At 41.7% G+C, this 60,948-nt stretch overlaps 1 protein-coding gene across 2 annotated transcripts; it reads left to right on the forward strand.

Annotated features, from left to right (window-relative positions):
• Positions 1–21,855: 21,855 nt before the first annotated feature.
• GATB (glutamyl-tRNA amidotransferase subunit B) lies at positions 21,856–60,687 on the forward strand. 2 transcript variants are annotated; one of them, XM_033159982.1, is made up of 13 exons: positions 21,856–22,040; positions 24,483–24,633; positions 31,577–31,690; positions 34,537–34,735; positions 35,923–36,045; positions 40,287–40,400; positions 43,633–43,717; positions 45,179–45,223; positions 47,485–47,674; positions 51,635–51,768; positions 52,380–52,458; positions 57,746–57,880; positions 60,261–60,687. In XM_033159982.1, the coding sequence occupies exons 1-13, from the start codon at positions 21,889–21,891 to the stop codon at positions 60,384–60,386; spliced, it is 1,647 nt and encodes a 548-aa protein (XP_033015873.1). In that variant the 5' UTR covers positions 21,856–21,888; the 3' UTR covers positions 60,387–60,687. The 2 variants fall into 2 exon arrangements, with proteins under 2 accessions (XP_033015873.1, XP_033015874.1); XM_033159983.1 differs by lacking the exon at positions 35,923–36,045.
• The last annotated feature ends 261 nt before the right edge of the window (positions 60,688–60,948 follow it).

The following is a 60,948-nucleotide window of genomic DNA, read 5'->3' on the forward strand; positions in this document are numbered from 1 at the left end:
GCATGTGCAGTTTGCCAAAAGCAGATCAATCTGAAATCTCTGCTAGTATTCAAGTTAATGTTTGCTTTTTGGTTTCAGGAAACCAAACACTTCCAATGGACTGAGGCTCAGATTTTGATGAAGATCTGGGAAAAGATGCTTCTGAACCTGCAGACAAACAGTGCAATCCTAAACATATCTACTCAGAAAGGGAGTCTCGTTGGTCTTAATGGGACTTACTCCTAGGTAAGTGGGTATAGGACTGCAGCCAAACACTAGCCCTATTCACTTGAGTGCACTGTAGGATATTTCTGGGCTGACAGGATAAAGGTGGGCTTTTAGCCCCACCTGCAACAACTGTGCTGCAAGAGTGTCCCAGTCACATGAAGCACCTACAGATTTCTCTGCAGAGAACCAGGTATAAGACAAATGTTGGGATGAGGCTAAAAGTATGGCCCCGCTCCGTAGTCAACATATAAATGTCCCACTCTTGACTAATGTGTGAATAAGTCATAAGTAAGGAAACTCGGTGCAAAAGGTAGCAGTGGGAGGGAAACGTAATCAATTACATAATGTCTGCAGACTGAAAGCACCGACAATGAATACTGCATTTTCTGGATTGATTTCCATTCCAGACATGGGACAAATAAGTAAACACTGGCAATTTCTGCTCCTGCTCTCCGTTTTCATTGGAATTTCCCAACATCCCTACCTGGAAGTGAGCCCCACCCAACTCACTTTGGTTTACTTCTGAGTAGGTATTTACAGGATTGCATTATGCGAATATTTAATTCAGATACCTTTAAATTAATTTCTGCCACATCTGCCTAGAATACAGGCACCCACAATTGTTATTTAGCAGATGCAGTTCAAGTCCTTCCCCCTGCCTGGTTTGTCTGCATCTCTGCCCTGGCTCCCAGTCCTCTCTGAGAATGACAGTCACGTTCCCACAAGCGCCAAATAGTGAAATAGTGTGGAGGTGAGAATTATACTTTGCCTGACTTAAATACACTCACAAAATGTTTTACTCGCATGGAAATCATTATTCCTTCCATTACATGGACAACGAATCCAGCCTGGGATATTTATATATGCTAATGATTATTTAACTAACAAATTGCTGATTAATTAGTCAAATGCTTGTGCTGTGCTTAGAAGCTGTAAAGTGCTGTGGAAGTGCTAAATATTATTATTGTATATAAGGGAACGTGTGACTAAACTGTGAAAACTGATATTCAAGTGGGGGGGCGGTGGAGGGGAAGGAGAGAACTTTGCATAGGAAAGGGCTGCAAATTCTTGCTTCTGAAACAGCAGTCATTGCCATTGCTTGGCTGCAGCTGTGTTAGTATTGTATTATTGCATTGCAAGTCTGCAATCCAACTGGGTGTGACCCAAAGTTTAAGGGAGCCAGCTGTTGCCAAGCTGGCACCAGATTTTATAGCAGGTGTTAAGTACTGAGATGGAATCCCTTACCCCATAACTGGCTTCCCTGGGCCTGCCTGAGGTTGAGCACACACATGTTTTATATGGGCGTCGTTTTGCTGACTTTGCCGGAGGCTCTCCTAAATTACGTCAATTTCACTCAAGTCGGAATCTGTGGGTTAAATCCTCAGCTGCTTCGGGGCATTAAACTACTTTCCACTCTCTAGGGTGCTAAAGGGCAGGTTGAGGTTCAGTACAACATGCAGTAGCCCAAGGCCTCTTCTAAGTTTCACCTTCCCGCAAGGCCTCTTAAAGAGCTGCTAAAATCATGATGTGCTGGGGGATTATACATATATAACACCTGTGTGTTGCCAAGGCAATCCCAGAACTTGGGCATTGATATCTTTGGCATAGATTTCTTAGTGCTCGTGACTTTGGAATAGATTTCTCAATATAAAATTGCTTGGGGGGCGGGTTTAAAAATTGAGGTGACTTGCAGGAGCAGTCCTGTGATTTGTGGAGGTGTTCTCAGCAGATTTCAACAAATGGAATCTGCTTAGTTTGGCCATGCATGCACTGGTGATTATCAGATTTTTCACAGGTGGCACCAGGGTTGCACAATGTTCTATTTGTCAAAACACAAGAGGAGCCAATCCACTTGGTATTCTGCCAGCTCCTGAAGACACACCTGTTTAGAGCAGCATTTCCTGATCTCCTTACCTAAAACGTTTCAGGCGAAAACGTTTCTCTATAACTAGGCCCTGGGCTGATTAACATTATATGGCCTTTTAAATGTGCTCATGGGAAATGGGGTGTTAATGGTTTGCTTATATTAAATTATGTGTTTTGTGTTGTGGACCCGCTCGCAAGGCCTATCCTGCGAGGGAGAACAAACTGGACAGGTCAATGCTGTGTGACTTATACAATTGGCCACAACTTTGATTCCAGATGTAGGAAGGTTTGGGCTTGGGCATTGGGTGTGTATCCCTCTCAGACCCCCTGGTGGAGGGCTGATGCATGACAGGGTTGAGGCTAGGATTAATGGGTCCTTTGCAAGATGCAGGTTTAAATGGACAGCTTTTCCAAGCCACTGAAGGAAGCTCTATGGCCCATCTGCTGCACGCTTTGGCTTTGGGACAGACTTCCAACGAGACCCCTCTAATGGGGTACCCTGTTATTGCACTGTTCTGAGGTGGGGGTGGTGCATCACTTCACACACACCTGATGTTAGACTAGAAGGATTCCACCCCATGCCTTATTTGCCAAAGTTGTGACCACTGCTAGGTGGAAGGCAAAAACTGCAAACAGGCCAATCTGTTTGCAGGCAAATTCCTTGCCAGCTCTGAATACGGCAACCATTCTAGAACCACAACAAAGTGAATAAGTGCAGTGCCCTAGGAAGGAAAAGGTTAGCAGACAAAAACCCACAGCATTACTAAATAGGGTGGGAAGGGAGGACTGCAGTCCCTGGGGTTGGGCACAGCTTGCCTTTAGGGGTCCCAAACCTCACCCATTCAGTCTGACCGGACAGGCCAGAATTCAAATCAAGCAGCTGGTGGGAAAGCCCACCAATCCCAATGGCCAGCCAGGGAATTTCCCAATCTGCCAGCTGTTTAACCCAAGAGTCACTCCTGGGATATGGGAGCCATCCACCCTGTGACTGGATAAGCAGCCATTCTAATTTTCCAAGCCTTTTCTTTGATGAAGCTACTCCAGTGCTTGGACTGGGATTGTGCAAACTCCCCAATCCCATAGGTTTCTATATCATAGCAACAGCCCACAGACTCACACTGTTAAGCATAGAATATATGCTGTTCAGCTCAAAGACTATATGCTGTTATTGTGGCATGTCCCCTTAGCCCACATCTCCTTCTCAGCTGCTGGACATATCTATATTGGAGTTCAGCTATTACTGATACTTCCACAGAACACTGTAAATTCCAGCCAATTCCAGTTCCCACGGTTGCTTGTGGGAACCATGACATTTAAACCAGAAAGGCTTGTAGGATAGACACATCTGTTGTCTCAAATGCAATCTGCTTTTTCCTGTACTGTGGTATTTTGTCTTTTGTCCTGCATTAGTTGACAACTAAGTACACAGCACCAACAGTAGCAATAATACAGTTTACAGCAGAGCTTGTATGTGGGACATCTGCACATTGCAGAAAAACTCCAGGAGTTAGGTGCAAGTCCTGACAAACTCCATCATCTGCTCTGAGGCTCTTTAATTTGTTAATAGACTTGGTTATAAGTTTAAAGCCTATAGAAGGATATTAACCTTGTTCCAAAACAATCCGTTTCAGACCCTATACTGTGACCCATAGAATTCTGAATTCACTCACACCATGCTGCACACTTATTTCAACTGATGGTGGCTTTGAGAAATGCTTTGGGGCTTAAAAACTGCCATAAGGCAAAAGCCCTAAATGGCTTAGGTCCAGGATACCAAGGGGACTGCTGTCTCCTGTACCAGCCCACCATCTTTCTAAGATCATGGGGAGAGGCCTTTCTCTGTATCCCATTGAATGGGCAAGGACCATTTTGTTGGCATGAGTGAGCACCTTCTTGGTGGCTGCACCCAAATTATAGAACTTGGATAGCCTGATGTCATCTTCCACTTACTTGTGAAGATGTCTTTATTAGGGAATGCTGTTGCTTTGCTGAGCACAATTGATCTTTCCTCTAAAGGTATGATCTGTGCTGCCATTCTCTTCCCTCTTGTATTTTACTGATTTCCAGCACTTGTGACTGTATAGTTTGTATTGATCCTGGGGTTGTATGGCGTTTTTAGGGTGCCATGCCCTCAATGTGCTTTTTCCGGGTCCAATATCTCACACAGGACACAGGACACACACAGGATTTCAGACTGGGAAGATGGTGTCCAGTGGTTGCTGGATCCAGGAGTTAAGAGGGATATTGCATACAGCCTACTTCCTCCCACCCCCAAAATTCATAACAGTATTATAGAAACAAAATGGGAAACTATGTTGGATTGCAGAGTATATATGGGAGAGTTGTTAATTTTTTCTCGTTAACAATAAATATGAGTTACATGATATTTATGTGGCCATCTGATTTTGGTTGATCTATTTTGTCTCCCATAAATTGCTCATGGCTTGGCTGTCTGAAAGAAAAAAGAATGAGTTGTTATTTGTTCTGCTCAATGCTGACTGTAAAGAGAGTATGTGGCACTGTGCAGGGGAGCAGTGTTTCATGGTGTTTTGATTCTATTTGTTCTCTTGTAGTCTTAATGTAAACTGATTTTTTATTTTTCCTGAATTTGGAGAAATCAGCAGCATAAAAATAATCCGAACCAATAGATTTTTTTACAGGCTACATGGAAACAAAGGAGCCAAAAGCATTAATATTTCATTGTGACCCTTTCTTCCCTAGTAATTGTTCTTTTCCAATCTTCCTGAATGATCATTTCATCCAGTTCATTTCTCATCATGATTACTAGAGCCCTGATTTCACAATAAAAAAATTTTTAGCTTCAAATTAAGTAGGTTTGCAGTGTTTAATTGATTAAAACATCTTGATCAACTAAAAGGTGCCACCAATTAATCATACAGCACATTTTAAATTATACCGGTATTTAACAAGTGTGCCCTTCACAAAGTCCCAGGGCTGGTTACATAAAAATTAAAAATACAACAATACAAAATTGAACATCACAACAAAGAGGGCAGTGCATCAGGACAATAGAGTCACTGACTAAATATCAACCCACCCCTCCAAAAGTCTAGTAAAAGAGGTGTGCCTTGATCAACCAATGGAAGCACCACAACCATGAGGGCTGGGGCTGCCACTCAGAATGTCCTTCCACTCAAACAAAACTGTATGTACATGCCATTCTAAGAGGCATTCCCTCCACTGTGGTGGTGAAGGGGACCATCTCTCCTAACAAACTTCTGCAACAACATACAGCTGTCCCCACACAACTTCCAGGCTGGCATTCAGAAACACCCCTCCCCCCACCATTTCACCAGAACAGAAGAGAGTGTACATAGGCGGTGCTTCAGAATAAAAAACTCCCAGTCTGAACTTCATTTCTTCAATTCTAAACTCTAGCGTTTCTGACCTGGGAGAAATGATTCAAAATGGCGGGTGGCACCCAAACTTTGACAAAGACTGCCACTCCCACCTCGGGAAACCTTGTGCCCAGATTAGCACCAATACCTTGAAAGATGACTGAACAAATGGACAGACCAGTTTCCAAAACATATATATCATTTATGTTTTTTTATTCACATTTCTTGTAGAAGATCGTTTTCCTTGGATTTTTGGTCAAGTCCACATAACTCAAGTCTTGATCCAAACTTGTTGTTTCATATCTGTTTGGATAGAATCCATTTTCCCCCTCAACCAATATAGACATTAAATAATCATAAAATACAGATGTAATGACCAATACAGAGTTAAATTCTCCAAGAGGTTCTGATGATTTTTACTATGCCATTAGAAACCAGCTATCGAAGGTTTGCAGTGTGTGTGCTAAAAATCAATGGAACAGTGTGGAAAGCAACTTTCCAAAGCAACTTGTTATGTGAAGCATTTAAGTTGCCGCCTACTCTACTGTTTTCATGTGAAAATGGTGCTTTCCTATATAAAACACAAGAAGCAAAATGCATACCTTTCTTTTATATAACTTAGGATAGTTACAATCAGTCTTATTTCAGTGTAAGTTGAGATTCCTCCTTAAATCTCCTTTTATGGGTCCCTGCATAGAGAAAAAATTATTTACCTACCAACCAAAGATAGTATGGAATTTCTTTCAGCACCACTAACTGGTTAGTAAATTGCCATTTATATCTACACATTTAAAAGCTTCCTGCTGGCTTTGCATATGCCAAGACCCTGGGTCATAAAATTTTAATAAATTGGATAATCTCTTAAATTTAGACTTGCTCTTTTTTTTTAACTGCAGTATGGGGAAGGAATTCAGTATGAGCGGCAAACAGCATAAGCTCTGCAAAAGGATTGTTTTATCTTTCTCCAGTGAGGTATTTTTCATGTCATTGTTATGTACTGGGTCAGTGACAGGAGTGAGCTGCAGGGCCAGGTCCGCCTGCAGATAAAGACCAGGTGGGGCCGAAGTCAAAAGGAGCACCAAGTGCCAGGGGTCAAGCTAACTTCAGAATACCGGTATGTATGCAACAGGGATTATTACAGGAGTTCAGGTAAGGATAAGATAGCTCACTAAAGGGTTCAAGTCCAGAGAAGCTGGTTGCACTAGATACAAGCAGACGCTAGGGATATCCAAATTAGAGTAGAAATAAGGTGGGGAACTGATGGAAGCAGTGCAGGTAGTTGCTAAGAAACAAAGGATGCAGAGATTCTTAATGCAAAAAAGGCAAAGAAGATCAAGGCTGGTAAATATGAGTAGGTCAGATGCCATGGACCCAAAGGAGCTTTGAAAATAATTAGTCTCTGTGGCAAGGAGAACAATAGGAGACATACAAAACAGGGAATTATATGAAGGGCTTGAATGTGGTTTGTACAGTCAGGTGTTTGTGTGGGGGACAAAAGAATCAGCTTAATAATGCTTAATCTTTGGATAGAGAAATTTTCCCTACTGTTTTAATAGCTCTGTGGCCTCAAAAGTAAGGTGTTTGCTTCGCCCCCAGTAGGAAAAAGGCTAAAAAACAAGCATACCGGTATGTGAAAGAAAATGCCACACGCATTGGAGCTGTAAACCTGATATTATTTGCCAGTGACTAGGATCTGCATTTGGCCACTGTAATATGATAGTTCCTGTACTATTTTAACAGGGGCAAAAATCACTCTGTTTTCCTGCTGTTTTCCAGGGGCTTGTGATGGTGGGCCATTTTAACTGCCTCCACGTTGCTGGAGAAATTGGGAGGACAGAGATCTGTCATGGCCCAATTGCTGTCACACGTCTCATGGGACCATGTTGATAAAAGTTTCTTTTTTGCAGCCTGCAGCATGTATTAATTCCAAGAAATGTTCACCAGTGCATTAGTCTAACCTGAAGGAATAGACCCATTGCCTAGAGTCAGAAATAATAGAGGTACCACAAGTATTCTGTCCAGACACTTTATTTCTTCCGCTGCATTGTTTTGCCGAAAAGCTGCAAAAACCCATAACATGTGATAGTTGGAAGTGATAGTTGTATGAACCAGCTGCAATCAACAGAACTTAGGTGTTGCATTTTCCCTGAAAACAATGCAGAGTGCAGACTAGAACATGCCTTTTCATTCTTTCTACAAGGGAGCACAATAGCCACTCATACCCTACTCAAGGGTGAAAAGTGTTCTGTGCAGTATTCTGTATATTTATGAAGGTTTTTTCCAGTTCTCCCATTTCAGCATCAATTCCTGAGATGTGCCCCTCTAAGGTCAAGGGCCCCCCTGAGCATCACTCTATAGCAGTTTGAAGCACACCAGTGCAAGTAGATAAATAGATACCACTGTGCTGGGAAGGTAAATGGTGTTTCCGTGCGCTCTGGCACTTGTTGAGGTCCTTCATGCACCAATAGTGGTTTAGTTATGCTGGCCACATGACCCAGAAAGCTGTGTGTGTGGACAAACGCCGGCTCCCTCAGCCTGAAAAGCGAGATGAGCGCCGCACGCCATAGTCACCTTTGACGGGACTTAACTGTCCAGGGGTCCTTTACCTTATCTTTTTATTAGCAGCAAAGTGTTGCCATGGGGAAGAAGCACATTACGTGGGCATATGGGCATATCTGGATCATGGCATGTAACTAGAGTTATGAACGGGCAAAGAAACTTCAATCTATTACAGTAATCTGGCTTTACAGTCTCCCACATACAAGATTGTATCTAATGCCTAACAATGCGTAATCTGTTGCTTAACCATGCAGGCTGCATCAATTGCAAAAGGCAATTGACAGACCTGAGTTTGTTGTAATTTGGTTTATTATATTTGATGTATTCAAGATACTGGAGCAACAATGCAATTAAACATTCAGCTCCTCTTGATGTGTGCTGTGACATTACCTCAAATTTGTCAATCTCTTTATTCATGAGAAACATTGTTCCCTGGGTTTGACCTTTTTCGTAATTTAATTGAGTGCAGCCTAGGAATTGTTTGGCTTAGGGTCCTATTTATTACAGGTTTCAGAATGACTGGGAGATATAAACTTCCTACCTCTTGTGAGTTCTTTAAGAGAAATGCTTACTGCTAAAGTTTTCCTTTTAACCAAGTTATTTCCCTCTCAACAATGAAACTAAGCAGGGATGGATGCTGGCAGGGGCATCTTCTAGTTCACACAGTAGCCTTTTAAATCAAGAATTATTACTGCTGGGATTATTAGGTACCAAATGTATCATGATACTTGGAGTATTCATAATATTCTGCACTTTCTTTTCTCAATTAACAGATAAAGCACAGCTAGAACAGACTGCTTTGGGAGGTAGTGGGCTCTCCATCACCAGAGGTATTTAAGCAGAGACTGGACCATCATCTGTCACGGATGCTGTGGTTGAATCCTGAAGTGCAATTTCTGCATTGGCCAGGAGACTGGACAAGAGAACCTCACTCAACTCTTATGACTAGTAGTGTAGTGACAAATTCTGAAATGCGGGGCTCCTTTACAGCCATGTCTGCTCACTGCCATACTCTCTTCTAAGATTATGCAACCTTCTAAAGTTATACAATAATATTAGAATTATTCAATAATAGTGATGAAAGATGCATAGCAATGGTCAATGTGCTGCCTTTCAGCTGGACCAACTGTTTTCTGTGTGTGTACATGGGCAAATGATTTTGGAGTGCTCCGGTATTTTCTTCCAGAGTTACTTAAGTTGTATTTTCCTTGAAGCTTTATTGTACGAGACAGAACTTGCACACCATTCTCGTGAAATGGAAGCATCTTGTGTTTTCGGCCTTCCTAAATGCTGAGCTTTAGAACATGCAGAACAGCTCCTTGGTGTTCTTCCCACATACCTTCTCCAGAGTGACCCTACGAGCCAGTCCTCAGTGGCTGATTCACCTCCTTTCACTCTGATTGGCTTGAATCAGCACAAAGGGTGGAAAATATGTCTTCTCTGTGGCTAAAAAGCCCCCCTTTCATGCCCTAAGACCCTGGAGTCAGGGACCCTGCTACAGAAATAGCAATGGTTATGATCCTAACATGGTATTATTATTTATTAAAATTATATCCTGCCCTTCCACCCAAAGCGGCCCAGGGTGGCAAAAACAAAAATAGTTTAAACAAAAATATTAAGGAGAGCACTGAGGACTTGTGACTACTGTATGGCATGAGAAGAGGAGGTGTGATCTTAGAGGGATTCATTTAGCCCACATGCCTGAAAACTCTCCAGGCCTGCTCTTTCAGGATGGCAGGCACCACCCTATCTCACAACAAAGTGTTTCCCAGACCTTGAACTCTACTAGTCACACCACCTTGCCTGGCTTTCACCAGACAAGATCAGCAAGGATCAAGAAGGCATGTGGTCAGCCCAAAGCCACAAGTCTTCTCTCCTCCTATGACAGGGCCAGCCCTGCCCAAGAGCCAGCATTGTATCTCTTTGCCTTCATGCATCTTTGTTCCACCCAAGCTCAGCAAAAACAACTGAACAGCTATCTGATGAGACCTTTTAACTCACAACTCTTGTTGCTTCAGAAGATTAAAAGCAATCTGCTGTGTGGGGAGCTCAGCAATGGCGGCTCCGAACCACACAGCACTAAAGCTCTGGAGTATCATTTTCTTTTATAATGTAACCTCATTAAATTGCTTTTAACCTATAAATAATCCTGCATCTTACAGAAATCCTGCTATGAAAAACAGTGCCCTGCTGGAATTTAACACTTGAGACTATTTTTAAAATGTGTTTGATTAAAATTTTTTATTTTAGACTAACATTATAATGGCCTTAATACAAGCTTTATATTGTTCAACACCATTCTTGTTCAGTTCTTCTCACTGAAGCTTCTCATATGATTTGAGTGTCAATGTTAATTGAAAAATGTGGCTGATCATTAATTTGGCATTCAGACAAATCACTTTGATGTGTGCATCACAGATCAGAGAATTCCGCAACCCTTTAAACAATCTTCTTTTGTATCTATTTTTGCTTTTGGTGGATTTGCCAGCTGGAATTTTAAAACTGTCAATGAATCTGTGGAACTGAAGCATCATACTAGAAAAGGGATACCTTTATGAGCAACTTCTGTGTTTGATGTAACTTTTACATCTAAGTGAATTATGACGGCGAACCACAACAGTACGACGCATTGGCTTTAGAAACAATAAATGAACAATATCTAAGCTTGTGCTTGAATAATGGCTCTTAGCATGCCCTCTGAATTTGGAGTCATGGTAATTAAGTTCTCAATCTGGACCCATGTTACGTGAAACTATACACAGAGGAAACTTGATAGCTCTGACCTTACATATGCAGTCATAGTCTGAAACAAGAGTTGTAACAAGAGGTGATGCTCTTAACTTTGGAAATATTAGATCTCTGCCACATAGCCTGTTCCCAAATAATGTTTTGTATCCACAGGATGGCTCTCAGAATAATTTCTGTGGATGCCCAACACATCGACTTTCCACTAGAACATGTTGTCTGTGCAACCAGAATCAGATTATTAAAATCAAAAGATTTTGACAAAATACAAATGTCTGAGCTCTAAAACAGCAAGAAATCTATGCCCATTTTTAAAGATAGTTAAATCCTCTAAAATCAAGGGCATCAATAAAAACTGTTAGTTAAAAACTCAGATATGAACTATTGATGCTTACCTATAACAACTTAAAAACACAACTTTTTCAAAAACAGACCTATTATTGCTGAGCAATACCACAATGCATAGCTGAGCTATGAAATTCACTCCCACAGTGAATGAACACCAACTTGAATGGCCTTCAGTGGAGGCTGTTCCATTAGGGCAAACAGAGCACTGCTCCACCAACCTCAGTCTGCTTTCAGTCAACTCTCCCCCATTACATACAACCAACCCAGGGAGCAGCGCTGGCTATCAGCTTCCTCCCCCTTAGTCTTAGTTTTGCCCTTGTGTAGAACTCAGCAGGGAGGAGGATAACGCCAGGACTAGAATTAGTTTTCTCCATTTCTCATTGGTTCTGGCTCCACCTATTGTTGGCCTCCCTGGTCCTCATGGGCACCAGTCACCACTGCTGATCTTGTAGTAGAGAGCTGTTATAAATTGGAATGTACAACCTCATTTAGTCTATTTTTGAGTGGGGTTTAACCACTGATATTCTAGCCCTGTTAAAGTAAACTAATTAAAAGCCATATGACTGAATTAAATGGTCCATCTTAAGGAGTCAGGTGTCTTTTAATCATTACCCCTTAGCCATTAGTTATTGCAAACACAATTTAGGTAGTATGCTGTGTATCATACATTGAATTTTAATTCAACAGTTTAAAATACATATGTGAACTCCCACCTTAACTGGTATGCTACCTGTTCAGACCAAAGTAGCACCATAGGAGTATACTAAGGTAGATGAATGTGATTTTCTTCTGAAGTCTTTGCAGTTCTACGGCACCAGTGATGTCCACATTTCAGCACTAAAATATATTTGTAGGTACAGTTTACCTTCTAATCTTTTTGTTTTTGGGGAAACTTTGATTCCAAGACTTAAGCAAACCATTTGGTACTTAGGTTTTTTTTAATCTATTCCATAGAAGTTATTCTCTCAACCAATAGTTTCAGAAAATATTGTTTCCAGGTAACAATAAGATTTAGTTTACACCTGATTTAGTCTACAATCCCATACTTAGTAGCAAGCCCCTCAGAGCTCAAAAAGGACACACTGTGTTGAGTATACTTGTACAGGGTTTTGCAGTTAGTGATCTTTAATTCATCAGGTAGGTTTTAATTCATCTTAGGTGTGCTTCTGAATATAAATGCTTGTTTTGTCATCATTCATTGACAGCGATTTGTAAATTTCCTAAGGCTTCCAACAAACACCACAAGTCCTTTTGAGTTTAAGATAACATAGTATAAGTATGTATAGTATTGGCAACAGAAACAAAGGACTGGTTGGATTCTGTAACTAACTTAAAATAAAAATTACAAAGAAAAGGTGCCCAAATGCACCACTGTTTCAGGCTGTCATCATAACTGAACGATGGTATCACAATATTTGATATCATGGCCAAGTCTATGATCTGAATTTACTCTGCAGAGTTCATATCATCCTACTGATTCAACTATTAGCTTCGGATCCGCAAAGGCAGGATAGAGATGTCATTACTCTGCCTTGAGCATTTTGCAAATTAAATGCTCTAAAATGAGAGTTGTTAATTGTGGAGCATCCTGACCTAAATTTACCTGGATCTTAGCAAAATAATAAAATGGTTATTTGCACCCCTATTTTCCCAGCCTGTATCATTAAAAACCACATTAAAGTTGCATTAACTGATGGGGCAATAGCTGCAAGGTTAGTTCGGGTTCCCTTTCATACAGATTAGAATAATAATTTGAGAATTCCAACCCCTTAAGAATACAGTCACCAGAACTAATGCAAGCAAAAAGCTTAGGAAATTGCCTTGTTAAAGGAGAGGAGGGTTTCTTAGTAACACTATATAGTAGAGATGGCTGGGATTCAAACATATTAAAGTTCTCACTAATATCTAGGTTAGCACTTAGCTAATTAACAAACATTTTTCTCAACTGCAGTTTGGAAGATTGGGCATTGAACAGCCACCAAGCCTACTGTCGATTACCTAAAATGGATTTCCGAGGGATGTAGGGGGATTGGAAATATGCTGAATTTAGTAGCCCAGGTAAGAAGCACTTACAGAATTGTTCATCAAGCCTGTATCTCCCTTCCCTATTGCAGCCCCATTGCAAACCTTCCCTTCTTCCCTCTTATTTGAATAGGGTTTCCACCTGCAGAAATCCAGAAATTTACCATGACCCTCCAGGCAGATCCACGCAAATCATTCGAAGTGCATTCAACGCACAAAGCACATGCCTTCCCCCAAAGAATCTTCAGTTTCCCTCTCACAGATTTACAATTGCCAGCATCCTGATCAAACTACAGTTCCCAGGATTCTATGTGGGAAGTCATGTGCTTTAAGTGTATGGCACAGATCTGCCCTGAGACAATGAGGAAAGCTTCATTTGTTAAGCTTCTGTATATGATTGTTGTCCTGATGTGTCTCTGTGACTGGGTATTTTTAAGGAATGCAATAGCAGGCACTGTGAAATAAAGAAAACGTTCTCCTAGTGAGCCCAGAATGGCTCCTTGTCTTAATCTCTTCCTTGTTTCTGTTGCTTTGCTGCATTTTTTGTGTATTTTGTGCCGCATAATTTGATGGGCAATATACTTTTATTAGATTTTTGAGGAGCAATTGAGCTTGAATATTTTTATGATCAGTGATATTACTTGAATTAAATAGAAACAAAATCAGTAGCAAGCAACAGCTCAATAAATAATAAGACTTTTACTTCTTGCTATTGAGATTGTTGTACTTCAATAACATATTGGGCAAGAAGGGCCTCTCTTAAAAGGCATGCATTCTTTCCCGACTGCGCAGGTTCCTGTTTGTGTTTATAGAAAATTAGGTGGCCCAGTGGAGTTGCTCTCTGCTTATAATTGGGCTATGCTGTATTCATGGAAAAATTGTCTTTCAGTTTAGAGCCATAAAGTGCACATCATGACGCTGAACTTTTGTTTGTTATTGGTATTGGGCTGGATATGGATAAAAAGCCAAAACTATCCAGAAAATGTGGAGGCACTATTGGAGGAGGGGATTCTGTAGATACAAGTGCATTTGGCCTATTTCAGACAAGGTTGCATTTTCCCTAAAGGATCACGTAGGCAGCTTGGCAGCACTTCTGGATTCCAAGTGTCTCCTAGATACCCAGATAGTGGCAATGCCCAGGAACACTTTTCAGCAGCTGGAGCTGGTTCACCCCTCTCATTCCTTCCTAGCCAAATTGGAACTTGTTACAGTCACTCATGCACTTGTTACATGTACCTTTGGTGACTGTGACTCAGACTATAAACAGGGTAGCCAACATTGTGTCCTCTAGGTGTTATCAGCCCAAGCTAGCAAGTCCAACGGTGAGAAATGATGGGAATTGTAGTCCAACAACAAATAGAAAAGAGGCTGACTACCACTTGTTTACAGCCTTGAGCAAGTCACTAACAGTGTGATAAGTCCTATACATGACTACTACTGTACTCGGAAATAAGCCCCATTGAGTTGAATAGGATTTACTCCCAGGTGTGTAGAAACTGTGACTCAAGTTGAGCTGAGATTTAAAGGTCCGCTGAGATTTAAAGCGCTGAGATTTAAAGCGGCAACTTTCGGCTGTTAAACCAGTGTTTTTCAACCACTGTTCCGTGGCACACTAGTGTGCCGCGAGATGTTGCCTGGTGTGCCGTGGGAAAAATTGAAAAATTCAAGAGAATTACTTTATATATAGTCAATATAGGCACAGAGTTAATTTTTTTAACATTTTCTAATGGTGGTGTGCCTCATAATTTTTTTCATGAAACAAGTGTGCCTTTGCCCAAAAAAGGTTGAAAAATGCTGTGTTAAACCACACCCATTGCATTTATTTTGTTGTACATTGGGAAGCCCACAATTTTTGTTTGGTTGGTTTGTTTTTATTTTTGCTTCATGGAACAAACACATTACAACACACAAAAGTTCCTCCTGTGTACTCTCTTGGTGAGAAGTTTCAAATCAGGCTGTCAATTTTATTGCTTGCCTTTTCCTTGGCATGTACAAATCTCATACTGGGATCGAGGAAGGCTGTCAATTGAAAGGACAAGAAAAAGGGCCGTCTACATGATATCATCAGACAACCTCATATTTGTCTTTTCAGTCAAGCAAAGTTGGTTGCCATATTCTGAAGAGCCAATATTTGCCATGAGCAAAAGGCTGGTGTTGCAGAAGCCAGGAGACTGGCCTCATCTGCCTTTTTGTTGTTGTCTGCAATGTTTGACTTGGCTCTCAAATTGCATCACCAGGAGTGATCTGCTCTGCAAACACCCTTAGTGTCTCGCCCCCACTATCTCTGCTTGTCCTGGAATAATAAGTTGATGAGAAAGAGGTGGGGGGGGGCAAAGGAGAGAAGATGGCAGGTAAGTAGTTCTGCTTTTTCGGACCAGAAATGGCAGGTAGTGCTGTTTTGGGAAATAGTTGGCTTTTCAACATTTTCCCAGTTTACGATCTCGTACATGTACTAATGATTAAAAGAATACAGACATAACAGTAGAATAATCTGGTACATTCTTTTCATTAATGTTGTCATTGCAATTAAAACAATTAATGGTTTTAATAAATACTAATCATCTAGGAGCTTGAAAGCATCCCTTTCTTATGTTGGTTTCCCAGTTTAAAATCAGTCCCCATTAAACGTAAAGGGTAAAGGGACCCCTGACCATTAGGTCTAGTCATGGATGACTCTGGGGTTGTGGCGCTCATCTCGCTTTATTGGCCAAGGGAGCTGGCATACAGCTTCTGGGTCATGTGGCCAGCATGACTAAGCCGCTTCTGGCAAAACCAGAGCAGCGCACGGAAACACCGTTTACCTTCCCACCTGAGCGGTACCTATTTATCTACAGTGGTACCTCGGGTTAAGAACTTAATTCGTTCTGGAGGTCCGTTCTTAAGATGAAACCGTTCTTAACCTGAAGCACCACTTTAGCTAATGGGGCCTCCCGCTGCTGCTACAACACCAGAGAACAATTTCTGTTCTTATCCTGAAGCAAAGTTCTTAACCTGAAGCGTTATTTCTGTGTTAGTGGAGTCTGTAACCTGAAGCGTATTTAACCTGAGGTACCACTGTACTTGTACTTCGACATGCTTTCGAACTGCTAGGTGGGCAGGAGCAGGGACCGAGCAATGGGAGCTCATCCCGTTGCGGGGATTCGAACTGCTGACCTTCTGATCGTCAAGCCCTAGGTTCAGTGGTTTAGACCACAGCACCACCCGCATCCCATTCAGTCCCCATTATTCTTCCTTAAACACACACACACATATAGCTTTTAATATAATGGGATTTGACTGTTCCAAAGCCATACTCTCCCTTTCAAAATCTAACAGAGGTCCAAGCCTATCCTTTCCCCATATGCTGAAACAAAACACCCAGGAAGAATACCTTACACTCTGGATGCTGCACACAGATCTCCCACAAAAAGGCTAAGTATGTGTGCTAAACATAGTTTTCAAGAAACATGACTTTAGAGGTTTCTCCCTAACACCATTGAGTGAAATTCAAGGAGGTCTTCGTTCATATGAGTGAGACTGTATGGTTTAGAGTTTTAGACCATTACATTAAATAACAGAACTTTCATCCTATATCAAATCCCAATTTACCTCTTAGGCATTTTTGTGAAATCCTAAACTGACCAGCTCAGATTCACTACAACATGCACTTTGTGCCCTGCCCAAGTAGTTATGCCTACAGTTTCCACATATTTCATAATAGTCCTCCTACAATATTTGAAACCGCCTGCTGTTCCTGGAAAGAACTCCAGTTATGTGCATCTTTGTCACCTAAAACTCCACGCTAATCCTATTTCACGATATATCCTCGTGTGACCCCCATCTTAAAGTTGACAACATTCCCTTTTATCCAGACATCCCGTTATCTACAGCTATAACAGGAGTGTGCTCACTGAGTTTTTAGTTGGGTATTTAGTATCTCTGGGAATGATCCTAGCATTGAAAGGTTTACACATCTCCAGTTCTAAAATAGGATTTAAAGCTTTCTAACAGATGCTTGGTGGTATCTCCAACCCCAACCCCCGCTAAACGCACACAAGACACTGATCAAATGCATTGGCACTAGGAAGCTTAATTTGATAAATCATTAGCAGGACCAATTAATACAATCAGCCAGGGCAGAAATTTGTAAGTAGATCTCTGTCCCCTCCCCCCTTCTATTTCTAAGGCTTTCCTAAGACCAACAGCTGAAAAGAATGTGGGCAATCTTGACTATTTTCTTTAGTACTGCTGCATTCCATTCACATTTTTATCATAGCACATTATTCTTCAGGAGCATACTTAAGAGAGGCTCCACCAGTCCCAAGATACTGCTTTCAGGAGTGAGGTGGTCTTCCCACTAATCTATGAATATAACGCTACTCTTGTTGCAATTAATTACATTACAAATATTGATCCTATGTAATCTATGTATTTCTTTTACAAACATGCTGCTCTCTTCTTGAATGGTTTTTATGAATACGCTCTGAATTTTCAAAATGGCACCCAAGCATCTAACATTCAGTTTTATGAAGTATACTTCACAAGGGAGGAATCTCTCTCTCTCTCTCCCCTTTGCCCTAACCCTAACACAAGTGAGGAACCTTGAGATGATGGCAACCAGTGGGTTCAAATCACAAGAAAGGAGATTTTGACTAAATATCAATAACTTTCTGACAGTCAGAGATGTTTGACAGTGGAATGGACTTCCCTCGGAAGGTGGTGGACTCTCCTTCACTAGAGGTTTTTAAACAGAGTTTGGATGGCCATCTGTCAGGTATTCTTTAATTGTGATTCCTGCATTGCAGGGGGTTGGACTAAGCTGTTCCTTGGGATCTCTTCCAACTTTACAGTTCTATGACTTCATGAGGCGACTTTTTGGTATTTAGTATAGTTAGGGTAACAGAGAAGAAAGATAAATCACTTTTTAGAGGAACTAAAATTACATATTGATGTTATTAAGTATCCTGAGAAGGTGCTCTAAAAAAATAAATCCCCGCAACAGTAGAAGCAATACCACCAAGCAAATCCCAGTTTAGCCCCAAATTTAAAGTTATGTGGAAACCAATAATTTGTAAAATACATTTCATACATTTCCTAATGCCCAACACTTTGTAAGTCTATTATATATGTTAATGTATAAGGGTTTACACATGCAGAGAAAAGGACAAAAATGGGTTAGGTGAGCGGCGTTTGGCCTTAACTTGAAGTGTTTTAGGTATTGTGTTCTCCTTTAGTGGGTGGGATGTGTTAGTGTGCCTTCTGTGTATATGAATGTTTTCAGCTTTTTTTTTTAGTTTTATATTGGTTAGCTTTTTGTATTCTATTGTATAATCTGCTCTGGGTTCACTTTTCATTAAAAAGTGACTATTAAGTGCAATAAATTGTAATAATGATTGTTATTAGAAAACGCTTTCCCAATGAGGAAAAGCCACCATAGGATTCAGGGTAGATACACAGAATACAGATAATGCCAGTTCTTTGGAAGTAACTGAACCAGCTGTCCTAGTTTGTTAGGTGCTTGACTAGCTCAGCTCCCTGCAAATCCCATTGTCTTTAACTCATTATTTTCTTTTACGTAAATAAATAAAATAAATGCCTAACATTCCTCATCTCCTGACCTAAACTGACAGAAGACCCCCATACCTTGGCAAAGAAAGTCTCTGCTCCAGCTGGTAGACTTCATCCAGCAGTAGTTGAACCCTAAATTATTTCCAATGTTGAAATAGATGCAGTAGATTACTATTCACCAGCCTAGTTCTTGGTGGCTGGGACTGATGGGAGATGCAGTCCAAACCAGCTGAGGATACAGGCTGGCAAAGGCTAACATACATACTGGGCCTCTTTCGTGATGAGCACACAAACACAGCCCTGACCTAGTAATCGCCCTGTCCCTATGTGGAATAACTGTGTGTTTGCATATCTCATAGAACTGATTCACAACACAATGCACACATCATCTGATGCAAAACTAACCCAGAAACAGGAGAGATGTATAATTTAGGAAAAACAGCTTTATGATTTCTTCTGCATTCCCCAATAATATTCTACTGCAGAACCACTGTGGCTGCAATGTAATATTAAACTAGAAAAGAAAGTGATAAGTTTCCCATTCTATACCATTATGCTGCCTAAATTAAAATGAAGAACAATGGCTGCAGTTCTATACACACTTACCCAAGAGTAAGTCCTACTGAACTCAGTTCAGCTTACCTCCAAGTAGAAATGCATAGGACTGCCCTGCATATTTATGAATGTGTTGGTTTTACTTGTACCTCCCTACACAATGCTAATTTCATGTTTACAATTGGCAAAGGATTTTTTTTTATCAGAATAACATATTTTTACACTAATACTCAATCCAGTGATAAACTGGATGTGATGAGACCTGGATGCTGTGTCTCTGCTGTGCTGGACACAGAGCTTTTCGAACAATAAAAAAACCCAGAAACTCTAATAAACCTTTCAAGGCTCTGCAACAGCAGATGATATAAGATCCAAAATGGCCCTTTTTTCCTTCCAGAAGTGTCACTGAGGGATTGCTTCCAATCCTTTTATTGCTGCAAGAACAGTTTGGTTCATCCTGCGCAGGATGAGAGAATTTCAGAAAACAAACAATCATCAACTTGAAGTCTGGATGGAACAGTTAAATGTAAACAAGTATCTGCTGCATTTATCTCCTGGTCTGGTAAGGAGCATCAGTAATTTATAGAGAATTATAAGCATGCATTTATCATTTCTATAGCACTTTTAATATGAAGAATGCTTTACAATCCATACCTTATGTCCCTCGCTTTCTACACGCCACGTTAATTTCATACACTTCATAATTATTTGCAGCCAAAAGCAGAAAACTTTATTCTATAGAGCACTGTGCCCTTTTCTAAAGGGGGAAAAAGTGTCCTACCCTGTTTTCTGCAGCTTTTTATGGTTCAGGGAATGTAAAATATTGGCTGGGGCCTTATGTACTCCACTGTCCTCTACTGGATAATATCACAGCTACTGACTCAAAGTGCCCATGACTCATCATCTTTTCAAGGAAGTGTCCTACAAAGATGACACAAACAGCTTCTAGTGCACATTCAAGTGAAGCCTCGGGGGCTGGGAATGTAGATCACAGGTCTATTTGTTCTGTTCTTTATGCCATTTACCTGTTCAACTGGCATCTGTGGTATATGCTTACACATTTGTTTGTACAATATTAAACTAGTGTCTATAACTGCCTTCAGTCCCAACTGTGAAACCGCAGCCCCATTTTGCCAATTACATTCTAGACACTGATCCAGGTGCTAGCCAAAATCTTTACAATCAAGTCCAGTCTATATATGCTATACATGCCACAGAATTATTTGTGGGACACCTGAGGGGGGATATTTAGTGTGGGCTGTACCACCACTTTGGGCTGCAGGCAGAATATGTCATTTCTTATTATTATCCTATATTTGATGACAGCAACAAAAAGTTCATTGCAAGTAAAAAGCTAGCATATCAGGGAGCACGGTTCTGAGTTGTTCTAGTTTTCTTCTTACATTATTTGTTCACACAAGGGAGCATTACAAAATGCAATTTCCCATCTGTTGTCTGAAGTCACACAGTCCATGCAAACCTCCCACCTCATTCTGCTGCATATGTAGACCCAGCCTCATCCTGTTGTTTTGAACTGAGAGAAGGTCCACAAGGTCTTTTGTTTGCATGTGGTCTTGGGGAAAAGAGTCTCAGGGTAGCAAATAGGCAAGAAATGAGTTAACAACGGCAATACAGCAATAGTATAATAAACTGTGTAATATCATGAGTGTAATAGCTGTGAAACAGAGTGAGAGAGGAAACACTGGCACAACTTGTACCTTACCTATTGAATGTCCATCTTTTCAAGGACATAAAAGAGATCAAGCCTCAAGATATCCACTTACGGAAAAGGAACAGCGATTCACTCCCTTAGGGTAAATGACAGAGGGAATAATGTATTTCATTTACAGGAGCCTGCCTATTAAAGTATCCCAGCTGCTCCTATAATAAAACACCTACAAGTGACTGACAACATACCACAATGATTATGCACATATTTTTGTGATGGAACAGACACTTCCACCACGAAACAATACCAGGCCAAACCCTGCTAAGTTTTAAACAAAAATGAAATCAGCCCACAACAGCTATAAATAATCTTGAGCATATCACCATTTCAGCATGAAATTGTTTTGCTCACATTACAGGGAGATGCTCCAGTGCTAAAGAATAGAATTTCCAGATAAATTACTGAACTTTCCATTGCATAATTTTCTGTGCAAGCCGGACTCGTCTGGTGCATGCATCTTAAAAAGTATAATTTCCGTGCTTTCACGTTTACTGAGTATCTTGTAAGATTATATCTCACTTGAAAAATAAATAAATGCATAGTCAGATAAGGAGCAACGGAAATAGGAAAGAGGATTCTGTACGTGAAGTGGGTACAGATAGAGGGGAGTGAACCAGTGGAACAGGCAGACTACTCTGCCTGTACTGCCCTAGGTTCCTTTTGATTCCAGACCACAGGCACCTAATTTTGCACCCCACCCGCCCACCTGCCACCAGAGGGAGCGTGAACCATCGGCCGATTTCCACCGGCAGGAACGGCTGCAACAGATCAGCCCTCTCTCAGTACTACTCTCCCCATTGGACTTAGAAGGGATCAGTCGCGGTGCACCACGGGAAATGCTTATTTTGCTTCCCTTCGTTTCCTCTAGTCCGCGCGCGGTCGGGACTGCATTTCCCAGGAGGCTCCGCAAGAGTAGGTGGGTCACCTGACGCCTCACAAACTCTGAGCAAAATGGCGGCGCCCGTGATGCGGCGCTGCCGGGTTTGGCTCGGGTCTGGGCATCGCAGCGTCGGGAATGTCGCCGAACTGCGCGGCTCGGAGGGTCCGGTGGCCGCTAGCGCGCTCTGCCGGAGTGCGAAAGAGGTGACAGAGAAGCAGAAACGGTACGACAGGGAGTAGTAATAACCGGGCTGGGTAGAGGAAGGACTCCTGCCGCATCTGCTCGCCTCCACGTCCCCCATCCCTTATTTGTGCTTCATGCAGTTCGCCTCCCTACGTTGGTATTCTGCGTTTTTGTCAGCTTCCCAGGTTGTCTTTTATTTTCCCTTTCACGACGCAGAGCAACTATTAATCTGACTGTCGCAAAGGTCTGGATAGGAGCGGTAGTAGAATAAGGTAGCTAACAAACAGCAACCCCTGGCCTTCCCCCCCTCCCACTCCACACACACAAAAAGCTTGTTTCTCAAAGTTTAAAATAAAATGAAGGTTCATATAAATAGATGGAGGACTGTGTCAAAAAGTATACATTTCTTACCCATTTTTAAAAACCCAGTACTATGGGATTTAAAAAAGTGCAAGTGTTCCTTTTACCAGTGGCACAGGTTTGTGGAGGGTGAAATGTGCAGCACCTGGCATACAGGAGGAGGTTCTTAACTCAATGGTAGAGCACCTGCTTTGCATGCAGAAGGTATTGGCTTCAAGTCTCCAGGAAGGACTGGAAATACCCCATTAGAAACCTTAGGGGACCACTACTAATTAGTGAAATTAGTAGTGACCTAGATGGACTAATTGTCCGATTCAGTGTAAGGAAGCTTCCTATGTTCCTATGCATGCATCACAAAAAAATAAATATACAGTACGTGCACATTGGATTAAAATGTTTGCACATCTACACTGCCTTCTTTTCCTATAACTGCATAATAAACTACATGTTTGGAGCAGCCTTTAAATTGCAGTTTCAAAAAAATGAGAACGTGTTTCATTAAAACCAGCTTGTTTTTAAGCTATCTACAATACAACAAAGAGTCTTTTGGCATATTAAAATATTAAAATATAGGCACCAGTTTCTTGTGGACTACAGTGTACTTCATCAGATGTGTGACCAGAGTATCATTCAGTCAGTGAAGTCAGCTCCGGTCCACAAAAGCTAATAAAACAATAAATTTGTTGGTCTTCAAAGTGCCATGAGAGTCTTAGCTGGTGTTGCAAAGAAACCACAAGCATGGCTATCCCTCTGCAAATTACACTAAGACAGACATCATACCAAGATTCATGGTGCTCTTTTACACAAGGTACAATTTGGGATTCCCACCCCATCCTGTAACCTTTGTGGCAAAATATGCTATTTTAGTTCTGATGTTTTCTAAATCCATGTTGTTCCATGATTTACTCTGTGAAGTTCTGTTGAATATATATCCCAGGAATGGGGAACCTGTAGCCCTCCAGCTATTTGTTGAATTACAGCTCCTATAAAACTGAGCCAGCCTGGTCAGTAGTCAGGGATGATGGGAGTGAGAGTCTGGTAACAACTGGAGGGCCACAGGTACCCCACCCAGATATGTATATTTTGCTTCTTTTTCCCCCACCGATACGTTTTGAATATACCGGTAAGCAGAATAGTAACATAAAACAATATTCAACAATTACTCCTAATTACTTTTCATAATAAATGAGATGAGAATGGGAAGCTCACTTTGTTTGAATAATTCATTATAGAGAAACAGAACTTTGGTCTTGGTTGGGTTTTTTAAAAGTATTTTAATGTTTGAAAGAAGCACTATATTTGATGTATTTGCTTAGAGCTTTTCTGCTTTCCTAATCTCCCATCTTGATCTAAGTACTTCTGTCATAGCTACGGCGTAAGCTTGACTTCACCAATGAAATATGATATTTGTGTCTTTTCTTTGTACAAGTCCAGATAATTACTTCCAGAACCTGTCAAGCGGTTCAGGCAGTAAAGGTGACTGTTCTCTTGCTCATATAAAGATTATGGATGTGAGAGCTGCAATTACTTTTCAGCAGATAGGAAGGTGCTTGTTCTTCCTGTTCAGAGAACCATCTCTTGAGTTGAAAAGATGATTTCTCTATTGCCAGACTACTGATGTTTATGCTAATCCAGTACTAATAGTGCTCTGTAGACCCACCTTTCCCAGCTTGAAAGTGACCATCTGACAGCATATGCATAATTGAATATGCCACCTGTCTGTTGGAGATTTCTCATACATAGAAGGATATCAATTAATATTTATTTTCTATTTCATAATCTCCACTGGGTACAAAATTGGATACCTGTCCAACAAACCCTTTCTGGATAAAATTAACTTCTGAAATGCACTTTAAATCGATGTAAGACTTTCAGGATGTGGGTTTCTTTTTGCCTTCTCACATGCTGCTTTTTGTACAATTTTCAGCTGCTTATGAAAACATTTCAAAACATCTTTCAGTGTTCATTATACAGCAGTTGTGGGCTTGTAGTGTGCTCCAGCATACTGTTGAACTCTGATACTTTTGACATTTGTATTCTCCACCACACCACACCCCAGCTGTTTTAGAAATTTGAATTGCATCAACCCAGCTAGTGAATATTTCTTATGACTTTCTTTTAGGAATGTTCCCTGGGCAGCAGTGGTAGGCCTGGAAATTCATGCACAGATCTGCTCCAACTCAAAGCTTTTCTCCAGTTCACAAGTCCAGTTTGCAGCAGCACCTAACTCCTTAGTATCTTTTTTTGATGCTTCTTTACCTGGAACTCTACCTGTAAGTTTGAATTGAATGCTTATATTAGTATTGAATTTTCAACAACAACAAAGCCTGTCTTATCAAACAGGAACAGGCAGCCACCATTAATTCTTCAGGTTTTAAAAATTATTAAGAGTCATAATGTTTAAAAGGGATACTAGATGGTTGAAACACTTCTATCTAAGAAGGAACAAGCAGCTTGCAGTTGACCACTTAATTTCCCTCTACCTTTTCCCTCCACATTGATTCCTTTTTGTGTAATCTTGCCTTTTTAAATTTGTAAACTAGAGGGCAGTGCCTCTTGTCTCACTTTTTTAAAATATTGGTATGAGCTGGTTTGACATACAATATTTGTCTGAAAAGCAGGATACAAATATAACCACTTCAAATAAATCACCATTATTTAACAGAGCACCATCCATGTTACATGTACTTATAAGAAGCTTAATAACAAAAAAGACAACTTTCCTTACAGCTGGCTCACATGCACCCCCAAGACTTAATAGAGATTGTTCCTTTGCTTCTTCTGCTACAACAGGAAAAGTAATATGGGTTTGGTTCTCTGGACTTGGTAGAGCCACTGACTCCACATCAGGCTCTGATTTTCCTTCAGCTTTAAACACTACTAGCCTTTTACGGGAAAGTGGTGTTTCCCTGCAGCCATAGCAATCTACAATATGAACATTGGGTAGTTTGCCATCTGAATGCTTACTTGGAAACAACTACTACTTGACCTATGCTTGCAAGTGAGTGGAAGATTGTGAGCCTTCTTGACTGATTTCCTAGCCAAACTACAGTATAGTATTTGGCCAAGCAGTTTGAAATTATTGACTTATTTTAATACACAAAATTAGGTTCTGGCCTTTTAATGCTCCAACATAGGTTCTTTGGTGGGATGCAGTAAGATTACCTCTGCTTGTGTTTATCTGTAGAAACATAGGAAACTGCCTTACACCAAGTCAGACCATTGGGCCAGCTAGATCACTATTGTCTACTTGGCCTACTTTTTCCCAGTCCTCACTGGAGATGCTGGGAGTTGAACTTGGGACCTTTTGCTTTACTGCTGAGCCATGTCCCTCAACAAGAGACTGGCATCTGCTACAATGAGATTATTGAATATTGAATGAGTTGCATGTGGAGAGAGATACTGCTAGGTGTGGCCAATTAGCTTTCAGCATAGTGTAGTATTGTTATATTTCTTATTTTGGACAGACTAAGTACACATGAAGAAAAAGCCTTAAATCTGCTGGGTGGTATCCAATGGTGCCTTTTGCCTTTGCATAAAGTGTTTCCGTTCACATAAGTTGGGAAACCCCATCTTCAGCCATCTCCCCCTAACCCAATTAAGCCAACTGTTCTCTCCCTTCTTCTTGTTAATGATGGTTGAACCCAGAATGGGATACAGCAGAGAGGGCTGCAGTAAGTAGGAGGGATTGGCAAGAAATTAGAGTCATTTTCTGCTAAGGGCATAAATGGATAAAACCCATTGATGGTTTTGTTGTACGTGTATGACCTTTTTGCTATTTTTTATTTGTAGCAGAGTCCGTGCTACACAAACAAAAATTCCTGGATGCAGCTGTTGATGTGTCTTGTAGTAGGGTCCTGGGTTATGACTGAGGAACACCCCATCTGAAGTGTTGTAGAGCTGTTGTCTATCAGAATAGCTCACATCAGGCAAAAACGAGGGTGTGTTGTGGTACATTGTATTTTTTGCTGTATCTATACCATTCTTTCACAATAAAGTTGTATGTTGTGAGCTACCTTGGGAGGCTTAATCCTGATAAATATAAACATACATAACACCTTAGAAGTGCTTAGATAAATAAATAAAGCAAAATAAAGTTACGTGTGAAGATTGTCCCTAAACACACACAGAATATGTGTGAGGGCAGCCTGCATGCCTCTTTGCCATATTCTTCTGGATTTCTGTACATTTTAAGAAGAAATGGTTGTTCCTTTTACAGTTGTTCCCTAGTGAGAAATCTTGAGCCTAAGCTGAAACAGGCTTCCTTTGAGATAAGAGCTCCTGATTAGTAGTCAGCTTGATGGCTAACCTAATGAAAAATTCGTGATCTGCTCTTGTTCACCTCCAACAGAGGCTTTTATCTGTGCAAGGAGAGGGAAAGAAAAAAATATTTTTTCCTTTGCAGTTTTTGGTAGATAAGTTGAAAGTGGATATTTAAAAATGTTAGTACTCGAGTGTCAGAATGTGATACGGAATTCTGTTTTTATTTATTAGTATTACTGCTTCATAGGTTTTATTTTATTTTACGGTTTTAGGCAAGAGTGATGGTACCTTCCTGATTTTAACGGGGTGCTTTAGTGTGCATGAACATCTTAATGGTTGCACAATTTAGTTAATGGGAGTATTATTCCAGATGTGATTTGGCATCTATTTTAGGCTTAAAATTCTGTCTGCTTTAAAGTTAACAGATGGAAGAAGTCCTTTAGATACTTTAGTTGCATATGAAAATTTCAGTTGTTTTAAACACAAAACTGTTTATATTTATGCAGTAATTGCCAAACTTTCTTATAGCAGATTCAAACAACATGTTTGCCAGCACTGTTGAAGGTTGGAAAACAGACACCAGGAGATCTTCTAACTAATCATCTGTGGGGAGGTGGGCATTAAAAGCAGTCATGCAGGAGAGGCAGTTGAGACTGATGCTGGGAAACGTGAGATTTAACACGTTACCTGCATCATTGTCCTAATCTAGATCACTCATTCAAAGCTATTATCCCCATAGGAGGGGTGGGTGGTGAGAGAACATACATCATGCATCTCTTCTGCTTTGAACTTCATTGTACTCTCAGACAGACTGAAACAAAATGGAGAACTCAAGGACACACAAGAAGGGATTGTTTTAAGTGATTTTAATGCCTTTAATGTTATGTTTTACTTTATATGGGTGGTTGTCTTGGGAGGCATTTTTGCCAGAAGGGCAGCCCACATGTTTAGCTACAAATCTCCCAAAAAGTCATACAGCTCACACAGAGATACCGTATATGCCCACTGGTTGGGCCTCAGTAGCAATGGCACACTGACGACGCCTGATGCACACAAAGTTGGCTACATAGGCTTGGGGCTTGCATCCAGTTAGGGAAGATGGCCTTACACTTTGGGCTCTTTCACAGAGGCAAATGTCCCCTGTGTGGCTCTCTGGAGTTCACTGGTGTCCTCTTCCTAAAACCTGCAAGGAAACAATTCCTAATTACCACCTCACCATCCCACTAACATTCAGCATTAAAAATATTTCTAAAATCCTAGTTTTAAAGCTGGCACAGTGCAATTCTTCAGAGAGCGCTACAAATTGGGGTGTCTCCAGCTTGAATTTCGCTATACCATGATCCTTTGTTTGGCTACACTTTTACCAAGTTGGCTGTTCTGATTTTTAAAAATTGTGTACGGCCACCGGGCATCTGCTGGATGGAGAGTTTGGTCATTCGTGCCATGAATTTGATGTTCCTACTTAAAGTAGTGAGGAGGGTCTTTCATGAAATAGGTGTAAAATATTTTGCCAGCTTAAATCTACTCGCTTGGTTACTATGAATTTCATATTGATTTCAACTTCAGGAGGTGCCAAATGAGGTCAACACTGAGACTTTTGCAATCCTAGCTGTGTGCCAACATTTTTTATAGCTGGGGAAAAGTTAAACCAGGAGAGTGTAGAGCTTAATTATTTTGAACCTGAGGTTCCATATCAATAGTTAATTAATTTAGATTAATCTGTCACCTGGGGAATGATGTCTACAGCTGAACATTGAGGAAGAATCATTTTGTTTACTGGAAAAGGTCTTGTGTCTGCAAAGGGATTTTTTGTGGTCTTCATTATTCTGTACTACAGTATCTAAATATTTCTTTGATCTGTCTTAAATTAGTTTTGCATTGGCAGAATAAAAAATAAAGAGCACAGTTCATTATTAACTTTGGCAAATCCCTTATGTAATTATTAATGGCACCTCATTTGAAGCAGCAAGGGAATGAATGTGATGGGTTATTTATCTGGAAGAAGGATCCAGCCCATTCACTGAACTAAACCAATACATGCACATTGATGATTAGCACTGAGAACATCTCTTTTTCCAATTTGTGCTGGTAATGCAGGACTGCCTTTATTGAATTTCTCTTTTCCACAAGCGCCAATATTTGAGGGCTTTATTATGCAAGAGCTGCTTTCTAACAACACAGTTGTGGTAGATTAGTGAATCAATAAACTTGTAATAGCTCCTAAACATCTATATTAGATTTAAGTTTCCTGTTTTTTAGGTGTTTTAGTTTTTTTCTGTAAAACCATGGATTTTGGGAATCCCAAATTGGAAGTTCATCCAATCTGGGATTAAAGATCTCCTCTCCTCTCCACAGATACAGATACACAAACACACACGTTTGGCATTAAGCTACATTGCCAGATAACCCATTGGCCTATCCTAAACACACACATGTATAAACAATTGCATATTGTTCTTCTTTTCTTGTAGGATCAGTGTAGCAGCTGTCCAAATGTGCTTGCTTGTGCCACTAGCAGACATATTGTTTACATACCTTTTACTGCTTACTCCCCTCCCCCCAAAAAATTAATAAATCATGGGTCCCAGGGTTGTGTGCTGTTGGTGTGGAATCTCAGTTTTCACTGAAACCCACACAAATGGTGAGAAGCTTTCAGCTAAGTTCTACATAAGTTTTACCCTTTAAAACTCTAGAAATGCTTTTACCGTAAATAAAACAGTGATGAACCCCAAGGGGCAAAAAAGGCTCAAGTTTCATGCAGATAGTTAATATAGCCAAACAGTTAAAAACCAATGTAAAATGCCAGGAGAGAGACAATTATAGATATTCTTTTATGTTGTAGAAGAGAAAATTTACAACTGACACCAGAAACACTTCCTGCATAGGAAACTATTATTTTGACACTAAAACAATTTAATACTTCAGCATCGTTGGCAGTCTTTCATTTTGGTCTACAAGTCAGGACTAATTGGATCCTGTTCTGCTGCTCTTCAAACATTTCTGCTGTATTTTACGCATTTTTATTTTAGGCTCAACAGTTTCCTCAAATATATAGCAAACACCCAAGAAGCCATACCAGTTACACGAATGGTTTAACAGCATCCTAGATATTAGTTTGTTTGTTTGTTATATGCCATCTTTCCTTCAAGTGTATGTCTGTATCCCATTACCTTATTAGATTCAGATTTTGGGTTGCTTCTAGGATTGAGTTAATTCTAATGCCAAATCATTGAATTCCTTGGGGCCAGGGGACTAAGACTTGACACATATTATAGCCAAGTGGTATATATCTCAGGAAAGGTTTGGAGCTGTGCATCCTATTTATGGACTGGCTTTTCGTTTGGGAAGGGCCATTGCTCAGTGGTAGAGCATCTGCTTTGCATATACAGAAAATCCCAGGTTCAATCCTTTGTGTCACCGGGTACGGCTGCGAAAGTCTGAAACCCCAAAGAGCCACTACCAGTCAGTGTAGTAGACTTTATATGGACCAATGCTCTGACTAAATATAACACAGCTTCTTACATTTCTACATGTTGACGCTCCTGTCCTAGAAAGCACGGGGATTGCATACTCCACAAAGAAAGCCATGGCAGAGGGGAGGAGGAAAGAAAATGTTTGAAGTGGAGGAAGTTCCTTGCAGAACAGCAATAATTTCTTCATCTTGCTATTCCAGACCTCTTGATAGCTATACTATGATAGAACACAGAATAACGGCAGTTCTGTTGCCATTTGAAATCGGTAATAATAAGCACACTTTGAAGCTGCATATTAAAGGAAGGCTTGGTGATTCCTTTCAGTTTAATTTAAGGGAAGGATGGAGAACGTATGGCCCTCCAGATACAGTGGCAACAGCGTTGGACCATTGACCATGTTGGCTGGGGCCAACAACAAAATTGGAGCGCAACAACATCTGGAGGGCTGCAGGTTCTCCATCCCTGACTTAAAGCTGTATTAACCTGGCCCGAACAAGTAAAGACCCATGTCCTTATATTAGAAGAATTTTGGAAATCTGATTTTGAGCGTTATCAAATAGTCAGTCTGAGTGTCCCCTTCCACTCCAAATTCTGAGGATTTGGAAGGTGAGTTGGCACATAAATAAATTGACATCCCTTGGCATGAGAATGGAGAGTAGGGCCATGCCCACAACATACACTGAAAGCACTGTTATACCTCTTTAACCGTCATTGCTTCCCTCCGAGAATCCTGGGAACTGTACTTTAAGGGTGCTGAGAGTTGTCAGGAGGCCCCTCACAGAGCTACAGTTCCCAGCACCCTTAACAGCTGCACTTCACAGTATTCTTTGAAGGAAGCCTTGCTTGATAAAACTGCTTTAAATACCGGTATATGGTGTGGATCTGACCTAGGTTTCGATGCCAGATTTCACTTTTATTTACTGCATGTTGTGAGGCTTTTCTGTGCCCTACAATCAGAAATGATTTTGTGCAATATCAGAAATTACACTTGCTTGCTGCTTACCCTCTGTGTATCCACACTTTTCCTTGGTCTTTCAAATCCAAATGAGGCAAAGAGAATGCCTGGAAAGATGACCCATGTTGCTCTGGTCCTGAATTGCCTTCTGAAGCACCTGAGCTTTACTGTAGCGCTACAGGAACCCCTTCCTGTGAGTTGACCCTTGCCTGTTTTTCACTTACATCAGTAGCTGGCAAGGGTGGGAACCAAAACCTTAAACCTGGGATGTGCCATATGTTCAAAGCATGTTTCTATCCCTCAGCAGCAGCTTCCACCCCACTCACTCTGGCATGGGAAGATACTCTTTTGCATAAGGCTCCAGCGTCTTGCTGCTGAGGCTGAGCTTCCCACGCATGAGAAAGACAGATAATGCTTCTTGAAGGCAAGCAAAGTGGAATGTGTGCTGTTTAAAAGGCAGTGTGTGGGAGAGGCATTTGTTTCATACTGGGTATCTGAGTGAAGTCATCTGTCATGTTTCTTTAGGTTCTCAACAGGAGATGTGTAGAAGCCGCAGTGATGACGGGCCTTGCGCTGAACTGCACCATAAACAAGAAGTCCTTGTTTGACAGGAAACACTATTTCTATGCAGATCTGCCTGTGAGTATGTATTGAGCTTTGTCCCTCGGCAAATCGGAAGAGGGACAAGCCTGGAGAACTGATGGGGAAAACAGGCTGGGAGAAGAGACGGTTTTTTGTTCTCTGCCACTGTTTTGCCCATCCAAGCACTGAGCCCTGATGAATAGGCAGCTGTAGCCAGGCTCTTTCTGATTGAAGGTGATTGTCCTGATTGCTGACTGCAGTCCTGCGCCTCATGTTTCCAGTGGCTTTGGATAATTGAATTGAGAGAAGGCGCTGCTAGGGCCAGACTTCCTCTATTCCCTCTAATTGTCTGTTAGGGTTAAGACAAACAGTCTGATATTGATCTTTGTGTTTGAAACGAATGTATTACAAATCCGCATTATGGTCCTGTAGACATCACAGGCATTGGTTCTCATTACTTTAAAGGATCTGAAATGCAACATCCTGTTTTTACATGTCGCTGATCGCAAAAGCAAATGAAGAAGACTTTAAAAAATCATGCAGTTTTACCTGCTGATATTACAGATGACGCTTATATTAGGACCAGACTTGCTTTTTCAAACGTAATGAGGCAAAGCTCAGATCTAAAGTGAAACCCGTCTGTTCAAATTCATCCAACAGTCAGGGTTTATCGTTTTAAAATTTAAATAGTGGCCTGTGTTTTTCCTTGAAGCCACAATTGTAATGCTAAAGATACATGATAGTTTTTTCTGCTCTTTGCAGAAAATCCCTGCATCAGGAGTGGAGAACCTCCAGCCAGCCTGTGCCCACCTGGCCACTTTGGGGAAGCCATGACCCACCTAATATCATGCATCCATTTGAAGAAGCAGTTTGGATATGTGCACTGCAGTGCGCCTTCAAACCTCCATTTTGTGGAAGTTTGAAGGAACAGCACAAGGGCTCTTTGAAAGTCCTTTGCAAACATTCCTGCGAGCAGTGTGGGTTGTTTACTAAGGACTGTTTGAAAGTCCTACCAATATGGTATTCAGAGGGCAGCATCACCTGATATCACTATAAGGTGAGGTGATTGATAGGTGGCCAGAAATTTGGCAAATTTGGCCAGAATAGGTTCCCCACCCCTGCCCCATATTCTGGGGATGGGATGCAATGGCAGGGAGGGAGGATCTCCTTAGAAGTGTTTAGTAAGAAAACCCCCCTAATAAGTTACTGTCATTGTTGAGTTCTACACCTGTATGAAAACCTTTCAAGGTAGATTAGATTAAGAGATAGAGGTTGCCAAAGGTCACCTAGGCCAAACTAAACATTATGTGGGAGATCTCTAATCAAATCACCTGGCCTTTTTAAAAGTATAAAATCTGTCATGGGGAAAGCATTGGAGCTGGGGAAAGGGTGTTTAGCCTTCCTTGCTATGCTCAGAACTACTGGTCCTGAGGCTGATGTGGGCTCCACTGGGGGAAAAGACAGGTGCAATATGCACCTACAGAGACCACAAGTGGTTTTTAGCCTAAAAACAGCTGTGGGTGGGTGGGGGAAGCCATGTGGTTGCTCAAACCTTAATAAGTGGGTGGGGGATCCATGATTGTCTACTTGCACCTTTGCAAGTTTATATGTGAGTGGGAATTTGAAAGTGTGTTCATGGTACCATATACAAATACCATATGAAAATTAAAAACAAAATTCCATTCTGGGTGTTGATTAAAGAGAGGTTGACTGCCATTTCTGTTTGTTATTTTTTGAGCATTTTAAAAGGGGTTCTGCTTGTGGTTCAACTTGAAATAGAAGAACTATAAAGCCATTCATTAGGGTTTGGAGTTGCCCTTTGAGGTTCACACACAAGCCTTAATTTCAGCCAGGGCTCCCTATAATTTAGCCCCACAATCTATATTCAGTACATTCACATATGGCACACAAAAGGATAATAAAGTATTATTAAAGGTAAAAGGTAAAGGGACCCCTGACCATTAGGTCCAGTCGTGGACGACTGTGGGGTTGCGGCACTCATCTCGCTTTACTGGCCGAGGGAGCCGGCGTACAGCTTCCAGGTCATGTGGCAACCATGACTAAGCCGTTTCTGGTGAACCAGAGCAGTGCACGGAAACGCCGTTTACCTTCCCGCTGGAGCGGTACCTATTTATCTACTTGCACTTTGACGTGCTTTTGTACTGCTAGGTGGGCAGGAGCTGGGACCGAGCAACGGGAGCTCACCCCGGTGCGGGGATTCGAACCGCCGACCTTCTGATCAGCAAGCCCTAGGCTCTGTGGTTTAACCCACAGCGCCACCCGCGTCCTTAAAGTATTATTACACTGTAACAAAACAATAGAAGTCACATTTTGTTAGCTCAAAACACACGCAGTCTGCACCTTTTCCCTCGCCATACAGTGTGTTAAGTGTGCAATGCCCAGTTTGTTAAGGGGGAAATGGGGTAGAACACTAATGCAGGGTGTGACTTAGGTGAAGGAGAGAGATAGCAGGCAGGAGAGGATACTTGACCCTTCTGTCAGCCAGTTCAATCCTACTCCCCAAGGTTGTTTTTCTCATGCAAAACTGCCGTAAGCTAGCATTATCAGAGCCTGTAATGAGATTCATAGTTTTATTACACATGTAGATAAGATAAATGCTACTTTGGAGATCTTTGGACGGTTGGATATGAAAAATGGGGCTACAGATAGAAAATGGAATGCCTGTTTCTTCTCGTCACTTGTCATCTGTTAGGTTTAAAAAGTAATCATTTTAATGGGGAATGGGGAAGGGGAAAGCTAAGCGAAAAGATTACACTGAGTCTTTAATGTGTATTGCATGAATTTGTTGTTAATAATTGCTTAGAGAAAAGGGCCATCTATTGGAATATAAAGTTGATACATGACCATTTTAAAATGGTTGATTGCTGCAATTTTAAATGCAGGCCGGCTATCAGATCACTCAGCAAAGGCTTCCCATTGCTGTGAATGGGAACTTGTCATACATTCTGCGCATGGGGAAAAACCAGAATGAAATTGTAACCAGGAGTGTGAGGATCAAGCAGGTACAGTTGGAGCAAGACAGTGGAAAGAGTCTTCATGATGATTTAAGGAGCCAGACCCTTGTGGATTTGAACAGGGCAGGTAGGTTTGATACTCTTTTGTCTATATAACTATTATTTATATATATTTTTAAAGGAAAAAGGTAGCAGCATTCTGTGCTTCTATCTGAGGCTGTCAGTGTTACCTCCTGATGTGAGTTGTTCTACACACACACAGTGAAAGGCTGGCTTGATCAAGGCATCAAGAGAATGCCTTTCTCACAGCTGGTCTGCATGTCTGGCAGCAAATCCAGGGATGGGACTCTGGCTGATAGTTGTGTTTGCCATTTTCAGAGGTGAAAGGTGGCTGTGTGAATCCTTCATACACACACACACCCACCCACACACACACACACACACACACACACCGCTTTTCTTCAAGCCCAGGTTCTTCCATCTAGGAGTGTGAATGGAAGAATGTGGCTTTAGACATGAACTGAATGGAAAAGTGTGAGACGATGGATTGATACAGTATCTTGAGTGTGACACAATATGGCCTAGATGCTGAACCGTAACGGCCCATACATACATACATACTATATACATACTTACTATTCTGAGTAGGGGAAAGATTGAGGTTTGTTGGGGAAAGTTTAAGCACCTTCCACCTGCTGGGTCTTGCTGCCAGTTCTGTTTTTCAGTGGCCTGTGCTGCCAGGCCTGGTCCCCCCACCCCAAACACAATAGAAAGGAATTGCTGTCTCAGAAACCTCCTCCTAGCCCGAATTAGGAAGTCTCCCAGCAATACTATGGGTCGCTATGACTTTGTTGAATTGTATTACTTGCTCTGATGAATTTGTTCTTGTCATTTGCTTTTATATGCCAAGGTGTTTGATGTTATAGTGGTTGCAATGTTTGTTTGTTTTTTTAATGCTACTGCGATTATTGTGAGCCTCTTTGTGCTCAACATTTGTTGTTGGAAAAGCGGGATACAAATATTAAATCAACTCAGCACACAGACTGTCCCTGAGCAACTGCTTTTGAGCTGTCTGCTTTCCCCTTGAAAAACGTTGGACCTCGTTTTTTCTCTTGGTGATAGAGGGAAATGAGCGTTCGTGTGCCGGTTTTGCAGATCCAAGCGTTTTGACAGTGATTAAATAATAAGTGATTGCCAGTTTTCCCTCACACGAAAGTTTAAGCACTTTTCACATGGGCTCTTCTCTTTTAATGTCTGAACTGTTTACATGAGATCAAAAGGCGCTGTTCAAAATTTCTTATCTGTCTCTGGTAGGAGTTGGCCTCATGGAGGTTGTCATGGAGCCCGACATGTGCTGTGGGGAAGAGGCGGCTGCAGCAGTGAGAGAGCTTCAGCTTATCCTGCAGGCTCTTGGGAGCAGCCAAGCAAACATGGCAGGTAGAGACCGAGGAGGGCATGTTTATCATTCCTCAGTTGTAATTTTCCTCTGACAAAGGCACTTTCACGGCATCTTACTTACTTTGCCTTCCAGCTGCTTATCATTCGGTATTGTTGTGGTGCCGTGTTGTGTTTTGGTTTCTTTTTTCCTTCGTCAAAATCTTCTGATTCTGAATTAAGGTCACTTGCGCCTCTGGTGCCCAAGAGGGGCCCAGCTGCCTCATCTTCAGCTCAGATTCTTTTGTGCTCTTAGGCCTTTTTAAATTTTACATAATAAATCTTAGCAGGAAGGGAATGACTGATGGCTTCTGTGCTGCTTCTCCCAGCCCCCTCCCCTTGCCTGCTTGCCTTCCTTCCAAGTGATGCTGTGATGCAGATTCTTTGGAACGACTGCAGTTGCAACCCGACTGTTAATCTCTGGGCTCACCTCAGCTATGTGGGAGCAATCCTGGGAGGGTTTGGAGCGAGGTCAAGCGATAGGGGTAGAAGTGGATGTTTGGTATCAGAAACTTAAAATGGTAGGATATATGCGTATGTGTACATACAACAGTTGCATATTAGGATTCGCCCAGCACCTCAGAATAATTCTAGATCAAGGTCCTCACAAACTACTATAGTGGAGTGCATGAATAAGCATCAACATCTCTCACACTCAATTCCTCATTATATTGTGCACATCTTGGCACATCCCCCTTTCCTTCATACTCTCGTCTTTGCATGCAGCCGCACAGTTGTCGAAAGCAGCAACAATTATTTAGGAGGAAACACGCTGTCTGCTGTGGGCTCTGCGCTTCTGGACAGTGGACAGCAGCATTGCTTATTTCTGCCCCTCCTGTTCAGAAATCATCAGTAGAGAAAAATTGTAGCCACGTAAATAGGGCAGCTGCCTTCCAAATAAACCCTCAGTGGGGCATGGAGTGGGTGATGGCGCCTTGCACTCCTTGTCAGTTTACTTGAGGTTTCCATTGCTATCCGCTGCCTTCCACAACACCAGTTCCTCTGCTTACAATTGCAATAGTTCCTGCTGCTGATGGTGTCAGTTGCCTCTAATAACTTTTTCAGGAAAGCAGCCTTACCTGGAAGAGGTTTCATTGATTTTTATCCTTTTTATTATTTGTTTGTTTGTTTGTTTGTTTGTTTTGTTTCCATTTGTTTCCTGCTTTTGTACTGAATGGTGCCCAAGGCATCTTTTTAGGTATTCTTTGTGATGGCTTCTTTTTTATTTTCTGGCTGTGAAATTCTTGTGGGGCTTGCACCATTTCCTCCTCTGTCTGCTAGTGGTATTTTTTTCCTGCAGTCTTATCAGATTCAGCCACATTCATTTTTCAGCCAGTGGTACAGAGGCTACTTTTGTATTATCTGAGCTATTTCTCATTGAGGATAAGTTTGCCCCTTCCTGCCTTATCTATCTTCCAATTGAGTGTGGAGACAAAGGCTGAATTCAGCATCCATCCTTTCAGTAGCAGGTACCTGCAGTGTGCCAAGATCAGGTACATGACTTCATTGCAAGATAATCAGAAAAGGTGAAGGCATTTGGGGGGAGATGCTAGCTGTCTGATTGCCATGCCGTGCCCTTGGATTTATGAGAGTCTCTAGGAGCAGATTGAGCACATGGTTACTACCTACAAGAGTGGGACTTTGAAGTCAACTAAAAATGAAGGTGAAGGTATGAATTGTCAAAGGGTAAGCAATAAGTAGTTCATCTGCAGCTAGGAGTCTAAGAACATGCAATTGCTTAATGGACACTTAATCCAGAAAGCGCATTGTGATAAAAGACATATCAGAACTACAAATGAGCTGTGGGCCAAGGGAACAGGTTCCACTCAATACAAATACAGTTTCAAGTCTTAGGGAATGCAGGCAGAGTTTCTGTTACTCAGCAATTTCATTATTGCCCTGTGGAATTTGGTCCTGTGCATAGAATATCTGACAATATTTGCCTTTTTTAAAAAGAGAAATGTTTCTAGTCCTCAGGATTTGGGGAAATGTACTTACATATAGATAGTTTGTAGAATCATAGGAGTATGAAATGTGTCTCAAGGACAAGATGCAGATTTTTTTGTTTGCTTGGTTGGTGCTGAGTTTGGGTTCCTGTACGGTAGTTGTGCAATACATACACAACCACAGAATTGGTTGTGTATATAGCTCTCAATATAAGCAAGAGGTCCAATGGCTTCAGTCAGTGATGTTCAGGCCTTGAGAGAACCCTTTTCACATTAACAAGCCTACCAAGGAACTCCTGTATGTGTTGGCCTGCCAGAAACTATGTTGAATGGACAATACTGAGCTAGGTGAAACTTCGTACTGTATCTTCCTTTATTCATAAATTAACCAATCAATTTATTGAGCAGTCTAGCTTTCTGACAAATGTGCTTGTTTGATAGGCATGCTTGCAAACACAAGTTTGTTGTATTCATGCATTTTCATACTTCACACTTACAGTATTCATACTTTACTACAGTATAATATAAAAATCGCCATATGTGAAGTATGCCAGAAGCTGTTGATCAGAGGAGAAACAGATCCATACCCACAACTAAACCAGCAGCATGCAGTCATCCATCATTCTGGCAATGAGATTTCCTTGCATCCATGCAGTGCTTTTTTCTGGGGGGACGCAGGGCTACGCATGCCCCTAAACATTTTGTGAATATTTGTACTTTTGTCCATTTACTGTATTTATTTTTTCCCCAAATTGAACTATAAAAAGGTGATTTTCTTGAGTCAAAATGAGAGTACCACTAAACATTTTCAAAGAAAAAAAACCCACACTGCATCCATCTACATGTGCTTTGTGAGAACGCCTTAAAAGGAAGGGCACTGTCCTCTAGCACTTTTCCTTGCCTCCTGTTCTTCACAAAAATATAGAATGGGAGCACTTGTGTCTTTGGAAAGTGCCCTTGAGAAGACTTAACTCTGGCTGGACACTCAGTTTTTATCCTTTACAAATGCAATTCCTGTGCTGTTTACTGCATTGTGTAAATATCCAATATTTGCTTCATTTTAAAGGGCATTAACTTACGGTAAGTGCTGATAGGAAGGAAGATGCAAAAGTGTGTGTGTTCTGTGTCATTTAGCGGGATGGCATTTATTGGAGAGGGTGTTATATTGGTTGCCAGACTGTTAGATACCTGTTTTTAAAAGGATATGGAAAAGCAAAGAATAATAACTAGAAAAGGCTGTTGTGGTGTTTCTACCCCAGCTTTCTCTTTAGCAGGAGATTGCCCTCTGCATCACTTTCTACAGGGCTATATGTATGACTCTTTTTGGCAGCTGGGAAGGCTTCGAAATTGTATTTGTGGCAAAGATTACAGTTCCTTGCGGGGAAGGCAAAAACAGGTTTCTGACACCTGTCCTTGAGGCGTAAATTTTCAAGGACACTTCAGTAAATCTGCCCTGAGCAGTAATTGGCTTTGTGACAGAGCCATGTGAACTCCTCAAATGATAGTTTCATACTAGACAATAGCCATATTCTGCCTTGATGTTTTGTGGTTTCACTGCTTGCCGTTAGGGACTTTGGTCAGATTTCTCTTCTCTTCCTAGGGAGGATCATCAAAGGACCTTCGTGTACAACTATTAGTTTGGTTAAAACCTCAAGAAACAAAGTCTGATTAAAGGAGTTGTCACGTTGCTCAAAGTTTGCACAATAGATTCCAAATGGTGTGCCACCGTTCTCTGTGCTATGTAGTCTTGCCAGGGATTTGTATCTGAGCTACAAAACCTTAATGGGGTGCATGTCCTCTATTATTATTTTTTAAAATAAACTATGACTGCACAAATCCCATATAGCTCTGAAGCAATGACTTGAAGTCTATTCAGAATGAGTCTAGAAGCTTAGAAATGATGTAAGAGCTTCATTCCATTTGATTTCTGAAACGGTTGGGTATTCTCTCAGTCACTTCTGTGTCTTAAGATGTATGCAACTGCTATCTTGAGAGGGATGTCCATGTGCTTGTTTCACAGATAAGAAATGTCGACTTGGGACAAATCTCTAGAAGAGATTCCAGTGTGTGTGTGTGTGTGTTGCCTCTGACAGAACTGTCAATCCCTTCTTGTTAGATGTTCAGGTGTCGAAAGATATAGGCATGAAGGAAGAAATGGCCCTTTGATTCTCTTCAGGGACAGCTAATCCATGTCCCTGTCCCAAACTTTTTATTGGAAGCCCTGTACAAAACACTTGCAGATAATGTAGGATTAATTCCATTTGATGAAATCTCATTCAACCACTGATATCTCTTTAGAGGGTCAACTGAGAGTAGATGCTAATGTATCCGTGCATCACCCTGGAGAACATCTTGGAGTGAGGACTGAAGTGAAGAATATCAACAGTGCCCGATTTCTTGCCAAGGCCATAGGTAAGTGAAGCACTTCCCAAATGAAAATCTGGACAGGGAGTTTGGAATGCAATGCCAGAAAAAACCCCACATCAGTTTCTGTTACTGGGCAGGTTATGCTAATAATATATACAAACTTGCTACCTCTGAGTTAGTTGCATGCATTGCTTTGATGTTTTTAGCCTAGCTGAAATCCATCCTTGTGAACTGTGATAATGTGTCTTTGCATTAATAGTGGTCTCTGTGTGTAGAAACCTTTGGCTTTTGTGTGACTGGGGTGTAGCTTTTGCCCCTGGCCACAGATGGTCTAGAAATACAATGATTGGAACGAGCCTTTGGGGGAGGAAACCTTTACTGGGAACATAACTTCTTTGCTGCCTTCCTTGTTTGGAATGGCTGCTTCTACCATCACTTCTGTAATCAATAGGACCAGGTGCCTGCAAACTACTTAAATGGTACTTAATTGGCTGAAATGCAAGCATGCTGGTTTAATTTGTTCTTCTTAATTCTGTTTCCCTTGTTTTAAGTTATTACCTTATATTGCATGTTAGCCCATTAGGTGTGCACACATGCATGAAATGTGGTGTTATAATCCAGGGAAAGTATAATTTCTTGGCTGGCAATTGATGGGCGGGTTTTTTGTTAGCAGGGCCTCCTCTGCAACAAAGAAAGCAAAATGTAATGGTTTGCTGTTTAGCCCATAACAGTTTTAGTTCCATAGTAGCACGGCCACATTCTCTTAGATGACGCAAGAGATGCAGTGAGGTAGGGGGGAAGTGTGTAATCCACAGAAAATGTGCATCTACAATGTGAGTGTCACATGAAGAAGATGCTGCTATGTTTCTATGCAAGATAATTACTGGGCTCAGAATAGAGAAAGGGAAACATTTGCATAGAATCATATAGAGTTGGGAGGGAGCCTGAATATTGTCTAGTCCAGGCATGTCCAACAGGTAGATCGTGATCTACCGGTAGATCACTAGACGTCTGCGGTAGATCACTGGTAGATCATTGGCTCCCCCCAAAGAAACTGAACAACTGTGGCTCCCCTTAAAAAAGCCCAACATTTTACCTCCTTCCTAAAAGCTCAACAAATTTGACCTGACCCCCCCCCCAAAAGGGGTAGATCACTGCCAGTTTTTAACTCTGTGAGTAGATCGCAGTCTCTTGGGAGTTGGCCACCCCTGGTCTAGTCGAACCCACTACAATGCAGGGATATACATATATCATTTTGTTTGTATGCTGCCTTTCCATAGATAGAACCATGCTCAGGGCCACTTACAACATGGGGGGGAAAACCATAATCACAAAACGTAACAAAAGTAGTCATTGTTGTTGTTTAGTCATTTAGTTGTGTCTGACTCTTCGTGACCCCATGGACCAGAGCACGCCAGGCACTCCTGTCTTCCACTGTCTCCCGCAGTTTGGTCAGACTCATGTTGGTAGCTTCGAGAATACTGTCCAACATCTCATCCTCTGTCATCCCCTTCTCCTTGTGCCCTCCATCTTTCCCAACATCAGGGTCTTTTCTAGGGAGTCTTCTCTTCTCATGAGGTGGCCAAAGTATTGGAGCCTCAGCTTCAGGATCTGCCCTTCCAGTGAGCACTCAGGGCTGATTTCCTTGAGAATGGATAGGTTTGATCTTCTTGCAGTCCATGGGACTCTCAAGAGTCTCCTCCAGCACCATAATTCAAAAGCATCAATTCTTTGGCGATCAGCCTTCTTTATGATCCAGCTCTCACTTCCATACATCACTACTGGGAAAACCATAGCTTTAACTATACGGACCTTTGTCGGCAAGGTGATGTCTTTGCTTTTTAAGATGCTGTCTAGGTTTGCCATTGCTTTTCTCCCAAGAAGCAGGTGTCTTTTAATTTCATGACTGCTGTCATCATCTGCAGTGATCATGGAACCCAAGAAAGTAAAATCTCTCACTGCCTCCATTTCTTCCCCTTCTGTTTGCCAGGAGGTAATGGGACCAGTGGCCATGATCTTAGTTTTTTAAAATGTTTTTTTGATGTTGAGCTTCAGGCCATATTTTGCGCTCTCCTTGTAAACAATCAATAGAACATCAAAAAGTACACCGCCAGATTGCTCAGTTTCCACATAAATCATAGTAAGATCTGAAACAAAAATTCAAAAATAGTAACATAAGAGCAACAACCCTCCACAACAAAAACCCCTAAACAATGTCTCAGCCCAAGGGTCTGTTCAGCAGCCTAAGCTTTTGTAGCTGGAGTCAGTCAGGCCAGGTGGGGAAGCATGTCAGAGGTCATGTCTTCCAGGACTCAGTCAAGATTTATGAGTGCCACTATATGTTAGAGGAAGGGCTGTAGCTCAGTGGTAGAGCGCATGCTTTGTATACATAAACGTCAGTCTGTGGCATCTCCAGGGAGAAGCAGAAGAACTCTAGTGGTGGACCAGTAGTTTCACTTGGAGTAAGGCAGCTTTATTATATTGCTGTATATGCGGGTTATTTTTGCATCTCAGAATGAGTCAAAAAACACAGAACTTGCTCTCCTTTTATTTTATTTATTTATTTTATTTACAAGGATAAGTCCACAGGCTGTAGCCATGGGCACAGAGAGGAGAGTGCAGAAAGGCGTTGGCCGGTGGCCCAAGACCCCAAAAGGCACACAGGGAGGTGGGTCAGGGGTCTCACCCAGCACTTTCTCTGTCTCTGGTGGTTCCCAGAGTGGTTTCACACCCAGGGCTTGAAATGGTGAAGAGAAGCAGGTCCTCGTCTGGGGAACAGAGACTGTGCCTCAGCAAGTGCACCCTGCTCAACTGTCCTGAGTGGCAGGGTAGGCGGTTGCCCGTCTTCCCTCCCTCCACCTTTCAGGCCCTGGGCAGTTGCAGGATTGGCTCTGCCGTTTGGGAGCAGGCAAGGCTGGGCTAGGAAGGAACTTGCTCTTGATCTCCAAAAGAAATTAGTCCCTTTTGAATAAAGGTGGAGATAAAAATGTGCAGTCAGTCTTATTCTGTATAAGAGCAGAATGACTGTTTCATCTGTATGACTTCAGGGTGTTTTGGAATGGGATTGTGTTGAAAATTTATGCCTTCCCAAAACGGTATAAATTAAATGTCAGAAAGCAATTCAATTTATTTGTGATTCTCTAATATTTCCGTTAGGCTTACTTTGGCATTGATAAGTGTTTTAAAGTGTGTGTGTGTGCGCCCCCCCCCCCGGTTTGAAAATCAAAAATAGGTAAAGGAGCATCACAACTAAGCATAATTTATTTGTTTTGTTAAGACTATGAAATACAAAGGCAAATTGAAGAGCTGGAGAATGGAGGAACTATTTTGAATGAAACCAGAGCCTTTGACTTTAAACTTGGGTAAGTTTTTCATTCTACCATTGGTGGGGATTGTTTGTTACATATTGGAAGGACATACTCACCCCCACCCCCCACCCTCCCAAAAAATTCAACTGAGAGGTAGGCAGCATTATTAGCCACAGAGCCACCCTGAACGTATCTGATGCTCTGCTCCTAAACAAAATTATTTTGAATTATGGACCCATGGCCTGTTCTAAGAGCCACTGGTAGCTATGAGGAAAGTACTTTGAAATTCTGTGTGATGGTTCTTGCCTGTGGCAATCTGGCTTTCTGCCATATTTGTAGTTTTGGTTTTCTACACATTCTCCTTTTTGTGTTTAAGTGCTGAAAGTCAAATTCTACAGATGGTGGACTTGGCATACAACCACCAAAACGCCTAGGTTTCTTCCCCCTGCCCCCCGCTGCCTGTTACATTAAGGTTACCAGATTTTTTTCAATAAACCTGGGGACACTTTAATTAATTAATTACTACACGTTCGGGGCATTGATGCTGCAGTGATGGCGATGGCAGAGGGGCGGGCGCCGCCTTAACCTCAACCGCCACATTTCCACTTCTTCCGAGGATTCTATCTCCTTTCTCCATGAGCCTGGGCAGCCCCTGAGTTGTTGGTTCTTCGGTGGTGGTGGTGGTGGTGGGGAAGCGTTGCCACACTGCCTTTTGGAGCACCCCCATCCCAACTCCTACTTGCGTGCAAGCAGGAGGGGGCGGGGATCCTTCAGCTGGCAAGGGAGGCTTCACACTGCCTAACTGAGAGATCCCTGCCCCCTCCTGCTTCCACGCAAGCTCTGATAGGCAGTATGAAGCCTCCCTTCACAGCATAGTTGCTGGGGTCAGGGAAGGTGGAGGCAGCCGGAAGCTGCATCTTAGAACCCCTGCACCATCATCATATGGGGACTTCCAAGCAGCTCCTGACGCCAGCCAGAGCCAACTGCTCCGGCCTGCTGAGACTGCCGCTGCTGCGTTTCCCGGGGAAATTAGATGAAATCCGGGGACATTCCGGGGATGGAATTTGTACGGGGACTTATTCGCAAATCCGGAGACTGACCCTGGGAAACGGGGACGTCTGGTAAACCTATGTTACATACTGAGATAATCATGTGATTATGCCTCTGTGAGTGGGAAGATTCCTATGTAAAGACGCTGAAGTCGGCAGATTAAATCAGAAGATAAGCATTTAAATTGCTAAGAATACAGTAAATGCCAAACTATCTGTTAGGGTGGCCATGAGGAACCTCTGACCTATGGCCAAATTAGATCCATCAAGCTGTTTTTCCAAACCATGGCCACCTGCCCCCACACCTGACATCAGGTAACCATGAAGCTGCAAAGGACGAATTCGAAGCTTAAAATGTCAGTGAACCCCGCTTGTCAAGGAGCAGTCAGCTAGGTTGGCTGCAGTAGGGGATTCCTCACTGTCGGCACCAGTCAACCAACCTAACTTTTTGTCCTTATTTTTTTAGGCGCACAATAGCAATGAGAGACAAAGAAGGAAAACAAGACTATCGGTAATTATCTTTAGATTGTTTCTGAAGGAAGCTCTTCATTGAGCACCTGTAAGTTGCGATTCTGTTTTGGCTTCCTCAGACTTGACAAGTCATTGGTGATGGTAATTACCTCACAGAGTGATTCCGCGGAGTTGAGAGGAAGCTGAACAGAATTAGTCACCTGCTGCCCTTTGGTTAGACTTACAATGGGTGTGGGGAGGGAGGATATTGCTCTGATGCATTTATTAATATTTTAACAGTGAAGTTTATAATTTGTAATGCTGCCATGTTCCACTGCCAAATCACATTGAGACAAGCAGGTAGCATGAGAGAGGGCCTTCTCTATTGCAGCAACCATCTTTCTCCCAAGACAGGTTCAACTGGCCTATTCAGTAATGGCTTTTAGTCAAGATATGTTGGCTTCTGCAGGCTTCTGGTGGATTTTTATTGTAAGTTTACTTTGGAATCATAGAATTGTAGGGTTGGAAGGAACCCCATGGGTCATCCAGTCCAACGGGCAGGTGGCCCGTATGAACTCACAACCTTGGTGTTATCATCACCCTGCTCTAACTGTTTTACTGTTCTCATTTTTATTGTACCAAGACTAATGTTTTGTTGCTATGAATGTAAACGAGCTTGGAGGGCCCAGAGGGCTGAAAGGCAAAACAGAAAATTTTCTATAAATGATCCCAAGACAGACCAGAGCTAAAACATTAATTCTTGTTTGCTGGTCGTCGGTCAGGACTTTGCAATCTATCCCTGGCTGCTAGAAGACAAGAGTTGTATTCTCGAAAGTAAACCCATTGAAATTAATGGAACTAAGTTAGCCATGACCTATGGGTCTACTCTGAGTAAAGGTGAGTTGAGAATACATCACATTCAAAGCTGGTCGGTTCTACTGTCGGATTGCTCGTACCATCATGTAGTTCTTTCTAATGTTTACTCTTTAAATCATTTTTTTTCTTTTACTTTGAACCAATGGGTTTAGCTCCTACCCTCTGGAACAACAGAAAATAAATCTGATCTGTTGTTTTCTGACAGCCCTTCAAATATCTGAAATAGCTACCACCTCTTTAGTAGTCTGTGCTACAAATTTTTATTACCAGCTGAAAATTGTTAAAAGCCCACTTCCAGGTATGTTCAAAGCTGCATAAATAGCACTTCCAGTTGTCCATCATTATTTGATCATAATGTATCTCCCCTTGGTACATGGATAAAAGTGGGTGTACTTTTTTCAATAGAGTTTTGATTTTTCCACAGCTAATGCAGTTGAACACTGTAGCTAATGCAGTACTAACCTCTTTAGACCTCATTTTCCTATATCGCAGGATACTGTGTGAGGAGAGGGCTGTGGCTATTTCATTAGTTCTTTACACATCTGCTAGCCTCAGCCTCTTTCACTGCTTAAACTGATGAACTTGAATGTTTTATTTAAAATAAAATAAAAACGGGGAGAAAGAAAGCATGAATTCAAAACCGATAGTGAAATATGCTTTTTAAACTGTGCTTTTGTTTATTGAAATCTGGGTTTGAAAGCAGTGGGTGTAGCTTAAGTGTAACTTCTTCAAGGAATGCATCTCAGCTGTTTGCAAAGAGACATGGCAACGCTTTAATTGTTTAAGTTTGCAAATCCATCATTTGTTCGTGCAAGGCAGGAGTTGGCTCTTTAATCGCCATGTTTTTGTGGTGGCTTGAATTAGCCCCTTCTTCGGCGCAGCCCTTGTCATTTGATGTTGTCACTCAGATTTATTTACCATGGCACCCCGCTGAAGATGGCAACTTGGCTTTTAGCGCGGTTTCCTCCTTTCATTGAAATTCCTCCGACTAATACGAGGGAGGTTGCAACCTGCGTGGAACACTGCTAGCATCTGGCTGTCATTCTTCCTTTTTCCCTTTGCCAGATTGTACTCCCAGTTGGTCTGAAATCACAGGTCCTGTTTGGCACCAAGGACGATAAGCAGCATCTGCATTTTGTTTGTGTTTTTTTGGGAGGGCATAAAATGGCTTAAATTTATTCCTTCTCCCCGTTGCTGGCTGTTGACAGCCAGTGGCGGATCATCAAAAAAGAGAAAAAAGCTTGAGGCTATGCACCTCGGCACAGGGGCTTATCTGTTGCTGCTGAGAGGACTTGCACTCAGCTGTGGACTCCGAGCATTTGGTTTGCTTACATTAAGTCCCATAATTGTTAGGAGAAGGAGCAACTTCATCACAGGTGGCTGGGATGCGGCAAAAGGGTGTAAGTGAAAAGGACAGCAGAGGAGCCTCCTTTTGTTTTCTCTCAGGTTTATGCCGGAGCCGAACCTTCCTCCATTGATTCTTCGCGATTCTAAATCTTCGCCTGCTCACACAAGCGACCGGCAAGTGGTGAATATTGATTGGCTTCGGGAGAGGCTTCCTGACCTCCCCAGTGCGAAGAGAGCAAAGCTTGTTGAATGTTATGGGATTCAGCCTCAGCACAGTTTCACCTTATTGGTAGGTCTATTGACTGAGCATTCAAGTAAACCAAGAAACTTCAAAAGATTCAGTGCTTCAGCAAACACTCCTAAAAATGCCATATTAGCCAGCTGTCGGGTCTCATAGATTTTTTTCTTACATAGAAAATGAGTTCAACACGCTTGGCTGTTTCTGCTCAGATAATGTACACAACCGGTTCTCTGAAACTATACCTGCTTTTTTTTTTTTGGCACGTGTCCATCAGCATCATAGTAAATTGAAATATATAGCTACCGGTAGTTATTGTAGCCTCAAAACCCTTTTTGTCTTAAAAACATTCCTGTATTGTATTTTTTTCAATGTATTTGCCTACAACACTGCTATCTCTGGAATGCTGGCATTAAAGTGTGTGCTCTGTGAGCCCAGTTGGTGCATCTCATCCTAATGTACCAGCTCAATCAATCTTAAGAGCCGGGCCAGTAGGGCTTTTTCCACATTATTCTTCAGCTTGTGGCTATATTCCGTGGTGTATCACTGTCTGTAACATTGAAAAGTCGCACACCAAGCAGTTTTAAATTTTTTGTTAACCTTCTCTTGGATACATGACCTTTGGACCACCCTTGTAGCTTAAAGGGGGAGAAATTCATAGAATAGAATAGCACCGTATGGCTTTATGACATTTGATCCATTATTCTACCATAAACTTACGTTAACGCACTCTAAATACTAGGAAGAAACTGTGACACTTTGCTGGAATTTAATCATGCATGTATCTGTCATAAGCCTACTATATGAACAAGCCCTTTCATGTAACATATATGCTGGCTCCAGGGCTTCTTTTTAGCAGTGGAAATAAATGAGACTGCCTAGCCTAACCTTAGATTCCTTTCATTCTGCTGAGTACTCAGCTTTGACTAATGTTAGCCTTTTCTCCTGTGTTTTTTCTTCCTCATCTCTTTCTGTCTAATGTGTCTTTCTGACACTTGGACACCAGGCCTATTCTGGAAGCCTGCATAGTTGGAGCAGAAAGTAACTCAGGTGCTTATTCTGAAGATGGTACCAACCCATTGATCCAACAGTGCTATCAGTGTTTTTGGTCCAATAATGACTCCCTGTCATCCTTTCTCTCTACATTTAGGTTCTTGGGGAGGGGGGTATTGTTCCACAAACACTATTTCTTTTCTTTTGATTTACAGTGGTACCTCTGGTTGCGAACGGGATCCATTCCAGAGCCCCGTTCGCAACATGAGCAGCACGTATCCTGAAGCGTCGCGTCTGCGCATGTGCGCAACACGACTTGGCGCTTCTGCGCATGTGCGAACCTGGAAGTATCCCATTCCGGTACTTCCGGGTTCAGCGCGTTCGTAACCCATGACAAACGCAACACACAGCGTTCGTATCCAGAGGTATGACTGTGCTGAGAGTCCAGCTAATCTAAATTCACCTGAGACATCTAGTTTCTGTTGGTGTTTTAAGCCTACATCAGGAATACAAACAGATTGCTAATGGGGAGGATGCATAAATCTAATGAGCAGTCTTTCAAGTTAGAGTGCCCAAGCGTGCTCATTAAATAAATGGCATAGGTACTGGGACACCTTCAAAATGCAAGATCCACACTCCCTGCCAACTTGTTAGCGGAAGCATTGTGCGGGGGAAATTGCATTAAAATAAAGTCATACTTCAGTAATGAAATATTATTACTATTCTTTGGTTACTCTAGTGAGTGTTGCATTAATCCTTAGGGAGATTTTGAAATATGTATTCTAAATTTCTACCAGGCTACTTTAACTGTAACGAGCCCCCAAAAATAAAATAATTAGAGCCTGTGCATAAAAATAGGCAGGAAACAAACAATATGCAGAAAAGGCAATAAATTCAGTGTTGCACATGTAGCTGAAGCAGGCTATGGTCCAAGTATGAATAAGGCATTGTATGGTGGAACACAGATCTAAATAAGGGTTGATGTTATAAGGCTTTAATGTATGTATATAGTTTGGTATCTTTTGGACTATGCTGCTGTTCCACCAAGACCTCCAGCATATTCAGTGATTATTTAAAAAAATACATAAAAGGGTATCTGGTTTAGCTCTGCTCACAGTAACTAATTTGGCCCCCAGTATTTTCAGCAGTGAGAAAATCCCACACTCCCCCAAACCACTGAAAAATAGCACATTTCGCTAGTGAAAAGTGATACCTACTTTCTGAAGTTCAAAACTGAAACCACTTATATTGCTAAAATTTCACCAAATGCTTTTAATTTCACTGAGCTGTTCACATACTTTTGCCTTTGCTTCAACAATAACAGCTTTTTATACATTACATATGACAGTTACAGCCTTATGGGATGCATTTGGTGTCTAAATGTGAGGCCCCCTTTGAGCTTGAGGCCCTGGACCAAATGGCCCCCCATTTGGACCCATTACAGCTAGTAATTGCTCTGAGCTCCTGCTCAAATCTCTCCTTTGATTGAATGGGTACTAGGTATGTGGACTGCGGGTTAGTGTTGCTGTGGGACCAGGGTGTTATTTCCGATAGATCCTGAGTATTCTCCCAAAACATCTGACATCTTTGGCTTGCATGCGAGTGTGTGTATGAAATTTAAAATGGCAGCAGTAGTAGACAGATCCACATCGGTGTACTTGTTAAATATGTAGGCTTTCTACCAGACTGAAGATCTCAAGAAGTTCTTAGGAATATGTGTATAATATATGCAGTAAGAAAATTGAATCTCCTGACAAACTTGCTTTGAACTGAATAGGACTGGATAAGGGTTAGGATTTTGGAGACGATTGCACTTGGCACTGGATATAAGCAAGTTCCGTTTAAGGGTTGCCTTGTGTGTGAGCTTATTCCCTAAGCTGACAAACTGTCTGAGAGAAAAATATTCCTCCTATGAGTCATAGGATTACTCCAGCCTTCTGTGCTGAGTGAGTGCTAGTTTGAGTCTGCCATGCATTTTGATCAACTTTCCGGCAGTAAAAGCTGTCTGGAAGCAAACGACTGCTCGAGTCTTGCTTGCAATACAAAAACTGCAAGAACTAGAAGGCAAGGATTCAGCTTGTCACTCAGGAGGAGTTTTGATTCAACTTAAACCACACACTCACATTTGACAGAAAAATTTACATTGTGACTAATGATGCTTGCTGATCTGCCTTTAATTACTGAGTCTCTATATAATCTGTTTAAAGATTATAGAGTTGTGTGTTTTCCTCTTGCTTTGTGTTTATCTGAAATTGATTCTAACTGTATGTGCCAGTTCTGGTTCAGCTGTTGGGTGGGCTGTTGTAGCCATCTCTATTTCAGCCATTTTAGAAAGCATCAATATAGAGTACCATTATGAAATTGGACAGTAAGCAGGGCAAGTCCTGGCTGATCTTTCATACTGGGTTAACAGGAGTTTTGCCAAACTCCTCCTCCCCCACTACACTCAACACCTGTGCCTTTATTTACCTGCCTAGTGACACAGATACAAATATTTACCACATGTGTACACATCTCTCCCTTGGGACACTCCTTTATAATGTGAGTGCTTACATGCTTCTGTGATGTCATCAAATTTCACAGGGAAAGGAAGAACAACTATGGTATGCTTTCAGGGTGGGTCGTGCCGTTCTGATTGTGTATGTATTTGGTGGTCTCAGAACACTAAAAAGGGCAGCCTAACTGTGAAAACATACACACAGAATCAAAAACTTCACAAATTATAAGGGTATATAATTTCTGCAAAACTAGCAGTGGAGAGGCTGAAGTCATGCTTACCTTGCTATTCTATTGAATATGCACGCTGTGGCAGTTTTCGGAAGCATTGTGAAGTTAACTTGAGGCATGTTGATCAATTGACTGTTGCAAATAGCTGAGAAGCCAAGAGGTTAAGAATATTCCACATGTGATAAGACCCCAAAGCTCATGGATATGAGTTTTTATTTTTATTTTTTTGTGGTGGTGTGGATAGCTGGTTCGGCTGCTGCCATCTAAACACACCATTTTGTCTCTGAGCAGAACGAAGATGGATTAGTAGAATTTTTTGAAGCTGTGGTGAATGCAACAAGAATGGCTCCCAAAAAGGTCGTTGGCTGGATTGTAAAAGATATTCTTGGCTATTTAAAACAGTATAACCTTGAAGTAAAGGAAAGGTGAGGCTTTTTAATGTTTATACTTTTGCGCAAGCAAATCTTGTACACAAATATTAGTCTTCGATAATGGTAAATAATGTAGTCCTCTGTTACCGCATGGGCATCTGAATAAACTGTTCTGTGATTAGGGATGCCAGAGTAACCTTCAAGGTTCAGTTTCTTACATAGTAGTTACTGTTGTTCAACATGCATAAAAATCATACTGAACCTTCTTTAACTGCTTCTACTAATTTACAAAGGAAGAGGGTGAGATCAATGGGTGAAGGAGAAAAGTATTTTGCAAGTTATAGGTGGACAGCGAAGAAAAGAGGGTGAACATCCATTAGAATGTGCAAATGACTACAGATGTCAGCCAGCACTACAGTACTCTCAGTGGGATGCATGTTCCCATTTGCAACTAGCACATCTCCTCGTTTAAAATTGCATGAACAGAACTGGATTAGGGTGGTCATGGGGAAACCTAATGTACAACCCAGGAAAAACAGTTGGAGCCTTTTGCTCAGATGGTTTTCTGCACATCCCAACTTTGATACAACTATGTTAAATGTGATGAGTAGCTCGTGCTGTATTTCTGCATCTCTGCTTATTTCAACCCATTTTATGTGTTCTAGTCCAGTTAGTCCTCTTCTTTTGGCCGAACTTCTGAACCTTCTGGAAAGCGGAACGATTTCCTCCTCGGCAGCCAAGCAAGTGAGCATTCCTCTTTTTAACATTACCTTCAGCATGAGCTTGTTTGTGTCACGGTGCATTTGAGTCTTGAATTTGTAAAATGTTATAACTTGTTTGGCCTTAGTTTGAAAACACGCCCCCTTTCAAAAAAAAAAAGCTGTTATCCAATATCTCAATAATCCTCATTTTTGTGTTCAGTTACAAAGAAACGACAAAAGATAAAAGGATTCTTGTTTGGGCATACTTGTGCAAGGCTGATCTTGAGCGTATGTATTCTGAAACAAGTCTCACTTGAACTTAACTCCATTGAGCAATGTGGGTAGGATTTCAGCATTGGGTGAAAATCGTATGTGGCGGTGATTCTCTACTTCCACTCCCCCACTCAAAATTTTCTTTTGGAGATGGGGTAATATTAAATCTTCCTTCTTGGCCTGTCATCAACAATTCAAATAGCCAGCTGCCAACCCAATCTCTTTCTGTCTCTATAGAGGAAGATAAAAGGTATCCTTTTGTTTTTCTCCATAGCTCGCAAAATGGCTGGCATGGGGGGAAGGACACATTTTAGAGCTGAAAAGCTGCCAGAGTTCATATTCCCCTAATGCTAATTTACTATTGGAGACTGTAGCCTCAGAGGCCGCTTTAGGTGAAAATAAATTATTGATGGGGGTTTGGAGGTGGAGAAAACTATACAAGACCATTACCATGTGTATTCTAAGCCTTAGTCCCATATAAGAGATATGCAAGCTTCTTCAAAATGTTTTTTAAAGAACTTTTTGTTATTTTGTGGCTTGTTGTTTGTAACCCTGAGCTCCTTTGGGAGGTGGGATGAGATAGAATTTTAATTAATAAATGAATGAATGAAGTAAAGCTAATAAGTTTAACATTTTTATACAGCTTGTGTGTGTGTGTGTGTTTGTCTTGTTTTTAACTTGTGACGATAGTTCATGGGGCATGTACAGTAATCTTGGACTTGTCTGTAACTGAGGCTGAATGGCAGTTTACTGCCTTTTTTGTCCCCGTGAAGAGGCATCAGTTATATGAACATTATTGGCAGGTAATAACCATGATTGTCACTGCGACATGACGTCTGCTCTCTTCTGCAGTAGCAGCCTAGCAAAGGATGGGACAATATTTTTAAGAGCATTGAACCATAAGCCTTTGAAGAAATGTATTGTATAAAGCAGGATGGCATGGTACTGTTACCCAGTGTCCTCTGTATGCTTTTTGCAGAAGTTCCACAAATGCATTGATATTTGGTCCACCTATCAAGTTCACCTATCACCTATCACTGGGATGTGGGTGGCGCTGTCGTCTAACCCACAGAGCCTAGGGCTTGCCGATCAGGTCGGCAGTTCGAATCCCCGCGACGGGGGTGAGCTCCCGTTGTTCGGTCCCAGCTCCTGCCCACCTAGCAGTTCGAAAGCACATCCAAGTGCAAATAGATAAATAGGTACCGCTCTGGCGGGAAGGTAAACAGCATTTCCGTGCACTGCTCTGGTTCGCCAGAAGCGGCTTAGTCATGCTGGCCACATGACCCGGAAGCTGTCTGCTGACAAACGCTGGCTCCCTCGGCCAGTAAAGCGAGATGAGCGCCGCAAACCCAGAGTCATTCGCAACTGGACCTAATGGTTAGGGGTCCCTTTACCTTTTATCAATGCTCTCAGTGAGCCACTTCACCTGTCACAAACTATGGTTTAATGTGATTGAGCTTTGCACACTGCAGGAAAGTTCCTTCAGCACTCCTCCCTGCTAATAGAAGAAGCCAGAATCTGACTCATGTGTCATCCAAACCTAGGCTCATGGTTTATTTCCAAACAAACCATGAGTGGTAAACAAAGAACAAACCTTAACCTTTCATGGTTTGTTTGGAGAGAAACAAAGCACAAGCACAAGTTTAGATGGCACATCAATTTGCACATTGTGTTTATGTTCACATTAAAGCATAGTTTGTTTTAAAATATGTAAACCAGATCAGTGTCTTACAGAAAGAGTTTAGAATTCTAATGTTTTTTTTTTCTTGTCAAAACATGTATACTGTGTTGATGGCAGGGAGCGGGTGGTGCTGTGGTCTAAACCACTGAGCTTCTTGGGCTTGCTGATTGGAAGGTTGGCGATTCAAATCCATGCAACGGGGTGAGCTCCCGTTGCTCTGTCCCAGCTTCTGCCAACCTAGCAGTTCAAAAGCACACCAACGCAAATAGATAAATAGGTACCACTGTGGCAGGAAGGTAAACTGTGTTTCCGTGTGCTCTGGCTTCCATCATGGTGTTCCGTTGCGCCAGAAGTGGTTTAGTCATGCTGGCCACATGACCTGGAAAGCTGTTGGCGGACAAACACTGGTTCCCTCAGCCTGAAAGCGAGATAAGTGCCACACTCCATAGTTGCCTTTGACTGGACTAAAGCATCCAGGGGTCCTTTACATTTTACCTGTTGGGGGAGGACTGTTTAGCTTTCATCTGTTTGTAATAGAACTAGTATTCTCTGTGTCTTTAAATTAGTAATTTATTCAAGATTTATACCCACCTCAAATCCAGGGTGGGCTTCACAAATGCAATCTAATAACCAATATAATTAAGACACCAACTAACAATGTCATTGTTTGGCTATTATTGGTTAATCCTGTGAAAAACAGCATCCTTGCTACATTTAGAAGAGGACTTTGATGGACTAGATGTCTGAAGAATAACAAATGTTTCTAATGATTCTCAGCAGTAGGCAGGGAGATTGGATGGCCTGAGGGCACAAATAGCTATATACACACATACAACAGTGAATGAATTGCTGCGTTTGAGAGTGGGGTGATTGAACTGCAGCACTGATGGGCTAGGCAAACTGAGACACACGCACACAGGCAACACATGTACACATTGCTGGAAGCTTCCAGCAGGGTTGCTGCTGCTGCTGCTGTTTATGCTTTCTGCAGATCAGGAAGCTCAAATTGTGAAGGGCTGTGAGCCTTATTAGAAATGGTATGTTCTGTGGCCAGGAGAGGAAATATGGCTGCATTGTGTAATGGCAGCACTCCCAAACAAATCTTTTTCCAAACCTATGCACACAGCAACCAGAGAATCTTTACAGGTGTGAGCTTGTTTGCTTTACTGTATAGCCAATTAATTCATATCTACACAACAGAACCTTTCAGGTGAGACATTTGGTGTGTTTTCCATGATTAAGAGCTGCACAAGAGAGGTGTCTCACACTGAGTAATGTCAGTGGTCCATCTAGTTGCATACTATATATTGTCAACCCTGATGAACACAGGGTCTTTATCCTATCTCTTCCCTGCACAAGATTCTTATATGCTTACTTAAATATAATTAACACCACCACATGCCTTGACTGTCTCAGGAATGAGACCAGAGTTGCCCAGTGGCTACGTGGGATTGCTTTGTTATTGCAAATTTTGTGGCCTCCGACCAAACAAATGCAACTGCAAGTTAACAGCTTGGAGACTTGGTACAAGGCAGATTAATTTGAAGAGTGGCTCAAATAGCGTCAATGTGTAGTTTGCCACATACTGTACCTGTACCGTTACTTTGGACCAGGTGATCTTGTAGCCCTGGGAGAAATTTCATTCGTTGTGGCAGAAGATTTGTAACTTTGTTACTTCTCCCCCATCTCGCTTTAATCTGTTTTGTGTAAAGCAATGCTAATTGTGCTAGGGAGCATTACATTAAAAAGCACTTCCATTTTCTTAGCTTTGGTGAATTAGTAACATGGAATTTCCAACATGACAGTCATTTCTGCATTGGCAGATTGCAATTGCCCAAACATGCAATTATGTCTTCAGTGCAGGAACGAGCAGAAGCAGCTGTTTTAAAAGGTCTCTTTCTCTCCTTCTGCAGTCTCTCTCTCTGCCTCCATTTCTGAAATAAGAGCAGAGGGAATACAGAAAATGACTGCCCAAAGAAATTGCTTTTTTTATAAATAGCCCCATTCTCTAGGGTTTTTCCCCAAGGTATCAGAGCCCAACTACAAAGCACTGTAACTTTAACTAATAATTATTCCAGATAGACATTTAAGTTCATCCAGCTGTGCTTCACAGTGATGGATAACTGGGCTAGAGCTGCCACAGGGTTCTGCATTATAACCTTCCACACCTCTGTGGTCTATGACCTGCCTTTATGTAGCTAAACTCCTTTTTCTCCCACTGACAGTCAGCAGAGTAAAAGTTGCCTGGTTAAATGGTAACTCTATGGGAAATTCATAGAATCATAGAATTGGAGAGTTGGAAGGGACGCTAAGGGTCATCTAGCCCAGTGTCCCCTGCAATTCAGGAATCTCAACTTAATCTCATTTTGCAATTTCATTTATCCATACTCCATGGAATAATAGATAGGGTTCAGATGGTGTGCATATGCAAAGATCACACCCTTAATAAATATTACCAGCTAAACAGTCCCAACCCAGTGTGGTATTCACAGTTATGGTCAAAATTGTCATGGTGCGCAGATGAGCAAGCATTAAGGGGCAGGGAAAGAGATCCAAAAACTACCTGGAATATGTACACACTTAATACACACCGGTTAGTTATAACCAGTCTGCATTAGTAATCTTGACTTTGTACAGTACATCACATTTGAGACCAGACTTTCGCTAAGAGCCCTTTTTTTTAACCAAAAGGAAGATGCTGCATTTTACAGACTTATTATCCCTTATAAAGGAAGAAAATATGAGAGAGATTTTCCACCAAGCCTGATCAATAGACATTTTATTGTGGCACATTATTGAACTGTGATAAACCCAAATGTGAGATGCTTTATTATGTGGAGCCTGCGAACAGCATTAGGCGCCAGGAGAAGTATTCATTTAGCCTAGTGTTACTGTTTTGGGCAGTAACTACAGTAGTACTGGATACCGTAGACCCTAAAGTGTAGGGGTGTTTGTGTTCAGGCATGTGGGACGATGTGACTCTTCTAATGATGCTTTTTAATGATTGGACAAGGGTCACCAAAAATACCTTCTCAGTAGGATTGTGACATAGCCTTGCACACCTGTGCCACAATTAAAAATACCTGCCTTGGCACATGAGACTAAATACTTGCTTTCTAAGAGAACTAGAAATGCGAGTCCAGAAAGAGGTGATCATGATTTTTCTAAAGGAAACTAATCTGAGAAGTAGGAAACTTTACATCCTTTGTGCGTCTAGATATGGGATGTTATCAGTAGATTGATTTCTGATTTTGTGTCAGAATGGGAGTCATCATGCCTGTTAATACGTCTTTGCCTTCTTATTATTGCAAACGTCATCCTTGCCTTCTGAGAGACATGTTTCAAGCACTGATTTTCCTTTATCTTGATGCTGCAGGTGTTGGAAGTGATGTGGAAGGGGGAAGGGAAGACTCCATCTCTGATTGTTAAAGAAGAGAAACTTGAACTGTTCCGGGATCAGAATGAGCTTGAGTGCATCTGTCAGACTGTGATGGGAGCCCATCAGAAAGAGGTGATATTGATAGCAACTCTGGGAAATTGGGAACAAGAGACTTTGACTCTTCAGGGTGGGTGGTGGAGATAAAAGATTTAAATTGCCACCTTCCTTTCATGTTGCCCTTTTGTTTGGAAACTCCTCAGAGAAAATGGGAGGGAAATTGCATTGTGACACATGAAGTGGCTGCCAGGAGATGGCAACTTAAATCCATGTCCCTTTGACTCCAGCAACTCTACACTAACGTGAATATTCTTTAGACTGTACACTTGCAAAATAGCATTTGCATGGAATAATAGGAGCAAAGTAGAAAATATCTCCACCTGAAGCTTCTAATTTTACAGGTTTTTTTTTAAATTAATAAACCCTTGCAATCCTTCCAAAGATCCAAAATTAGTTTTATAAAGAGTAAGTGCTTTTGCGTTCTCTCCTGAGCACAGATTGGAAAAGCAGCAATGAATGGCTTAACGTTAAGTAAAATGTTGTCTGGTTACATATACAGTAGGGAAAATGCTAACATCTATTGAGAACGATGCTACCCACGCCCACAGTTCTTCAGTGGAGGCTAACAGCTTTGCAGAGAGCTTTTGATAAATAAAATGAGCGTGTGCTAGGTCTGTCTGACCTTCATCGTGCTAACTAATTTGCAGTGGCTGATGAAAGTGCCTCTGTATTTTCCAGCTGGTACTGAAGCGCAAGCAGAGACAGTCTGAGCATTAGAACAGATCAAGGAGCACAAGTGTTTTTTGTTTCAATAACAACATGGATTTTGAGTATTTAATTCTTTAACTAGTATTCTAGTGGAGGCAGGCATGAAAAATCAAAGGCTGTTTTGATTCTGCTTTTCTAAACATTAAGACACTACAGTATTTAAATTGGTGACTCTATGCTCACACTACCACGAGATCTTATGTATGAATTAGGACTTTTTCCAGATAACTACCATAATTGAAGTATTTGCTACAACACGACTTCAATATCAACAGGATAATCCTGCAAGCCCTTTTCCAGGACAAGTAGCACTGTGTCCAATTCCTGTATAATAGGCAACGCACTCACCACAGGGACCATAGCCTTTCTGCAGAGAGAACTATACAGTTCAAAGAGCAAACCAATCATGCCACAAAACGGCAGGACATAGCACCTGCTCTGCTTCTCTTTTTCCCCCTTTCCGCCGCTTTTTTTTTCGGCGGGGGGGGCAGGCCAGCGAGGGGTGTGTGTCACGCTTGTCACTGGCATGACACCCCCTCCTCACTGGCCCATCCCCCGCCAAAAAAAGCCGCGGGCAGGGGGGAATTCCCGCTTTCTGCATCCACGTGCGTCGTGACGTCACGATGACGTCATGACGCACGCGTCGTGCCCCTCCCCCAGGGGGGTGGCTCTGCACCGCCGCCACCCCCAGCAGCGCAGAGGCTTGCTACGCCACTGCATCCTGACTCTCTAATTCAGGCCTAGGGAACATGTGCTCCTCCAGAGGATGATGGATTCCAATTATCAGCTCCAGTCAGCACAGCCAATGGTCAGGGATGATGGCACCTGCAGGCCATCATCATCTGAAGAGCCAAAAGTTCCCCATATCTGCCTTAACAGCAGTGCTCCTGTTCAGGGTTCGAGCCAATCATAGCTCCTCCTAGGATACTGTAAGTTGCTAGGTGCTCAAGCAAGCCAGTTCACTCCCCCCACCACCAGTTTTCCTGCTGAGTAAGAACTTGTTTCACAGAATTCAGCAAAAAACAAACAAACAAAAAACATACATAGGTTAGTGTGTATTTTTAAATCTGTGAAATCACTTACTGCTCTTGAAAAACACCATGTATCTTTTTTTAAAAAAAAAGGTTAATGGAGAAATATCTGCTCTACTGGTGAGATAACTTGTTGGCCCAACTAACAGAAAGTTACGCACTGCTTCTTGTAACAGACTCCATTACAAGCCTGCTGTAGAGTGCTGTAATGATCCTTCACCTCATTAGTGGCAAAGACTGATCGGTGCAACAATCTAATTTCACAATGCATGTCCTCTAAACCAAGCTTGCTGTTAGCAAAAAAGAAAGTGCAGCTTGGCTTGTCATTTTGTGCACAACAACCTTGCTTTGCAAATGTAGAATCTTTAAATCCAGGTAGACCTTAGTTTGCTCTATAGAAATATGAGAAAGGACACGAGAATTGTACTATTTAATATTATGGTAATGAAATAAAATTATTCTAAGCTTCTGGGTTGCTAAACTGTCACGTTTTATGATGGCACATCAAGAACAGAAAATAACCTGCCAGTTCTCAAGGTTTGCTCTCGCTTTTCCGTTCATGAAGACTAGGATTTAGCAGCGATCTCTTCAGTGCGTTTTTGCTTTAGTTTGATGTTGCTCAAAATTGAGTTTTGTTTTGTAATTTTCCTTTCAAGGTGGCAGAGATAAAGAAGGGCAACAAAAAAATACTGAATAAGCTTATTGGACAGGTTCAAAGAACAACAAGAGGATGCTCAGACCCGGTCCTGGTGAAACAAATACTAGAGAAGCTGCTATCATAGGAGCCTGCGGTGAAAATTTCCTATCTGATATTCGCTGCTGTTATCAGAATGGTAATTACTTGATACTTCTATCTTTCACAATCAAGCCATTGTACTGACTTCATTCACTGCTTGCTTACTGTATCAAGTTAACTGCAGCCACTTTCTGCAGTTTTTCAGCTTTACTCAGGCCATCATCCTCTTACGTGACTGTCAAACTGGAACATAAGGTATGCAAAGAAAGAATTCAAATGGTATAATGTGCAAGTTTTCTGTATGAAAGCTTCTGGTTTTGTAACATATAATGAACTGTTTCTTCCAATTTATTAGTAATATTTTTCAGAAGTAGCTTGTTGTTGTTGTTGTTCAGTCGTGTCCGACTCTTCGTAACCCCATGGACCAGAGCACGCCAGGCATGCCTATCCTTCACTGCCTCTCGCAGTTTGGCCAAACTCATGTTAGTAGCTTCGAGAACACTGTCCAACCATCTCATCCTCTGTCGTCCCCTTCTCTTTGTGCCCTCCATCTTTCCCAACATCAGGGTCTTTTCTAGGGAGTCTTCTCTTCTCATGAGGTGGCCAAA

The sequence above is a fragment of the Lacerta agilis genome, chromosome 9, assembly GCF_009819535.1.
Source record: "Lacerta agilis isolate rLacAgi1 chromosome 9, rLacAgi1.pri, whole genome shotgun sequence".
Taxonomy (NCBI): domain Eukaryota; kingdom Metazoa; phylum Chordata; class Lepidosauria; order Squamata; family Lacertidae; genus Lacerta; species Lacerta agilis.

What these genes read in the sequence shown, in the direction of transcription:
- GATB (XM_033159982.1), top strand. Translation starts at nt 21,889, where the DNA reads ATGGCGGCGCCCGTGATGCGGCGCTGCCGGGTTTGGCTCGGGTCTGGG. An exon ending in CAGCCAAGCAAACATGGCAG is followed by an intron (nt 36,046 to 40,286) that starts GTAGAGACCGAG and finishes ATATCTCTTTAG; the next exon opens with AGGGTCAACTGAGAGTAGAT. An exon ending in GAAGGAAAACAAGACTATCG is followed by an intron (nt 45,224 to 47,484) that starts GTAATTATCTTT and finishes GTTTTCTCTCAG; the next exon opens with GTTTATGCCGGAGCCGAACC.